Source organism: Gossypium arboreum, chromosome 11 (assembly GCF_025698485.1).
Source record: "Gossypium arboreum isolate Shixiya-1 chromosome 11, ASM2569848v2, whole genome shotgun sequence".
Taxonomy (NCBI): Eukaryota; Viridiplantae; Streptophyta; class Magnoliopsida; order Malvales; family Malvaceae; genus Gossypium; species Gossypium arboreum.
Genome location: NC_069080.1, coordinates 96,557,569 through 96,618,516, shown reverse-complemented (window position 1 = coordinate 96,618,516; position 60,948 = coordinate 96,557,569). Strand labels below are relative to the sequence as shown.

General features: G+C 35.3%; 4 protein-coding genes across 6 annotated transcripts; 1 reads left to right on the top strand and 3 right to left on the bottom strand.

Moving 5' to 3' along the window:
* Window positions 1-10,140: 10,140 nt before the first annotated feature.
* On the bottom strand, window positions 10,141-12,070 carry LOC108470364 (glycine-rich protein A3-like). Of its 2 annotated transcripts, none has more exons than XM_017771635.2 (3): window positions 11,783-12,070; window positions 10,842-11,148; window positions 10,141-10,748 (listed from the first exon to the last, which is right to left on the bottom strand). In XM_017771635.2, exons 2-3 carry the CDS (start codon window positions 11,107-11,109, stop codon window positions 10,504-10,506), a joined length of 513 nt encoding a protein of 170 aa, XP_017627124.1. In that variant the 5' UTR covers window positions 11,110-11,148; window positions 11,783-12,070; the 3' UTR covers window positions 10,141-10,503. The 2 variants fall into 2 exon arrangements, with proteins under 2 accessions (XP_017627124.1, XP_017627123.1); XM_017771634.2 differs by having other exon boundaries at window positions 11,899-12,070.
* Window positions 12,071-13,148: 1,078 nt separating this feature from the next.
* Window positions 13,149-16,518, bottom strand: LOC108473830 (uncharacterized). Its single transcript, XM_017775610.2, has 8 exons — window positions 16,160-16,518; window positions 15,979-16,035; window positions 15,758-15,833; window positions 14,826-14,905; window positions 14,615-14,664; window positions 14,456-14,540; window positions 14,281-14,379; window positions 13,149-13,642 (listed from the first exon to the last, which is right to left on the bottom strand). Exons 1-8 carry the CDS (start codon window positions 16,391-16,393, stop codon window positions 13,412-13,414), a joined length of 912 nt encoding a protein of 303 aa, XP_017631099.1. The 5' UTR covers window positions 16,394-16,518; the 3' UTR covers window positions 13,149-13,411.
* A 57-nt stretch (window positions 16,519-16,575) lies between these two features.
* Window positions 16,576-19,395, top strand: LOC108473829 (uncharacterized). Of its 2 annotated transcripts, none has more exons than XM_017775608.2 (7): window positions 16,576-16,886; window positions 16,984-17,156; window positions 17,255-17,307; window positions 17,406-17,520; window positions 17,812-17,934; window positions 18,378-18,549; window positions 18,649-19,395. In XM_017775608.2, the coding sequence occupies exons 1-7, from the start codon at window positions 16,782-16,784 to the stop codon at window positions 18,832-18,834; spliced, it is 927 nt and encodes a 308-aa protein (XP_017631097.1). In that variant the 5' UTR covers window positions 16,576-16,781; the 3' UTR covers window positions 18,835-19,395. The 2 variants fall into 2 exon arrangements, with proteins under 2 accessions (XP_017631097.1, XP_017631098.1); XM_017775609.2 differs by having other exon boundaries at window positions 18,637-18,769.
* Window positions 19,034-21,974, bottom strand: LOC108473831 (upstream activation factor subunit UAF30-like). Its single transcript, XM_017775612.2, has 2 exons — window positions 21,373-21,974; window positions 19,034-19,453 (listed from the first exon to the last, which is right to left on the bottom strand). The coding sequence occupies exons 1-2, from the start codon at window positions 21,712-21,714 to the stop codon at window positions 19,328-19,330; spliced, it is 468 nt and encodes a 155-aa protein (XP_017631101.1). The 5' UTR covers window positions 21,715-21,974; the 3' UTR covers window positions 19,034-19,327.
* Between the last annotated feature and the right edge of the window lie 38,974 nt (window positions 21,975-60,948).

Sequence of the window (60,948 nt, the reverse complement as noted above, 5' to 3'; positions counted from 1 at the left end):
ACGAGCTATGAATGTACACTTGTCTATTCTACCCGACAATGTGTTAATAGCGAATTAAAGGCCAAACCATTATTGACTCATCAAATTCGTGAAGCTCGAAAGTTGACGATGAGTTGGTTGCAAAACAGTGAGTGTGTTCGAACAAGGAATCGGAGTTTCAAATCGATGATAACGATTGTTTGAGGTTCGAAGTCGTCTGTGTGTTCCAAAAATTGAACTTATTTCGATTATTCGAAGCGAAGCCCATTGTAGCCGAATGGCAATCCACCCGGGGAGTACGAAGATGTACAACGATTTGAAACGTCGGTTTTGGTGGCATGGTATGAAACGAGACATCTCCAACTTTGTTTCGAGATGTTTAATATGTCAACAAGTGAAAGTGGAACATCAAGTGCCTTCAGGATTACTTCAGCCGATCACGATACCCGAGTGGAAATGGGATCGAGTCACAATGGACTTTGTATCCGGACTGCCATTGTCAGCGAGTAAGAAGGATGCGATTTGGGTCGTTGTAGATAGATTGACTAAGTCGGCTCACTTTATCCCCGTACGCACGGATTTTTCAATGGACAAACTAGCCGAATTATACATTTCTCAGATTGTGAGATTGCACGGGGTGCCTATTTCCATCGTGTCGGATAGAGATCTGAGATTTACCTCGCGATTTTGGAAGAAGTTGCAAGAAGCTTTGGGTACCAAGTTGCATTTCAGCACCGCCTTTCACCCCCAAACCGATGGTCAATCCGAACGGATAATTCAAATACTCGAGGATATGTTGAGATGTTGCATCCTTGAGTTTAGTGGTTCATGGGAGCGGTATTTGCCTTTGATTGAATTAAACACAACAATAGCTTTCAATCAAGTATTAAGATGTCGTCTTACGAGGCTTTATAAGGTCGTAAATGCCGTACCCCATTATTCGGATGAACTTAGTGAAGGTAAATTCTTGAGGTTGATTTGGTTAAGGATGCCGAGCAAAAGTTCGAGTAATTCGTGAAAGTTTGAAAGTCGCCGGATCGCCAAAAGTCGTATGTGGATTTGAAAAGAAAAGATATTGAATATCAGGTTGGAGACAAGGTCTTTCTCAAAGTTTCACCTTGGAAGAAAGTGCTTAGATTTGGTCGTAAGGGCAAATTGAGTCTGAGGTTCGTCGGGCCATATGAAGTATCCGAACGAGTTGGGCCAGTCGTATATCGATTAATTTTGCCCCCTGAGCTCGAAAAGATTCACAACGTTTTTCATGTCTCGATGCTTCGACGATATAGGTCTGATCCATCGCACGTAATCGCTCCATTTGAGATTGAGATTCAGCCTAATTTGAGCTATGAAGAGGAACCGGTTCGCATTATGAGGCGTGAAGTAAAAGAGTTACGCGATAGGAAAATCCCGCTAGTGAAGGTGTTGTGGCATAAACACAGAATGGAAGAAGCCACTTAGGAACTTGAGGACTCTATGAAAGAGCGATACCCGAGCCTATTTACCGGTAAGATTTTCAGGGACGAAAATTTCCTAAGTGGGGGAGAGTTGTGACATCCCAAAATTGACCCTAGTCGGGATGTGGTTTCGGGACCACAAAACCGAGACACAAAATTAATTAATTATTATTTTCTATGTTTATTGTGCGTGAATATACATATGTGAAAATTTAGTGCCTTAATTTCGTCATTTGTAGGTGAAATTTATTAGAAAGGACTTATGTGAGGAAATTGAGAAATGTGCTAGGCTAATGTTAAAGTGGCCTATTGATACATATTAGAAAATGCTTGGATTTGCATGTCAAATTACCAAATTTCCTTATGGTGGCCGGCCAAGATAGATTGAGGATGGGCAATGTATTTGTTTGCCTTAGATTTTATAATGAGAAATTGGGTAATGGGAGACAAGCTAAAATAAAGAAAGGAATTAAAAGAAAAGGGAATAAAATAAGAAAAGAAAAAGGGGAATGTTCATCCTTACCTTTGCCATTGCCGTGAGTGAGGGAGAGAAAGGGAGGAAAAGAGTTCTCTCTTTGTTGAACTTGGCCGGCTAGAAGGAAGGAAGGAGGGAGAATTTCGGTCACTTGAAGCCTTAAGGAGGTTAGTACATTGTGTTAACTTGTAAGATGTTTACTTGTTGTGAGTGAACGATCATGGTTCTTGTTTAGCCATGCAAAATGTTGAATAATGTTGGGGAATGGAACATTAGGCTATGGAAAAGGAGGGGGAACTCTTTGATTGTTTAAGATAGTTTAGATAGTATGTGATTTTTTGGGTATTGTGAGTTGAGATGTAAGTGTGTGTGTGTGTGCTTGGCCATAGAGGTTTGCTAGGAAATTTTATTGGTTGAATGATGGGTGGCGAATGAACTATGAGGGGTTATGAGAAGAATGTGGGAAGCTAAGGTGCGAACCATAGTCTCGGTGATAGGAATGATGCGGTTGGTGTTTTGATCTTTGTGGTGATGAGGCATGAAGTGTTCGCCATGGTACTAAAGTGTTGTGCTTGTGTTAAAACTTAGAAATTATTTTGTTATGGCTAGTATAGATATGGATGACCGAACATGAGAGCATGATTGGATGAAGAGCTTGGTTAATTGTAGTTGTATGTGAATTTACATGATGTTACAAATAGATGTGAAAATATATGCTAGATTAGGAAAATTTGATTAAATGTTCATGAGATGAAATTAGGTGTTTAAAAGATGTTATAGTTGACATTGTATATATATACATACATTCGCCATCTAATTGAGTATAAAGATGGTGTTAAATCTAATCGTGATACCCATATATATATATATATATATATATATACATAAGTATGCCGTTCGTGATGTTACCTTTAATTATGTGTATAATCGACTAAATGGGTAATTAGTGAGGACGGTTGCGAATATACAAGCATACATATGCATGTGTAGTTAAATTATGAATGTTTAGCAAGATGGTTAAACTAGTTGATTTATTGATCAAGCTCAAGGAGTTAAAGAAGGAGAATCAAGCAAGGGAAAGGCGAAGGTCATCGAGTAGCCGACTTGAAATTATTTTACCCAACACAAAGTAAGTCATTAAGCATATATTTGGTGTTGATGTAAATGACCATAATATATACGCAATTGTGTTTAAATGAGTTGATGTGTAAATGAAAATGTATGTGTATGGAATGATGCCATGGTTGAATGTATAAAGGTAGCAACATGCATAAGGTATTGGTCACGGCACTAAGTGTGCGGGTATAAATGGACACGGTGACAAGATTGGCATTAAGTGTGCGGGTTTAAAAATTGTATAGCACTAAGTGTGCGAACTGAAAATATATAGCACTAAGTGTGCGAAATATATAGCACTAAGTGTGCGAGCTGAAAATTATATAGCACTAAGTGTGCGAGCTGAAAATATATAGCACTAAGTGTGCGGATTCACTATATGCTCTTGCGTTACAATTGGCATTGAGTGTGCGACATTATCGAGTTGATCCGGACAGCGGATCGGGTAAGTACTTTGAGCTCATGACGATTAGGCAATACGTTCATGCTCGGGTTGAGCTTGGTAAGCTTTAAATCTATGTGATGATTGCAATTGTATGATTGTGGTGTGAATGGGTTGGTGTGTAAAATGCCTCAAATATCTTATTGTATAAAATATGAAATGTGGATGTATGACTTGGTATGAGATTGAACCGAAAGGTCCGAGGAATTATGGTATAGTTTCGATATGGATGAAGTACCTAGCCTCGTTTATTGTTTGATGTTGCGAAAATTTTATTAATGGATGGTTGATGAATGCTTATGACTTCTTGAGTTATAAACTCACTCGGTGTTTTCTTGTCACCCATTTTAGGTCTCTTGGACTCGTATTATTGCGTTTCGGAACCGTCGTTGAAGTCATCACACCGGCTGGAAACCTTTTGGTATTGTCTTCGTAGTTGAACTAGGAGAACATTTGGCATGTATAGGCTATTATGTTTTGTTGAATTGTGGGTTGTAAACTTTCAGCCATGTGAAAATGGCCTATGTGGTCGTCGAGTGGGATGCTAGAACCTATAGCCACGAGTCTTAGAAATTTTAATTTTGATAAGGTGGCCATAATTTGTGTCATGTATGATGGATGATTAGTAAGGCCAAGGAAAGATTCACGAAATTGGCATAGTCTACTGCAGTAACTATTGCGGACAGCAGCAGTGAGATGAGATTGAAAAATCACTAAAAATAGTAGAAGTAGAATTATATAGTGAATAAATTATGAAATTGAACCTTGATGAATCTATTTTTATATGGACGAAACGAAATGACCATATGAGCAGTATACTGAGAGATATTAAAGTTCTCGTGAGACAGGGCCAGAACGATTTCTGGGTCCCCTGTCTCGACTTTGAAAATTTACCATAAATTATCCAGAAGGAATTAGAAGTCGTGCCTTATAGCTGCAGATTCCCCTTTGAGTCTAGTTTCATTAGAAACAAACGGTATGAGCATTAAAGCTCTGTACGAGAAGATATTCAGGTCGTAATGCACGAAGGTCAGTGTAGTCGACCCCTGTAACATGGGCGACTTTAACTAATAAAATGTACCAATTGGCCCGACCAAAAATTCTAGAAATAAATCCATGGATATAAATATGAGTCTAAATTCAGGGAAAATTTACGGAATCAGTTTCCGAGTTTTGAAACTCGAGATATGATTTTTAAGGCGACAGTGACGCAGTTAGCTAGCCTGCCTGGAACAGCAATCAATATTACAAATAGAGAAATAAGGGAAGTGAGCCCGGTAACACCACGTGTTCAAATCCGGTGACGATCTCGGGTTTGGGGTGTTACACTAAGTCCACCAAAGCCGACACGAAGGTTTAGTCACTCAGGTTAATAGAAGAAGGAAGTCGCCAATGACTAACCTGAGACGGGTTATCCGTCCATAAACACTGGAGGTTAAGAACCTGAAACTTTAGGAAGTAAACCGAAGACACCAATGATAGACATTGGAATTTGCATCCAAGTTCGTGAGGAAAACAAGAAAGTTGGGTTGATTAGGAATCTAACATGTATCGCTAAAAGACTGTTACAATAAAATAATACGTGTATTTCTTAGACAGAGAATGATTCCGCAACAATAACTCGCGGGGAAAAGGTGGAAACATTGATCCCATAGGTGAAATCTATAGAAGACTAATAGTATATGGGGAGTTTAAATTCTCTGCTTTAAATCTTTGTCTTTTAGAATTTTGAAATATAATTGTTAGCCTATTTTATCGAATCTCACTAAGTTTATTGGAACTTATGATTGTATTGCTTTGGCTGCAGGGTTAATGATTAAATTAGAGGCTATGGGAGAGGATCGAGGTAGACTCCACCAATTGAGGAAAAATAAAGCGGTAGTCGTAACTTGCATATAGAGGGGCACTCCTAGAGGCTACGCCTCGGGGGTTTAGTTGGGTCATGAAATTTTAAAGTTTTAAATTCAAATTTTTAAATAAGGTTGTAAAAAAATAAATTTGAAAGACATATATGGTGGTATGGTTTAATGTGTATATTAAATAGTCAAGAATAAAATAAGATTTGATTCAAACATGTTAGCCGTTATTCAAGTCTTTGTATCATTTAGTACCCCAACCCGATGATCGAGTTGAGCCTAAGGTGTTACAATTAACCTTTACTCAATGCTGCTCACATGAGCTGTGGAGAATTTACAGCACATTCATGATCTTAGCTATCGGTAAGGTATCCAACACTGATACATAGTACCTGATACAATATAAACATTGGTACAAAATACCTATTCCATTTTAAACCCTAATGATATGTCATTTGTATCTTAATCATTCACCAAGTTCACACAAGCCTTAATTTCACATTCGTTCTATTTAAATCCTTGATCATCTTCAAATACGTATAACATCACCATTTGCACTCACATATTCACTTATATTTATCAACTAAACTTTATTTCACAATTTAGTCCTTCAATATCAAACTCCTCATTTATTACAGCTCAATCACACAAGAACATATTATAATACAAAAATAAACAAATATTAATCGAAATAAACCTCATACAAACTTACCTAACCAAAAACGATAACAAACATGACACTAAGGATTATTCTGCAGTTTTTCCTTTTTCGCGTTTATCGATCAATTGATCCGTTTCTTGATCTATATAATAATTTAATTCAATTATCAACTCCAAATGTCTAAATATATGCATATGACCCCTTAATTAATATTTTATAAAATTTCTTCAAACTTTTACATTTTATTCAATTTAATCCCTAAAATCGAAACTATCATATGTTTTATATTTAAGCCCAATTTTTTCAATACAATTTCAATTCTATCCTCTTATAACCCTCTAGAACTAAAAATTATAGAAACTTGATGTCAAATTCAATATAATTGCAATTTCATCCCTAAACTCAAAACTAAAAAAAAATACTTTACAAATTGGTCCTACTTAACATCTAAGCTTTAGATGCAACCATTTACCATTAAAAACCTCAAAAATCATCAATAAAAACATTTCAAAACTTTAACAATTTCGCAAAATAGTCCCTAGGCTAGCTAAATCAAACTCTTAGGATTCCAAAAACATAAAAATTGCAAGAAACTGATTAAAAACGGCTTACCAATTTTGAAGAAAAGCTTGACCAAAAGCTCTGACTTTCTCTTCAATGGAGAAACAATGGTGAAGGGTTGAAAATGATGAATGAAAGTGGTCATTAACTTTATTTTTATGTTTTAATACATTTTAACTTAATTTTGATATTAAAATAGCATTAATTTTAATATTAAAATAGCATATACTTTATTAATAAATCATTCATAAATCATCCACTATACTTAAATAGTGATTAATTTCCACTTAAACCCTTGTACTTTCACTTTTAAAGCCTTTCAACTGAAAAAAATCTATAACAATTAAATTTTACAATTTTACAATTTAATCCTTGTACCAAAATTAATTATCGGTTCAATAAAATTATTATACCAAGATTTAATATAACACTAATTTATACTCTTAAATTTAAATAATAATATTTACTGACTTGATTATCGAAAAACGAGATTTTGAAACCACCATTTCTGGAACCATTGAAAATGGGTTGTTATAGAATAAGGTAAGGTAGGAAATCTTAGTATACTTACTAAGCTCTTTGAGTTTTACGCATTAGTTGTTTAAACACGTAGGTGACAGACTTTTTTGAGAAGCTTGAGGTCGTATCTTGTGAGAATTGCATCATTGTACAAGATCTAAAGAGTGTAAAGCCTTTGATATTGTATTAGCTTATGATAGTGTATTGGCATGTAAATAAAGGCTTAGGCTAGTATATGTGTTTGTAAATACATTGGCTTGTGTTGTCATATGTTAATTGAAATAATATTGATATTTTAAAATTGATTTTATGTGCTTAAAGTGATTTGAACATGAGTATGGATTGAAATTGTGTTTAAATGAGCTTTGAAATGGTTTTAAAATGATTTGAAACTTATTGGTCTAATGTGATTATGTTTGGGGATGATTTGAAGTGTTTTTGAATCAATTTTGAGGTTCACTGCATTAAGTCTTAAGACTAGACCCTCCTCATATCGAGACTTGCAAGTCAATAGCCAGAAAGGTAAAGTATGAAGGCCAAGTCTTAGGACTTACTCTATTACACCTGTGCAAATTGTATTTTTTGGTCATTTTAAGTCCCCGAAACCTCATTTTATGTATTAGACATGTCCAAACATCTAGAAAATGATGCAAAATTATTTTAAATGTATTCAAATCTTTATAAAAGTTTTAAAGGATTTTATTAAGTTGCAAAATTGATTTTCTTTAAAAAGAAAAAAAACAAAGGAAAATTTGTATAAACAAAAAAAACGTCAACATAACATCATTTATCTACGTCTGTCAGTCGAACTATGTAAGGGTGCTACAATGTCAACAAATATTTAAAAATAAAAATAAAAAACTAAAATTTTATGGGAATTTATAAAAAAATTAAAAAGTAAGACTTTTAAATATGAAAAATCTACAAATCTAGTAAAAAGAGTAATAAATTACTCATTTAACTATTGCATAAAAAAATTAACTTTTTACAATGAATTATGTAACTATGATCATAAAATAAAATATGTTTTCAGAGCACAAATATAAAAAATTATGATTGCTGACAGAATTTGAATGAAATTATTATGTTGAAACATCTCCCTAGAAAATTGCAACAACTTAAAACGGGGTTTGAGGAACGAAAATGAGAATGCAAATTGCTATTTGTTTGGAAAATAATTTAATAGGGTAGTAATCTTCGGATCTTTAATAGGAGTATAATACAATTTATTAGAATATAATACATATTTTAAAAATTTTATTATATATCTATTTAATTAATATTATACAATTTATAAACAAAATAATTAAATTGTATAAATGCATTGATAAAAGAATCAAACTTTTTATAAATGCAATGATAAAATTTATTATATGTTAAAATAATTGTGCTCTAAAAATTTTAAATTTGTTTTATTAAAGATAAATTATAGAAATTTATAAATGAAAATAATTAAGTTTTAAAAATATAATGATAAAATAATTCTCTTTACAAGAAATATTCAAAAATAGAAATAAAATAATTATGCTCTAAAAATATTTTTTATTTTAAATTTCGAATCTTAAATTGATTTAAATATTATTATTTATACGCAAATTTTAAAATTAAAATTTTATCATCCAAAACTTTAGAATTTAAATATAAAATTAATTTATAATTTATTATCTAAAATATTAAAATTGAAATTTATTATCTAAATTTTAAAATTTAAACATTATTATCTAAACATAAATTAAGTCTTATATTTGCTTAGTTCTTTCACTGTCAAAACAATCAATCATCTTTTGCTTAAAAAAAATAAAATAAAATATCAAAACACTTCCATAGCTTTTGGCAAAAAAAAAAGGACTCAAGAAACTGAAGATGTTATTGTATTACCCGTACATGAAGAGTACTTTGAGAGTGATGAGCATGATGTTAAAAATCTTGATGCAGGCGATTCAAAGATCGGTGTTGCAAAGTAGATGGATTTGAGTTGCAGATGAAAGATGTTCCAAATGTAAGAAATTGAGGAGGAGGAAAAGTTTGGAGTGTAAGCATTGCAACAAAGATAATATTTTTTGAGGGTATGCAGTATTGTTGTAATGCTTACATTTCCAAATTTTTTGTACTTGCAACTCCTTTCACCATAACTTCGTCTAACAAAAGTTTGCAAGTCGAATTCATTCGCTTTGCTGCATCAAATTGACCAAATGTAGTAGCACCCATCTCTGTATCATCCATAGTATTCTTCATATGCACCTAGTAAGACATCTTCAATTTTTTTTTCTTTTTTATATGAGGAGCTTCAATCGATGCCACTTTGGAGGAGGAGTTACCCTTTTCTTTAGAATTCTGTTGTGTATGAATAGTTTGAAGTATGAGTTAGGATAGAATTCAAATTCTTCCTCTCTACTTGTTTTTCATCATTTGTAAATATATGAAAATTTTTAAAATCTCCAACTACTGATTAATTGTTTGCATTTAACAACTTAATGAATATATATATATATATATATCAAATTATAAAAAGAAATAGAAGAGTTACTTACTTAATTAGATTAAGTAATTATAAATATTGAGTATCAAACATAAGCAAATAATATTGTATAAACTGATTCAACTCATTAAAAACCTTATTAATTTAATTTGCCAGTCCATTGTACATATATAAAATTAATTTTACTTATTTGAGCAAGTAAAAAGAAATCCCGCCTTAATGAAAGCCCATATGTTCATGCATGCAGGGTCTTATGATTAACCCTTCCTTTAATACACTACCCTTCCGACAGTGGTGGTTAACTTTGTTGGTTTAGACCCAACAATTTTTATATCTTTTTTATTAAATTTTATATATAATAGAATCATCTCCGTACATAAAACTACTCCAAATAAACATTATGTGTTAAAAAGAAATTTCAAATCAGTGAAGGTGAAGATAAAGTTACCATCCACCACAAACTAACTCTTCAAATTTACAATAAAAAAGAAAATCTGATTTCAGAGTAAAGAATTTCAAGTGCAGCAATTGACAAAGAATAACAGTCGAGTCAGCACCTAAAATAGAAAGAAAAGATAAAAAGACACATTGGTTCATATTAGCTACTAATTTCCAGCTGCACCCATCAAATGGCCTGGCTATTTTCAATTTCTCATCAATCAGGCAATCAACTGGACTGGTTAATACATTGGGTTAATGTGATCAGCGGTTACTCTTCACACATGAGTATCAAAAAATGAACATAATCATATATACAATATATGACACACACATAGCAACTCCATTTCCAATATATATAAAACCAACAGCACATATATACGCACTGTGATAATATTAGCATGCCAGGCACAAATAACAAGCGAAACAAATCCATGTTTATTAGAGGGCAACCATGTCAGTAACTGTTAAAAGAGCATACTAGTATGATAAGATTCGTATGGGACATGGGAGACAGGACTATTTACTTCCACTTCCTGCCAAAGAACTTGGCCTTATGTTTACCAAACATGCCATGCTTCCACCGCTTCCCAAATTTCCCGTGCTTAAATTTCCCATGTTTAAATTTTCCGTGACCATGGCCATAGTATCCCCCATGTGCAAGATGATGAGCTCCATGTGACAAATGGTGAGCCCCGTAAAGAGCAGCAGCCGCAGCCCCAGCACCGGCTAATAATCCTCCCATCCCAGGTCCATGCGAACCGTGTCCTGTAAAATTTTACCATTCATGTCAACTCATTGATATACGAGGCAAATGTAACAGCAGGCATAGGACCCATAATGAAGGGTGATGGAGCATACCAGGATAACCAGCTGGTGGATATCCACCATGAGGTGGATGAGGGTATCCTCCATGAGGAGGATACCCTGCAGGTGGGTATCCGCCTTGTGGAGGATATCCCGCTGGTGGAGGATATCCAGCCGGTGGGTATCCTTGTGGGGGATATCCTTGAGGAGGATATCCTTGTGGAGGGTAGGATCCAGGCGGAGGATAATGTCCGGCGGCATAGCCAGCAAGATGAGAAAACAGCCCTTTGTCACTTGATTCGCCTTCCCTACCACCTCCCATTTTTCTTCGACTTAAAATTAACGAATTCGAGTAACTAGTCTGTTATGAGTCAAAGAAACAAAGCATTGTCAGCTAAAACACAATTCAAACAAAAGAAAATAAAAGAAAAGGAATAATATTAACAGACTTTATAAAATTAGCAGACTAATTAGAGCTTGCCTAATGTTTTATTATAATTGTGAATATCAATAAGATTCAACAGCATTCAAGCTTCATAATCTACAATGTATTGTAAACTTAAGAACCGTTTATGAGAAAAAGACGAGTTTTCCAGTTCCATTAACAATGAATTAATGATCTAATTGTGCTACTCAGTCTGATATTAACTAACGTGATTAACTTGATCAGATTCTATACAGTAAAAAAAAAAAGTTAGAAAGTATCATAGTATCAGATCAAGAACCATGTTGCAAACTAACAAATGAAATTTGACACGACATTAGAATACCACATGAATATACTTACAATACAAACAAACAAGAAGAAAGTGATTAAACACCGCAAGCACCAACTTTTTTAAAACCAATTCAAGTTATTTTATGTCAAAAATAATTAAAACAAAAAGAAATCCATAGAAAATACAAGATTAAAAAAATTTAAATTAGTAAAATCGGGAAAAAATATGGAAATTAAAGATCAAAGAAACACCAAAAATAAGAAAGGGAAAGCTTACATGAATTGACTGATGGACAGAAGAGGAAACCCAGAATTTGGGATCGAAAGCAAAAGATGCAATTGTTGAAAAGGAAAGAAAAGATGTAAGGAAGAGAAATGGGTTTTGTGATTTACCTTTGGTGTAGCAGATTCTTCGAATTTAAATTATATGAGAGAGATTTTTTAGGGGCGGGGGATGTTTGAGGATGAGTTACCTATCATAATTGTTCTACCCAATATTTATAGGAAAAAGATGAAGATATTATCATTTAAATTTTAAAATCCCATTTATTGTTGAATGGTGACGTGATTGGCTTTGCGTTTCTTCAACGCGGTTGCTTTTATGTAAAAAAGTGATATATATATATATATATAAAAGACGCGGTTGCTTTTCTTTTCTTTTCTTTTCATATTATTTCTTTGATTTTCTCTTACACATTAACGAATATTCACTTTCTTTTTGGCAAATGCACCCTACACGTCCCTCTATTATATAAACTTTATCAATTTAGTTGGTAGACTATTAAAGGATATTATTAAAAGAATTAAATAAGATTAAATTAGAGTAAAATTAATTTTTATTATTTACTGAATTAATATTTATTAAATGAAATCTTTTATTTAATATTAAATTTATAATTTTCTCAAAGCACATTGACGAATAGTCGTTGATAGTGGGCACATGCTTTTCCTCTCAATTTTTTGGTTGTATTCGTTTATTATATAATTGAAGATTGGATGTTGTGAAATAAAGATGGTTGCAGGTGGTTTGTTGGGAATCTGCTTCAATACTGAATTAGAAATGGGGAATATATATAAGATTTTCTCTCCATTTTACGTCCAAGTAGAAAAAGATTGTTTTGAAAGTGTCAATTCAAGCCATCATCTCCTGATTTTCATACTATTATTTACTTCATCACATTTCAATACATATTTTATTTTATGTAGTAAACATTTAAATTTTAATATATATTTTAAGTTTTTATATATTCCGTTTATTTAAAATTTTATCTATTTATTTTAATTTTAAAATTTAAGTTTTTTAAATTTTAAAATTAGGTCAATTCATTACCATCATTAAATTCCTATTAACTTCTTTAGTGTGACTCTTCAAAATTTAAAAAAAAATCATATAATAATAAAAATAACATTGAAAATATAAATTAAGATTTATTTTTCTTAAAAACACTAATTCAAACTCATCATAATAGAAAATTATTTTCTATTGTTATAATATTCTTAAGAGGAATTAACATTAAAATTTATATTTAAATGATAAATAATATGAATTATTTAAACTAACTAATAACATTATAAAAATAAAAAGATAAAATAATATAAAAATTTTAAAAAATATAAATTAAATATCAAGTTTCAACATAGTCTAAAAACTAAATTTAAAATTTGATCATTGTCTTGTAATGTCAAGGAAAAAAAAAAATGGAAAAACTACATGCCACTTCAACGTGTCAATAAAAGACCTTCCTTTTATATCGATTTTACGGATTTAAGTATGAAAATATAACCTTCCAAAATGTATTCTCTCAAGGCAGTACCAAAATTCCTACAATGCACACTCCATTCTTTTTTCAGCCTTTTAAGTTGCCTCTGTATTCTCATATCACTATGAGATTCATACGGCCTCAATCTAGTACCCTTTTCTTTTCTGGTACAACCTCCGGTAAATTTTCGCACCTTCGAATTCAGCATGTATTTCTCTTTCCGTCCTGATACCCATTGGGTTGTTCAGTAACCATCCCTCATTGTCACATAACACGCTAGGGTCAACCGTGTCAATGTGTTGAAGTACACCCGACTCTTCATCAAACTGCTTTCTCATGTCTTCGGCAACGTCTACGACATCAGATTGTATAAAAACCTGTCCAAATACAGTGATAAATCTTATATTAGAACATTTTAGAGCTTGAATATACGTAGATGATTTAAGCTCTATTTGATAGACGTAGCCAAAACCCCTCCCACCAAGCTACCAAATGGACTTCTTAGGAGATAAGTGGATTTGTGTAGTTTTAAAATGTAATTGTGTAATAAGAATTAGCAGACTTGGAAGCAAATGCAGAGGAATAGAAACTTTTGTGCCTGCGCAGCTCACAACCCACTTGCTGATATCTTTCTTTGGGCTGTGCCTTCTAACAATTCATGCATATAGCCATATACATCTCTATGAACTGATATAGCGAAGACTATTCTTAAATGCCCCAATAAATTACATCAATCCGTTTTTGTTCTATTTCCGATGCCATAGTCCAAGCAAATGGTGATCCATCAAGGCATACTGCACATGATATTTACTTTATAATTTAGAATAAGCAGTAACCATAACAGAAATTGGCAGCCTCAAAATGCTAACTGAAAAAGCCTGAGATCAGATTCATAGGACCCAACATAAAACAGGAAAGTTTGAGAAATAGATTTACAGTGTCTAAAACAGGTTATGCTATTTACATGCCACAAAGAAAAAGCTGATTATCATTCTAAGTGAATGGAAGAGCATACCTTTCCTTCAGGCATCAATCTGGTTAAGATGGAATTGACTAAAGACGTCTGTACAACCCTTCTTTTATGATGTCGTTTCTTGAAATGAGGATCCGGGCACTGCATACAGCACATAAGTATTGTCATTTAACCTACCAAATTAAAAGGAATGATCCAGGGGCAGAAGCACACTCACCAATATTGAAACAAGCGCCAAAGGTCCAGGGTAAGTGGATACTAACTGTTTGAACGAAACTGCAGCATTTGCGAACATGAAATGTCTGCAATAAAAGCTTACATGAACAAATCCCCAATAATACTGTTTTTTAATAAAAACAAGTTTCAAAAGCCTTACATGTTACTAAGAGCCAGCTCCTTTACCCAAAACTCAGCACGTTTAACCAGCTGCAGGACCAACAAAATTTTTTTATTAACATTAAATGAACCACCAATATGGCAATCTATCATAACTCCAAGACTGAAAGAAGAACAGGTAAATGTAAATGTACTCAATCAAAACAATTATAGAGTAAATTAGCACTAGTCCGAGGAGTTCTATCTCATACTTTTGCTCGTATTTCCAGTCCCAAATAATTTTGTGAATCAGGGTTTTGTTTCGCAAGCCATAAGAGAAATCTGCCACTTCCTGAGAAATGTTTTTTCCTGCTGTTAGATTTATCAGTACTTGTCCATGCTTTACCGTGAACAAAAAGTAAGATACCTATGACAACAATGCTAATAACTAAGTTGTGAAGCCAATTTCAGCAGACATAAGGAACGATATGAAAAAAAATTTTAACCATTAACATTCTTATCAAAGACGATCAAAGAAAGATACTTATCAAAGACGACTGGATAAAAAAGAATGTGAATGAAAGGCAACTGTTTGAACCATTGACACCATATTGAAGCTCGAAAAACTCCAGTCAGAAAACAATAAATAGCTAAAGGAACATGGCACCAGGCCTCTACAGTACTGGGTACTCTTCCCCAACTTTAACCTACCTGCTCAATATCATAATGGTATACATTATTGGATAATGTAAACAATTTACAGGTTAAAAATTCCTGTAGCTTTTCAATGTTGTCAATCAACATTTGAGGATTAAAATGCAAAAGCTCATCTATTATACAAGGATCCCAGTATCTTGGTGATGGTTCAGGTTCTCAAGGATTTAAAATCAGGAGATAAAAGAAACAGCCACTTCCTATCCCAGACTCTGCATAGATAAAATTTATGTTGTTTTGACAAATCATTTTTCTTTAAGCACCTATGTCGGATGCATATCCGAACATGGATATGGAGATATAACCCTCAAAGGACCCTTAAATCACATTGAAAGAACATGGGTAACATAGGATAAAAGGGTTCTCGTCATTAATTGGATAATAAATGGAATATTTCTTCATAGTTCTCCATGATCTAAAAGAATTATTAAAAGGATAGCATAGCATCAGTTAGCAGATATTTTGAATGGATAGAGAGGTTACCACTTACCACTTCCAATATCCACCATAAGTGGCAATGTTGGATCCTTGAAGGCTTCATCCCAATTAGGTACAGGTGCTGGCACCTACCCAGAAGCATGAAAAACCGAAGCCAGTAAGACAAAAGCATTACTTCTTTTATCTAACACAAGAGATAATGAAAATAACCTGTTCACTACTGCATTGCAAGAAAGCAATAAGAAGAAACCCAAAAGTTCATAAATAACTCACGGAGAAAGATGAACTGAGAGGGTTGACATGTTGCCTAATTCTTACATGACCCAACTCCTGCAACCGAATAAAGGGGGGAGGGGAACCCACCGTTATCATAAAAAGAAGAAAAAATTATGATTAAAAGAAAAACTTGATGACCCATTATGATGAAAAGATAAAAGTTGAGGATGGAGGGGACCTGAGAAATCTTGTCAGTGAGGTTAAGGTCGGCATACTCGAGAGCCACCAAGTCAGTACTCCTAATCTCCTTTTTATCTGTAATGGGAACTGAAAGGGAAGCAGAACTTTTGGAAATGCAATATTTGTGGCCAAGAGAAGAAGGGAATTTGTGTAGTAGTATTAGTGAGGAAAGAATTTGTTTTGCAGCCCCTGGGACAGCAGCACAACTGTTTAAGCAAAGGGATGAAGCCATTTCACATTCCTTCTTCCACTGGCATTTCCTCCAACTTTTCGAACAGTGCTAAAGGGTCGGGCCTCCTTCCAAAGTTTGTTGGATTGGGTGTAGGCTTATGTTTTAAGGGCTCAACCCCTTAGAGAGGCCTGTATCCTCTTTGATGTTATATAGAAAAAAGAACATCTAAATTAATTGACAAAGGCATATCATTATCAAACCCCATAATCCTCCCAGAAAAACAAATGAAAAATGCTCTACGTCCTTTAACCATCCAGAACCTTTGGTGGATATCCTGCCAAGTATCAGTTAAAAGAAGACCTTCATAGTATTTGTTACAACAGCAAATGTCACAAACACATTTAACAGTACAAGCCAGTGGAGAACAAGTCCATAACTTGTGGAAGACATGGCTTTGGGTTTGCCACCACTTAATTTCAAACTCCAGTGCTCCTCTACTTCCACCTTCTCCTCATCCTCTTCAACCAACTACCGCCCTGCCGTCATCCTTCCTGTTAATTCTCCATGCGCTTATTACCTTCTTCTTATGCTTAAACATGTTTATGTTTTGTTGCATTTGACCCCTTTCTTTTTGGGTTTTCTCATTTCAGGGGTTAGGGAATAATACAGGTGACTATAAGAAGTTGGAGTTCACCTTGCAAGAGTATGGAGTGTCCACCGTTGTTGCTAATGTTTCAAGAATTGATTGGCTGAGGAATGCAGCTGGCTTGGTGGACCCTAACTACTGGAAAGGCACTTTGCAGCCTAGGCCTGTTCTTGACTGGTATTTATCTTAAGATCCCTTTCGATTTAAACAATGCAGAACGTATGCAAGTTGTAACATAGAAATTTGGTTAATGATTAGATATTGCGTGAAAGCAGGTATTTGAAGAGGGTTGATGATGCAGTTCAAGAAGCAAAGGAATTGGCACAAGGTATCAATCTTTGCCATTACCTTTCAGTAATGTTCTGACTCGAATGCAAATATTATATACAAATATGCGTCTAAACCTATAAAAGCATGTGATTGTAGGTGGGAAATTGTCAGTGATTGGTCACTCAGCTGGAGGGTGGCTAGCTCGTCTTTACATGGAAGAATTTGGACTCTCCCACATCTCCTTGCTTCTCACTCTTGGTACTCCCCACTTGTAGGTCTTTTATTTCAATACTCAACTATTTTTCTCTCGGAAACTTCTGTTTGTTCAAATGATTTTAGTAATTTTTTTTAGTTTCTTTTCGTATATTTGGCGGATCATAACCCTAAAAATATGTATCGTATTGGAAAAGTGAGAAGTAGAGGGTGATTGGATGGTCAACTGCTGTAATCCCATTTGCAAGCACTGGCTTTTCCTTTCTTTTGTAATCATTCAACCTCCAAATGACTGAAGGGGAGAAGAGTGCTTAAAAGCCTTATCTATGTATTTTGGTCTATTTTGCAGGCCTCCTCCGAAAGGTTTGCCAGGGGTCATTGATCAAACAAGGGGCCTACTATATTATGTTCAACAACACTGCAAAAAAGCTGTTTATACTCCTGAGTTGAAATATGTATGCATTGCAGGGAGGTAAAATCAAACTCAGATCCTGTTCCTGTTTCTGCATTAGTTCTACTTCACTCTATTCAAGTTGCCAAATACCTTTTTCATTTTACTCGTTCACGTGTTGCTCCAACTCCTAATTTTTCTTGAATTTCTTGTCTGACACATACGCTGACAATATCGTATGGGAAGATGATACTCAAAAAACCTTCCAAATACCTGAACAGTCAACTCTTCCAACATATTATAAGGGACAACCTATCATTCTTCTGCAAAACTTGTGCAGAATCTAAATTGAAATATATGACATTATTTTATGGATTTGGATCCCTTAAAGTTGATGATTCACATAAAACCTGACACATTACTCAGTTGCTTAATATGAGAACTTTGGATAAGACAGGGATTAATGAAGCAGAAAATTGCTGTCTGGGGTATTGTTCTTATTTAATTGTCACATTCAAGTGCAGGTATCTTCAGGGGGCTCGTTTTGTTAACGACTCAAAAGTGGCAGTTGAGTCTATGGCCACCATTGATGATGACCAACAAGAATCAGATGTTGCTGTTGTGAAAAATATGACAGATTCAACCCCTGTTTCCACGACCTTCCAAGCTCGGTTTGTTGGCCAAGGGTACAAACAGGTTAACACCAAAACCAACCATCTAGACTCATTTTCTCCAATCAAGTTTCTATATATTTGTCAGCTTGATCTGATGGTAAGCTTGTAGCCATGAAATCAGGTTTGTGGGGAGGCAGATGTTTGGGGTGATGGAGTTGTGCCAGAAGTATCGGCTCACTTAGAGGGAGCCCTTAACATAAGCTTGGATGGAGTGTACCACTCACCTGTTGGTTCAGATGATGTATCAAGACCATGGTATGGTTCTCCCGCAGTTGTGGAGCAATGGATTCATCATCTCCTCAATTGATCAAGTCTGAGAGAATATACACATAAATATATATTATCTCTTCATGTAATCTTTGATTTGTTGATGAACTTCTCGTACCTAATAACCTGCATTAGTTTGAACTTCAAATTAAGTAATATATGCAAGAGCAAGGTTCACTGTCCACTGCACTGGAAGGCAGCTTACAAGGGTGATCATTGAAATTCAAAATGAACAATGGTTTTCTCATGATTGAATGATTAAACTACTAGTTGATCAAAGATCCGGTTACCATAAACAGTACAAATGAAAATCAGGAAACCAAATGAAAATGTTACTTTTTCACTCCCTAGTCCCTACAGAATTTTTACACAAGTCCAGCTGGGAACATTTCCTCAGTTGCAAGGCTACCAGAGAGTTTAGCTCGCAAAATGAAAAGCAAAACATGAACATACATAAAAAAAGTTCAGTTCAGAATAACAAGAGCTAGCTTGATGTTGGTAGGGCAACCAGTGGTTATACATGAAAATAGAGGTCAGCTAGACTTCATAAAATGGCGGGATAGCATTTTCCCGATCTCTAGGAAACCAACTTTTTCTTTTCCATCAAAAATTGTCTTAAGCTTCTCATCACAAAAGATCTCCTTCTTGTTAGCAGGATTCTGCAGGCAAAAGTATCCGTATATATTTCAGTGCATTTTATTAGACAAGGTTTCTCACACAACAGTGTCAGCATCACTCAAAATATGATATCTACACAGATTCTATTAAAAATAAAATAGAAAAGTCAGCAACTTTAACATCACAACAAGCAGCATAGAAGGCAGTAATGACAACAACAGCTTACATGATCTTGCATAAAAAGAATCATGGTTCACAGAAAATTTATTGTTCGGGGTAAAAACATGATTATCATTTCCTGCCTATGGTAAAGACAAACATATACCACATAAATTTCTCAGTTAAAGTACTTGGGAGGTTCCTGTAATATAAGGACTGGATCAAGTTAGTCCCTCTATTATTAAATGGGTCATTTTAGTCCCTATACTATTAAAAAGAATTAAATATGTCCAAATTATAACAGAGTTAAACATTTACTGTATAAAAAATGTCTTGAAAATTATTTTTTTCAATTGCAGTTCAATTCTAAACAAAATATTTCATTAACAGAACCATAAAAACTTTAAAAATATTAACTCTGTTAAACGGTAAATGATATTTTCTTAAATAATAAATGTTAACTCTATTTCAATTTGGCCTTATTTGATTCTTTGACCAGGTCCCTATAATAGAGGGGCCTCTCAGGGTACATTTACCCAAATTTCTCTTCCTCAACTTCGTAGACATAATATGAAACACGTGCACGAGGTTAGAGGATCCATAGACAGCAGAGAGTCTTATCACAACCATTATCTCCTACGTTTTTTCATTCACTCATGATCTCTTTTCTACTGACAATAGCTAGTCTGTTATATGGCACCAATCATTAAACCCTAAAAGAAATCCAAGTGTCTAATTTCTAAATAATGTGTACAGAATACATGTTGCATGGGAGATATGCAGAAAATGTGGATTCTCCAATGAGAACTCTTAAGCAAGCATTAAAGGATAAAAAGGAAGCAGAGGGTGAAAATGTTGCTTAGGAGGTAGAAATCTAGAAAGAAGAGAACTCAAACACCAAAAATAACCTGCCTGTAGGAAAATGAAATGGCGAGCCAGCATGTTAACTTCTTAAAACTGTGGAAAGGTAAACGAATACACCATTTGTCACAAGAAACAGGAACCGAGAGAAGATCCATTACAGAGTTCCAATCCCAAACCCAAAATCCAAACATGACCTTAGAATGTGGAAAATCAGGAAATGCAATAAGAAGGGCTATGGTGGGATAACCTAAGGCTTAATTAAAGCAGAGAATCCTAAGTTCTAAAAATCACGTTTGGAACATTCCCTCATTTCCTTTCACCTTTACTTCACTTTCTTACATGAAGAAACTAATATGCCTTCTACTCACATCCCTTCCTCTCAGTTATAATTAGTTTTCTCCTATACATGTCACTTCAAAAAATACAAAAGGAAACATCTGAAAAAAAAAAAATCCTTTTAAACTCGCAATCCAAGAATCGATTTCAAATACTCTTACAAAGGGCTAAACTTAGATTTATGAACCATAAAAATTTTCAGATACTCTTACAAAGTGCTAAACTTAGATTTATGAACCATAACAATCCAATCTCCAGCAATGAAACTAACTGTAGCAAATGAATATTCATAAAATTAATCCTACTACAGCTGCCAGCTTAACCACTCTTGAACAATAAACACCAAACAGGTCCAAACCCCAGCATTAACAAGCACAGAAAAAATAGAATAAATATATTATAGAGGGAAAAAATGCCCATGGAAAGGGTAAAGAAACCTCATAAAGCCATCAAGCAAACAACTCGCAACAAGAAACATTAATAAATGGTACACATTAACTACCAAAATTGAACAACATTTTCCCAGATATTTACTCAAGCCCACATTTATTTACACCAAATAATATAACTTTATATAGGACGCAATAGAGATGGAGAGAACCTGAAGGTTCTGGGATTTGATATAGCTCCAGAGCTGCTTGACAGCATCGGAACGGGAAGCCTCTGGGGCTCCAAGGAATCGAGCCAAAGCAGGCGAAACAGGGGTAAGTTTAAAAATCCCAGAGGGTCGAGTGGTAGTTCGAGGAGTAGCTGGTTTTTCAGTCTTGGGCTTTGAAGCGATCGGCTTTTTCGGAGTTTTCTGAGCCACTTTTGACTTAGCTGATTTGGCAGCAGTAGCGGTAGAAGCTGAAGAAGAAGAAAACTTGGCTGCTGCTGCTGCTGCAGAAGAAGACGACGCTGCGGAGGCTAACAACGCCCTCAAACCTTTGAAAACCCTAGACATTACTATGGAAAAAAAATGTGGCGTTCGAGCTTGTTGTGAGATGGATGGAGGAATACCTTTTGAAAAGAGCGAGGGCTGAGGAGGACTGACTGAGACCTGGGATTCTGAGGAAGTCTGAGGGTTTTTTACATTTTAACTATGCATTTTCCGTTTGAAAATGATGGAAGAGGAAAAATTATTAAATTAAATATCAATACACTCCCTCATTAATAGAATTGAAGTTTGGCAGACAGTTTGTTCAGAATAATTGCAAATTTCTTTAAGTTGAATTTGGAAGTTTAAAAATTTGAAGATAAATTTAGAAATTAAAAAAATTTGCCAAAAACATTTCACATTTTAAAGATAGGTAAAATTGTGAGAATGGTCCTTGTACTGTATGGATTTAATCTTTTATTTTTATTTAATTAAAACTAGTTCTACTTTTTGAAAATTTTAGTCTCACTTTTTTTTTTGTTAACATCATTTTAAAATGATGACCATTCAAATGTAATTATTTGAATTACACAGAGGATTACAATTTGGAGACTTCATAATTTATAATAAGAAGTTAAATATCACAAATTAAATAATGTTAAAAGTAAAAATTCAAATGATTTGAAAACCTGAAATTTATTTGTTTTTTGCAACCGTCATAGTTGTATTCAAGCCTTGTGGATACAGATTATACTTGGGCGAGGAGTTATGTAGAGCCGACATTGAAATTGGTTCAACCTAATCCCATGCACACGTTGTTGCATTGGTCTCGTCCGAAGAGAAGTTGGATAAAGCTTAACACGGATGGTGCAATTTCATCTAGCAGTCTTAGTATATCTATTGGAGGTGTACTTAAAGACTTGGATGCAAATTGGCTATGTAGCTACTCATTGGCATTTGATAATGTCAAGATCACACGAGTAAAAGAATCCAACTCATACATGCATTTAATAGAGATAGATGTTAATTAACTTGATAGTTGATAACAACCTTAGCTAACTAACTAACTACTGACTTCTTATCTCTAACATGCCCCTAGCTTGTTCCTCCCTCTGCCATCACTAACACTCCACTGGTTGACACTCGAAGTTGACTTCGAAACTTGTTGAAAAAATTTACTGCTAACGGTTTAGTCAGTATGTCTGCAACCTGTTCCTAACTTGGTACATGACCCACCTGAAACAGACCTTGAGCAACTTTCTCCCTTACAAAGAAGAGATCCAATTCAACGTGTTTAAATTTTGAGTGCAACACTGGATTTCCTACTACTGCCACAGCTGCTGAACTATCACACCACACAAGAGCTTTGCCGCGAAGAGAAACTCCTAGTTCAGTTAACAACGACTGGATCCATATCATCTCAGCAATAACATGGGTGAGGCTTCTGTATTCAGCCTCAGCAGTCGATCGGGAGACGACTTGCTGCTTTCTGGAGCTCCAGGAGATTGGACTCCCTCCGAGAAAGACGCAGTAACTGGATGTGGACTGGCGATCATTAATGTCAGACCCCCAGCTGGCATCAGAAAATCCTTCAAGTAAGAGCTTCGAGTTCTTTGTAAAATGTAACCCATGATCCAAGGTCCCATGCAAATAACGCAAGATTCTCTTGACTGCTTTGAAGTGCACATCCAAAAGGTTGTGTATAAACTGGCACACTTTGTTAACCGCAAAAGCAATATCAGGTCTGGTAATAACCACATACTGCAACGCCCCAACAATGCTCCTGTACAAAGAAACATTTTCAACAGGTTGTCCTTCAGTGGCTGACAATTGACATGTCGTGATCATAGGCGTAGGTGTAGCTTTAGACCCCTCCATAGAAGCCCTTCGCAACAAATCCAGTATATACTTTCGTTGGCTAAGAAAAATACCAGTGGTGGTGTACTGGACTTCCATACCAAGAAAGTAGTTAAGTTGGCCAAGATCTTTCAAAGAAAATTTATCATCAAGCTTCTGTACGAACTGATCTATAGCTTGATTGTTGTTTCCAGTAACTATAATATTGTCGACATAGACTAAAACATACATGAGCTGGGAGCCCGATTTAGAAACAAATAGGGAAGTGTCAGCTTTTGAGGCAACAAACCCTGTATCAACTAAGAACTCCTTGAGCTTATGAAACCAAGCCCGAGGGGCTTGCTTAAGGCCATATAGTGCTTTCCTTAAACGACACACCAGCGGTTGACCATTGTCCCCAAGTTGCTCAAACCCTGGTGGCTGCACCATATATATTTCTTCCTGTAAATCACCATTCAGGAAGGCATTGTTGATGTCGACCCGACGAAGAGTCCACGCCATTGAGATCGCAAGAGCTAGCACCACACGGACCGTTGTTGGCTTGACAACAGGGCTAAAAATGTTCCGAAAGTCAACACCAGTCTCTTGGAGATAACCCTTGACCACTAACCGACCTTTGTACCGAGCGACAGACCCATCAGCATTTCGTTTAATCTTAAAGATCCACTTACAACCCACTGCTTTCCTGCCAATAGGTAGAGGCACAAGATCCCAAGTATGGTTCGCGAGTAGAGCAGTGTACTCAGTGTGAGCAGCTGCTGTCCAGGCAGGGCTTTGAAATGCTTCAATGATGGAAGTAGGCTCATAAGCAGTAAGAACTGAAGTGAATAATCGTGGCTTAAAAATCCCACTTTTGGACCTAGTTTGCATCGGATGTGTATTAGTACGAGGCTAAACGTGCCCAGTAGAAGAGGAAGAGCAAGGTTCCGAGGTAGGCGAGCAAGGGTGACTAGAAACAGATTGTTGTACTGGAGAGTCCACTCGAGACTGTGATTGACCAATACCAAGGCTAGAAGCAGATTGTTGGACAGAAGAGTCCACTCGAGTCTGTGGTTGAGCAACACCGTCCGCATGTGCTGAATGTGCTGAGAGACCACGTTCCTCAAGGGCCGAGAGAGCAAGCTCCTCATGTGTCGAATGACCATGTTCCAGAGACGAGGAACTTGGAGGCACTAAAGAAGAACCTTGAATCACCATGGGAAAGGGAGACCGATAAGGAACCCCTCGAGCTGACTGTTCAGAGGAGAATGCAGTTTGATAGGGAAAAAGAGCTTCATCAAATGTAACATGCCTGGAGATAAACACCCGACCATGCTTGTTAAGACACTGATACCCTTTGTGGTTGGGTCCAAAGCCAAGAAAAGTACAGAGACTGGACCGAAATTGTAGTTTATTGGGATGATAAGGCCTCAACCAGGGGTAACAGGCATAGCCAAAAACTTTAACATGTGAATAGGTCGATTTGACTTTGTATAACATTTCATAGGGACTTCGTTGCTGTAGAATAGGTGTTGGTAATCTATTTATCAGGTGAACAGCATGCGCAAAAGCATACGACCAAAATTTCAGAGGTAAACCTGCTTGAGCAAGAAGAGTCAGTCCCGGTAAACCTGCTTGAGCAAGAAGAGTCAGTCCCATGTCAACGATCTGATGATGCTTCCTTTCAACAGCCCCATTTTGCTCAGAAGTGTAAGGGCAAGTGACCCTATGTTGAATGCCAAGACGGGCAAGTTCCCTAGACAACGAACGATATTCTCCTCCCCAGTCAGATTGAAACATTTTAATGAAACCACCAAATTGAACTTGGACATCTGTTTGAACTGCAGAAAACACTGAATCACATTTGCCTTTGACCGCAGAAAATAAACCCAGGTGTATCGACTGTACATATCTACAAAGGAAACATAGTAGACAAAACCATTTGATTGAACATGAGAAGGACCCCAAACATCGGATTCTACTAATTCAAAAGGTGCTGAGTACACTGTGCTAGAAGCTTTAAAAGATAGCCTATGGGCTTTGCCAAACTGACAAGCTAAGCAAACATTCAACATATTTTTTCTACTAAACGGAATATTACAGTCTCGCAAAACAACCCCAAGCACATTGGGACAGGGGTGCCCAAGTCTTTTGTGCCATAGATCAGTGGAAGAGGAAACTCGAGCTGCACCCAAGAACGTCGAGGTGGGTTGTGAAGGCACACCAGATGAGGAAGGAGATGAGTTGGACACATCGAACCTGTAAAGACCATCACGCATGTGGCTCACTAGGAGTGTTTTCTTTGTCTTTATATCCTTCACATAACACAAGAACGGGTGAAATTCAAAATACACCGCATTATCTCTAGCAAACTGACCAACAGAAAGTAAATTTTTACAAACAGGAGGAACATGGAGAACATTTTGAAGACGCAGCAGCCTAGAACCAGCCAACAGACTGGCAGATCCTACATTAGCAATAGAGACGATTTCCCATGGACACATGACTCGTACCTGCATAAGGAGCAACATTCGTAAGGGCTGATATATCTAGTGTGATATGGTTTGTAGCTCCAGAATCAGGATACCATCCTTGATCAGAATCTGGAGGAAATGAAGGTTGAGAAGAAGGCTGCCAATAGGAGTTGCATTTACGAGAACAAGATCGAGTAGAGGAGCCATCCTGATCTTGTAACTGATGGCAATTAACAGACATTTGCTGATTGAGTCGACCCCTAAAAAAGTCTCATCGAAATGATGATAATAGGTCTGAACTAAGTGATCGATCTTGCCACAGAGTTGACACTGAGGCTTAGAGCGAGACCAGCCACGACTACTCACACGGCCCCTGCCACGAGACCAACCACGACCATGACCCGATGACCAGGCTTATACTCCTGCTGGTAGTGATTTGAAGTCCCAGTATGTGTTGAATTTCCATCAATGGCTTGTTTGAGATGAGAAGCCAGATTTGCTTGGAACGATGTCTCTGTTAGAAGAGCTAGTTGTCATGACTCACAGTCAATTAACATATCAATTAAGAGTTCAAGTGATACTGGTGTCGCCGAGGCAAAAATTCGAATAGATTCATATTCTATCGAGAGGTCAGCTAAAATTATACTAACCTGTTCTTGTTCAGATATTGGACTGCTAGTAGCAATCAGGCTATCACACAACATTTTCACCTTGGCCAAGTAGTCTTTTACTGAAAGATTTGCCTTCTTGAGAGAATACAAGGCATGACGCATACCAGAAATTTTAACAATAGACTTCACACCAAAACGTCGTTCAATGATTGTCCAAACTTCAAAACTGGTCTTGGCCATCGTGAGATGTACTAAGATTTCATCATGTGACAGCCTTAAAACGACCCTAGTCGGAATGTGGTTTCAGGACCACAAAACCGAGGCATAAAAATAATTTGATATTTATTTTGATGCCTATAATATGTGTTAACTCATATGTGACATTTTGATGCTTTAATTTAGAGTTATAAATGTGAATTTCACTAGAAAGGACCTAGTAGAAAACTTTGAAAGTATGATGGGGAAATGTATGATGACTAATTAAAGCATGCATGCAAAACAATGGCCTTGCATGTCAAATACCCCTTTTACAAGTGATGGTCGGCCATGACAAGGAGTATGGGCTAAACATGTCATGAAACATGTTTTGTTGGTGCATTAGGGAAATAATAAACAAATAAGCATGGGTAGTAAAGAAAGGAAAAAAAAATGTGTGTGTGAGTGAACCCCCCCATTGCCGTACATGGAAGAAAAGAAAAGAAAAAAATATTGCTCATCCATTTCATTCTCTCTTGACCGAAAATACTAGAGGGGAAGGGAGGAATTTTGCTTCATGCTTGGGTTGGAAGAGGATTAGGAAGAGGTTTGGCTATATTTGCATCAAGATTAAGGTATGTTTGATGTTGTGCCATGAGATTCATGCATGTTTTTGGTTGCTAACTTGATGTTCTTATTACCCCATGGTTCAAATCTTTGTTATATCATGGGGATGGTATTTGGCCAAGGTGGATTTTGAGTTAATGCCATTGCATGTTAAATATGAAGCTTGATGATGATACATGTGATGGTGGATTGAGGACTCTTAGATTTTCTTTGAGCATTTTTGAATGATATACTAAGTTCTTTGTGTAATCATGACCAAAATTATGGTGTGTGATGTATTCGCCATGGTACATCCCCAAGTGTGATTTATGCCCTTTGCATGGAGAGTAAGATTTGTGTTTCAAATCATGTTCATGTTTAGTTACAATCAACTTGAGATTCGGCTCTAGCATACATATATGTATATATGTTTGAGCATGATGTATTGGCATGACATATATACTATCTTAAGGTATATACTTACTTATGATGATGTTTGGTTATGAAGGAAATGATAGATGTGTATTGAGTTACAATATGGAAAGGTATTAGTTAGTAAAATGTATGCTGTTTTGTGTGGTAATAAGTGCATAAATGGCCTCAACATGGACATGCATATTCGCCACATGAGGGAAATTGGTGTGCATGTATTCGGTTAGAGGCAACCATATTGAAGCCTTATCTTGGCTTAGATTGTTGACCTGAATGGGTAATAAGTGAGGATGGTTGCGAATATACAAACATACATATGCATGTGTAATTAAATTATGAATGTTTAGCAAGATGGTTAAACTAGTTGATTTATTGATTAAGCTCAAGGAGTTAAAGAAGGAGAATCAAGCAAGGGAAAGACGAAGGTCATCGAGTAGCCGACTTGGACTATTTTACCCAACATAAGGTAAGTCATTAAGCATATATTTGATATTGCTTAAATGAGTGTAATATCTATGCAATTGTGTTTAAAGAGATGAAATATATACAAATGTATGTGTATGAAAAGATGATATTGTTGAACATAAAAGAGATAGTGAAATGTGTAGGAAGTTTGCTTCGGCACTAAGTGTGCGAGAAATAGATGTGTACGGTGACGAGATTGGCACTGAGTGTGCGAGCTTGTAATGTATGGCACTAAGTGTGCGAGTTTGGACTATATGGCACTATGTGTGTGGGCTTGAATCACATGGCACTAAGTGTGCGTGATTGAGTATTAAGCACTATGTGTGCGAACTCTACACATATCTCCGATTGAACATTTATATGGAGGCGTGACTTTATCGAGATGAGTATGGACAGCGGAAAGAGTAAGTACCTTGAGTTCATGGCTAATAGATGCTATGTTCATGCTCGGGTGGAGTTGGTAAGATTTAAATCTATGTGATGATTTCTATTGCATTCCGTAAATAAGGTATCGTGGAATAGATGAAAGTTCATTTGATTGCATGATTGTTGCGGAAATGAAATGATGTATGGAAATTGCCTCAAATATCCTATTGAACAGTATATGAAATGTAAATGTATGACTTGGTATGAGATTGATCCGAAGATCTAAGGAACTATGGTATAGTTCGGTATGGTGGAACACTTGGCCTTGTATCATTATTTCATTTTATGATAATTTTATTAATGGATGGTTGTGGAATGCTTATGACTTCTTGAGTTACAAACTCACTCGGTGTTTTCTTGTCACCCATTTTAGGTTTCTTAGACTCGTCTCCTTTTGGGTGTTAAGTAATCACAACGAAGTCATCACACCGCGAGGAATTTTGGTATTGTCTTCTTAGTCGACTTAGGAGAACATTTGGCATGTATGGGCTATTTTGTTTTGTTAAATTTTGGGGTTGTAAACTTTAAGCCATGTGAAAATGGCCTATGTGGTCGTTTGAGTGGGATGCTAGAATCCATAGCCACGAGTCTTAGAAACCTTAATTTTGATAAGGTGGCCATAATTTGTGTCATGTATGATGGATGATTAGTAAGGCTAAGGAAGGATTCATGAAATTGGCATAGTCTACTGCAGTAACTGTTGCGGACAGCAGCGGTGATGTGAGATCGAAAAATCACTAAAAATATTAGAAGTGGAATTAATTTCTAAAAAAATTATGTACTCGAATCTTGATGGGTCTATTTTCATATGGACGAAATAAAACGACCATATGAGCTGTATTTTAAGAGATATTCAAGATCTCGTGAGACAGGGCCAGAACGGTTTCTGGATTCCCTGTTCCATCTTTGAAAATCCATTATAAATTAACCAGAGATATTTAGGAGTCATACCATATATGTATAAATTCCTCTTTGAGTCTAGTTTCTATAGAAACAAACGGCATCAGTATTGAAGCCCTACACAGGGAGTTATTCCAGTTGTAACGCACGAAGGTCAGTGTAGTCGACCCCTGTAACATGGGAGACTTTAACTAATAAACTGTACTAATTGGCTCGACCAAAAATTCTAGAAAAAAATCTGTAGATGGACATATGAGTCTAGTTTCAGGGAAAAATTACAAAACTGATTTTCGAGTTGCAAAACTCAAGTTATGATTTTTGAAGTGACTAGTACACAGATTGGCAGCTTGTCTGGAAAATTCTCAATAAGTGGTTTGAAGTCTGTTAACACCTCGTGTTCGACTCCGGCGACGGTCTCGGGTTCGGGGTGTTACAATTTTATTGGTATCAGAGCTATGGTTTAGTCGGTTCTAGGACTACCGTAGCGCGTGTGAGTCTAGCTATACATGCCAATGTGTTAGTGCTTAAAAAGGTGATGACTTCTGACGGTTGAAATTTTTGTTTTGATTAGCAAATGGAACCCGGGGTAGAGAGACCCTTGGCGGATGACGTTGAAAGTGTAGCGGCTGCTCCTGCGCAAGGGACACCGCCTGTTGAGCCTCAGTCATCCACGAATAATCAAGATGAAGGGGCGAAACAAGCCTTCTTCACCATGATGAATGAGTGGGTCGCGCAATATGCCCGAACTAATCCTACTGTCCAACCATTCCCAAATGTAAATAATCCACCCCAAGAGCCCGTAATGCCATCGATTGCTGATCCCGTGAGGTGAGTAAACCACCGTGGACTTGATTAGGAAGCGTGGGGCCAAGGAGTTTAAGGCCATAGTTACCGATGATGCCGAAAGGGCCGAGTTCGCTTGATAACACGATTAGAGTGTTTGATGAATCATGCACACCGATGAATGTCTTAAGTGTGCTATATCCTTGTTAAGAGACTCACCTACTATTGGTGGAGGACCTTAATTTCCATAGTCCCAAAGGAACAAGTTACTTGGGATTTCTTCCAAACGAATTTCGAAAGAAATACATTAGTCAACAGTTCATCGATCAAAAGCGTAAGGAATTCTTAGAGCTCAAGCAAGGTCGTATGATCAGATATCGAATCTGAACATGAGTTCGTAAGACTTAGTCAAGATGCTCGGGAGTGTGTGGCTGATGAGGTTGCTATGTGCAAAAGATTTGAAGAGGGATTGAATGAAGAGTTAAAGCTACTGGTGGGTATTTTGGAGATAAAAGAATTTGTAACACTAGTTAAACGAGCCTGCAAGGCGGAAGAGCTCGGAAGGGAGAAGAGGAAGACTGAATTTGAAGCTAGAGATTATCGTAAAAGATCGACGGGCAAGGCTCCATTTTCAGCTGTAAAGAAGTTCAGAGAGGACATAAATAAGTCGAGGGCGACTGCGGGGATTTCCATTAGAGCACGACCATCGATGGACTCACGAGCTACATCAATAGCTAGTGTGGGCAATAATCGTCAAGAAAAGCCCAAATGCCCCCAATGTGGAAGATGACACATAGGTGAATGTTGGGGTAAGTCTGTTAATAGGGCCTGTTATGGATGCGGTTCGAAGGACCACTTCATTAGAGATTGCACAGAGCTTGATGAGAAGAATAAGATGCAAGGTGCAAGATCTAGTGGGACGACGGCTAGAGGTAGACCCCGAGGACTTCAGGAGGTAGGGGTGGTAATCGAGAGGGTCTCGATACGGTTGTTCGATCCGAGACTCGTGCTCGCTAGAGCATATGCTATCCGCGACGAGAGGAGGCATCCTCCCCGACGTTATCACTGGTACTTTCACTCTCTTTGATACTAGTGTGATTGCATTGATTGACCCGGCTCTACTCATTCATATGTATGTGAAACCTTAGCATCCAAGAAGACTCTACCGTTGAGTCTCTCGAGTTCGTAATTCGGTGTCAAATCCTTGGGTCGCATACGTCTTTGGTCGACAAAGTGTGTAAGAAATGCCCCTAGTAATTCGAGGTTCCTGTTTTTCGGCGGACTTGATGCTTTTGCCGTTCGATGAATTTGATGTTATTCTTGGGTTGGATTGGTTGACCGTGCATGATGCGGTTGTGAATTGCAAAAGCAAGACTATTGATTTGAGATGCGCAAATAACGAGATGATCCGAGTTAAGTCTACAGACTTGAAGGGGTTGCCAGCTGTAATATCATCAATGTTGGCCCAGAAATATGTAAGAAAAGGGTGCGAAGCATACTTTGCGTATGTACTTGATGATAAGGAGTTAGAAATAAAACCCGAATCTGTGCTGGTGGTTTGTGAATACCCGAATGTTTTTCTCAAGAATTACGGGTTTGCCACTGCTCGGAGATAGAGTTTGGTATTGAGCTTGTACAGGACCACACCGATTTCGATAGCTCCGTATCGTATGGCACCAATGGAATTAAAGGAGTTGAAAGCTCAGTTGCAAGAGTTGGTGGATAGAGGTTTTGCTCGCCCGAGTTTTTCACCTTGGGGTGCACCAGTGTTGTTTGTGAAAAAGAAGGACGGAACCATGAGGTTGTGCATCGACTATCGCCGCCTTAATAAAGTGACAATAAAGAACAAATATCCGCTTCGCAGATCGATGATTTGTTCGATCAATTGAAGAGAGCCTCAGTGTTTTCAAAAATAGATTTGAGATCGGGCTATTATCAGTTGCGAATCCGAGATTCGGATATACCCAAAACTGCCTTCAGAACGAGATATGGTCACTACGAGTTCTTAGTGATGCCGCTTGGGCTCACTAATGCCCCCGCGGTATTTATGGATTTGATGAATCGGATCTTGGATCATATTTGGATCGGTTCGTAGTTGTGTTCATTGACGACATCTTGGTCTATTTAAGAGATGAGACCGAACATGCGAGCACCCGAGATTAGTGTTGCAAATTTTACGGATAAGCGATATATGCTAAGTTCAGCAAGTGTGAGTTCGGTTAAGAGAGGTTAGCTTCTTGGGTCATGTGGTATCTGCGACGGGTATTCGAGTCGACCCGAGCAAAATTTCAGCCATATTTAATCGGAAACCTCCAATAAATATTACCGAGGTTCGAGCTTTTGGGACTTGCGGTTACTACCGACGGTTTGTAAAAGGATTCTCGATGATAGCCACACCCATGACGTAAACCGCTTGAAGGATGTCAAGTTTGAATGGACGGAAAAGTGTCGAAAAGTTTCGATCAATTGAAAACTCATTTAACGGAAGCTCCAGTTTTAGTGCGGCCGAATCTGGCAAAGAGTTTGTCATTTATAGTGACGCCTCCCTACTTGGGTTAGGTTGCGTATTAATGCAAGAAGGTCGAGTTGTGGCCTACGCGTCGCGACAATTAAAGCCACATGAGAAAAATTATCCGACCCATGATCTCGAATTGGTCGCCATCGATTCGCCTTAAAGATATGGCGACATTACTTATTTGGTGAGAAGTGCCATGTGTATTCGGATCACAAAAGTCTCAAATATTTGATGACTCAAAGAGACTTAAATCTGCGACAAAGACGTTGGCTCGAGTTGTTAAAAGATTATGAGCTTGTCATTGATTATCACCCGGGAAAGGCTAATGTGGTTGTGGACGCCTTAAGCCGGAAATCACTGTTTGCTTTACGAGCAATGAATGTACACTTGTCTATTCTACCCGACAATGTGTTAGTAGCCGAATTAAAGGCCAAACCATTGTTGATTCATCAAATTCGTGAAGCTCGAAAGTTGATGATGAGTTGGTTGCAAAACGGCCGAGTGTGTTTGAACAAGGAATCGGAGTTTCATATTGGTGATGACGATTGTCCGAGGTTCGAAGTCGTCTGTGTGTTCCAAAGAATTCGAAACTTATTTCAATAATTCTGAATGAAGCCCATTGTAGCCGAATGGCAATCCACCCGGGGAGTACGAAGATGTACAACGATTTGAAACGTCGGTTTTGGTGGCATGGTATGAAACGAGACATCTCCGACTTTGTTTCGAGATGTTTAATATGTCAACAAGTGAAAGCGGAACATCAAGTACCTTCAGGATTACTTCAACCGATCATGATACCCGAGTGGAAATGGGATCGAGTCACAATGGACTTTGTGTCCGGACTGCCATTGTCAGCAAGTAAGAAGGATGCGATTTGGGTTGTTGTTGATAGACTGACTAAGTTGGCTCACTTTATCCCCGTGCGTACGGATTTTTTATTGGATAAACTAGCCGAATTGTACGTTTCTCAGATTGTAAGATTACACGGGGTACCGATTTCTATTGTGTCGGATAGAGATCCGAGATTTACCTCGCGATTTTGGAAGAAATTTCAAGAAGCTTTGGGTACCAAGTTGCATTTCAGCACCGCCTTTCACCCCCAAACCGATGGTCAATCCGAGCGGATAATTCAGATACTTGAGGATATGTTGAGATGTTGCATCCTCGAGTTCGATGGTTCATGGGAACAGTACTTACCTTTGATTGAATTCGCTTACAACAATAGTTTTCAATCAAGTATTAAGATGGCGCCTTACGAGGCCTTGTACGGGCGTAATTGCCGTACACCATTGTTTTGGACCGAGCTCGGTGAGAACAAAATTTTTGGAGTGGATTTGATTAAAGATGCTGAACAGAAAGTAAAAGTAATCCGTGAAAATCTGAAGATAGCCTCCGATCGTCAGAAGTCGTACGCGGATTTGAAACGGAAGGACATTGAGTATCAGGTGGGAGATAAAGTGTTTCTTAAAGTTTCGCCTTGGAAAAAGATACTTAGATTTGGCCGTAAGGGCAAGTTGAGCCCGAGATTCATTGGACCGTACGAAATCTCCGAACGAGTTGGCCCAGTTGCATATCGTTTGATTTTGCCCCCCGAACTCGAAAAGATTCACGACGTCTTTCATGTTTCAATGCTTCGATGCTATAGATCTGATCCATCGCACGTAATTAGTCCATCAGAGGTTAAAATTCAAGCCGATATGAGTTATGAAGAAGAACCGATTCGTATCCTAGCTCGTGAAGTGAAGGAGTTGCGAAACAAAAGGGTTCCGTTAGTAAAAGTGTTATGGCTCAAACACGGGATGGAAGAAGCTACTTGGGAACCCGAGAACTCTATGAAAGAGCGTTACCCAAACCTATTTACCGGTAAGATTTTCGGGACGAAAATTTCTTAAGTGGGGAGAGTTGTGACACCTTTAAACGACCCTAGTCGGAATGTGGTTTCGGGACCACAAAACCGAGGCATAAAAATAATTTGATATTTATTTTGATGCCTATAATATGTGTTAACTCATGTGTGACATTTTGATGCTTTAATTTAGAGTTATAAATGTGAATTTCACTAGAAAGGACCTAGTAGAAAACTTTGAAAGTATGATGGGGAAATGTATGATGACTAATTAAAGCATGCATGCAAAACAATGGCCTTGCATGTCAAATACCCCCTTTTTACAAGTGATGGCCGGCCATGACAAGGGAGTATCGGCTAAACATGTCATGAAACATGTTTTGTTGGTGCATTAGGGGGAAATAATAAACAAATAAGCATGGGTAGTAAAGAAAGCAAAAAAAAAATGTGTGTGTGAGTGAACCCCCCTCCCCATTGCCGTACATGGAAGAAAAGAAAAGAAAAAAATTTTGCTCATCCATTTCATTCTCTCTTGACCGAAAATACTAGAGGGGAAGGGAGGGATTTTGCTTCATGCTTGGGTTGGAAGAGGATTAGGAAGAGGTTTGGCTATATTTGCATCAAGATTAAGGTATGTTTGATGTTGTGCCATGAGATTCATGCATGTTTTTGGTTGCTAACTTGATGTTCTTATTAGCCCATGGTTCAAATCTTTGTTATATCATGGGGATGGTATTTGGCCAAGGTGGATTTTGAGTTAATGCCATTGCATGTTAAATATGAAGCTTGATGATGATACATGTGATGGTGGATTGAGGACTCTTAGATTTTCTTTGAGCATTTTTGAATGATATACTAAGTTCTTTGTGTAATCATGACCAAAATTATGGTGTGTGATGTATTCGGCCATGGTACATCCCCAAGTGTGATTTATGCCCTTTGCATGGAGAGTAAGATTTGTGTTTCGAAATCATGTTCATGTTTAGTTACAATCAACTTGAAATTCGGCTCTAACATACATATATGTATATATGTTTGAGCATGATGTATTGGCATGACATATATACTATCTTAAGGTATATACTTACTTATGATGATGTTTCGGTTATGAAGGAAATGATAGATGTGTATTGAGTTACAATATGGAAAGGTATTAGTTAGTAAAATGTATGCTGTTTTGTGTGGTAATAAGTGCATAAATGGCCTCAACATGGACATGCATATTCGCCACATGAGGGGAAATTGGTGTGCATGTATTCGGTTAGAGGCAACCATATTGAAGCCTTATCTTGGCTTAGATTGTTGACTGAATGGGTAATAAGTGAGGATGGTTGCGAATATACAAACATACATATGCATGTGTAATTGAATTATGAATGTTTAGCAAGATGGTTAAACTAGTTGATTTATTGATTAAGCTCAAGGAGTTAAAGAAGGAGAATCAAGCAAGGGAAAGACGAAGGTCATCGAGTAGCCGACTTGGACTATTTTACCCAACACAAGGTAAGTCATTAAGCATATATTTGATATTGCTTAAATGAGTGTAATATCTATGCAATTGTGTTTAATGAGATGAAATATATACAAATGTATGTGTATGAAAAGATGATATTGTTGAACGAAAAGAGATAGTGAAATGTGTAGGAAGTTTGCTTGGCACTAAGTGTGCGAGAAATAGATGTGTACGGTGCGAGATTGGCACCGAGTGTGCGAGCTTGTAATGTATGGCACTAAGTGTGCGAGTTTGGACTATATGGCACTATGTGTGTGGGCTTGAATCACATGGCACTAAGTGTGCGTGATTGAGTATTAAGCACTATGTGTGCGAACTCTACACATATCTCCGATTGAACATTTATATGGAGGCGTGACTTTATCGAGATGAGTATGGACAGCGGAAAGAGTAAGTACCTTGAGTTCATGGCTAATAGATGCTATGTTCATGCTCGGGGTGGAGTTGGTAAGATTTAAATCTATGTGATGATTTCAATTGCATTACCGTAAATAAGGTATCGTGGAATAGATGAAAGTTCATTTGATTGCATGATTGTTGCGGAAATGAAATGATGTATGGAAATTGCCTCAAATATCCTATTGAACAGTATATGAAATGTAAATGTATGACTTGGTATGAGATTGATCCGAAAGATCTAAGGAACTATGGTATAGTTCGGTATGGCTGGAACACTTGGCCTTGTATCATTATTTCATTTTATGATAATTTTATTAATGGATGGTTGTGGAATGCTTATGACTTACTGAGTTATAAACTCACTCGGTGTTTTCTTGTCACCCATTTTAGGTTTCTTGGACTCGTCTCCTTTTGGGTGTTCAGAATCACAACGAAGTCATCACACCGTGAGCAATTTTTGGTATTGTCTTCTTAGTCGACTTAGGAGAACATTTGGCATGTATGGGCTATTTTGTTTTGTTAAATTTTGGGGTTGTAAACTTTAAGCCATGTGAAAATGGCCTATGTGGTCGTTTGAGTGGGATGCTAGAATCCATAGCCACGAGTCTTAGAAACCTTAATTTTGATAAGGTGGCCATAATTTGTGTCATGTATGATGGATGATCAGTAAGGCTAAGGAAGGATTCATGAAATTGGCATAGTCTACTGCAGTAACTGTTGCAGACAGCAGCGGTGATGTGAGATCGAAAAATCACTAAAAATAGTAGAAGTGGAATTAATTTCTAAAAAAATTATGTACTCGAAGCTTGATGGGTCTATTTTCATATGGACAAAACGAAATGACCATATGAGCTGTATTTTAAGAGATATTCAAGATCTCGTGAGACAGGGCCAGAACAGTTTCTGGATTCCCTGTTCCATCTTTGAAAATCCATTATAAATTAACCAGAGATATTTAGGAGTCATACCATATATGTATAAATTCCTCTTTGAGTCTAGTTTCTATAGAAACAAACGGTATCAGTATTGAAGCCCTACACAGGGAGTTATTCCAGTTGTAACGCACAAAGGTCAGTGTAGTCGACCCCTGTAACATGGGAGAGTTTAACTAATAAACTGTACTAATTGGCTTGACCAAAAATTCTAGAAAAAAATCTGTAGATGTACATATGAGTCTAGTTTCAGGGAAAAATTACGAAACTGATTTTCGAGTTGTAAAACTCAAGTTATGATTTTTGAAGCGACTAGTACACAGATTGGCAGCTTGTCTGGAAAATTCTCAATAAGTGGTTTGAAGTCTGTTAACACCTCGTGTTCGACTCCGGCGATGGTCTCGGGTTCGGGGTGTTACACATCAGTTACAGTAGAAAGCAACCAAGAGGCTAGAATTTTGTCTTGCTTTTTATAGAGAAGAAATGACGGATTAGGAACAGACTGTCCATCAGGTCCAGGTATAAGAGGAGAGGGAACAGAAATGGTACCAAAAACATATCCTTAAAGCTCATACCCCTCAAGAATGAGTAAAATTTGATGTTTCCACAGCAAGTAGTTTTGTTCACTAAGCTTGACCGTATCATGTTTCGAGAAATATTGAACATTCGACAAAGGTTGAGAAGTCTGACCTTGCGAAGCAGTATTCGACGAGTGATGAGGTGTGGTACTGGAATGTAGGGTTTCAGTCTCCATGAATAAAGCAAGAAAATGCAGTTGGGAGAAAAAAAAACGATTATGCCAAGAACTCACTGGCTCTTGATACCATGTCAAGATCACACGAGTAAAAGAATCCAACTTATAATTCTTTTCATACTCATTACTGTGAAAATACATGCATTTAATAGAGATAGATGTTAACTAACTTGACAGTTGATAACAACCTTAGCTAACTAACTAACTACTGACTTCTTATCTCTAACAGATAAAGATTCTATTTTTAAAGTTGAGGCAAGAGCGATTTTTGAAGGCCTTTTCATAGCTTGGGAAAAGGGATTCAAAAAGGTAGAAGTAGGCTATGATGGTGCACTTTTGGTGGAATCGCTTTTGGTTGGTAAAGGCATTAATAGCAGTTTGGTGGAGTTTGTTTGTTATACTAGCTTTTGAGAAAAAGGTGAAAAGTAAGAATTTGTCGTATATTGAATAATCATCATGGGGTTGCCGATCATATGGCTAAGTGTGTTGTAACTGGAAATTCAAGTTTATAGTTGTTTGAAGAACTCCTGACTTCGGTGCAAGGTTTGTTGCTTGTTGATCATAATGTGTCAATGCCGGATTAATTTTAGTCGGTTGATGTATTTGCTTTGTGTTGTTCTTTTCTACTAAAAAAATAATGTTAAAAGTAAAAACCCAGATTATTTGAAATCTCACTATAAATCTTCTCTAGCATTTGATACTGTGAAAAATAGAATGTCGATAATGACAATGTATCGCAAAAAAAAGAGAAAGAAAAATAAAGAATACATATTTTTATGTGGAAACCCTTTCGAGGAAAAACCACGGGCAGAGAAGAAGATCATTCACTATGTCAAATTCGAATGATTATAAGAGGAGTAGACTATTTTTATTTATAGGCTTGTAAAACCATATTCTAATATAAGGAGTGTAGTAAGGTTGAAACACCTTATTCTAATCAATATCAAATAGATGCAGTGTAATAAGATTGAAAAACCTTATTCTAAAATAAAATAAAAAAGTGTAGTTCTATATGGATTTTACTTTTTATCTTATTTTACCATTGTGTTTTGTTTTAACAAGGATTCAGGCCACTCAATTCTAACAATCTCCACCTTGGCACGAATTCTCAACGAACAAGTTCTTCATTGCAAACTCTCAACGAACAAGTTCTCTACCTCTTCCATAAAATCCCTTAAGGGTTTAACTTCAACAATGAACACCAACCAAGTCTAAGCAATGCTCAAACTTGGTTATGGGAAGTGACTTAGTCATCATGCCTGCAGGATTTTTATGAGTACTAATTTTGCTCACAACAATATCACCATGAGCAATAATATCACGAACAAAATGATACCGAACGTCAATATGCTTTGTTCTCTTATGAAACATTTGATCTTTTGTAAGGAAGATGGCACTTTGACTGTCACAAAATACTGTACTGATTTGAAGGCCTTCATTGATTTCACTAAAGAGTCCCTTTGTAACACCCCTATAACCCGTGTCTGTCGCTGGGGTGGGTTATGAAGAGTTACTGATTCAAAATTTAATATTTTAAAAACATACATAATAAAAAAATAAAATAAAAATATACATCGCCAAACTCAGTTAAAGATCGAAATTCAAACTTGTATCGACATTCAAAAGTAGCCATATTCACATGGCTTATATATAAGTACATCTCAAAATATCATTCGCTTAAGTCTATTCCATACATGCCATACTAGCTTCAAAATATAGTAGTACCCCAAAATGACAGATAGTGTGACGAGTAGCTGATGATTCCCTTTCCGAGCAGGTAACTGGAATCAATAATCTATAAACCAGCGAACATAACAAACGAAGTAAGCTTTCAAAGCTTAGTAAGTTTTAAGCATCACAAATAATTAAAACTTATCGAAAATCAAAACATTCATTTAAACAGACTTATTCTCAATTCAAATTGCTTCATGGCCGAATACACATAAACATAAACATAGATTCTCAGCATATATTTTTCTTTTACTAATAGTTCATACGATGCATTTAAAATAAATAATCTCATATATTAACAACATTTGACCGAATAGGTCATTGCTTTACTCGTAGAAATAACAATCATTCACACTTAAGTATCATTCTTTAATACTAATAATTCACAAATCATTGACTGAATGTACATGAGTACATAAAGAAATTTTAATATATAATTCATATACAAATATACCATGGCCGATTAAATCATTCTCATATTCGCAAATATAACCATCAATTACACTTATATATATATATATAAATGTATATATATATATATTCTTCTTTGATGCTATGATTCACTTTGAAATCAAATCACCGATGTGTAAGTAATACGTACCTGAACACCTTAAATGTATAGTACTTACTCAACGATGGTTTACTGCGAACATTCAATATCGTAGTCTTACTTAATTACGGCATTAAGCCCGCTCGTGTCTTAGAACTTGAAACCAATTACCAGCACAAGCTCAAGGGAATTTAAACCCAGTATAATACCAGCTCGAAGCTCATGGGACTTTTGCTGGACATATTTCAATACAGATCCTGCGGACCTTAAGTCCGGTTATAATTCCAAAGACATAGCTGCGGACCTTAAGTCCGGTATAATTCCAAGATATAGCCTGTGGGTCTTTAAGCCCGGATATAATTCTAGCATATAGCCTGCGGGTCTTTAAGCCCAGATACACATCAAATATCATGCATATTTAATCATATATTAACACAACTTATTCAACATATCACATTAGTAGTCATTTGTTACATTCGGATATAAGCTCCATATGATTACCATCATTTACATTTCGATTCGAAAGCCATATATAAATATCACATATCAAGGCATCATCAATTATATACTAAAGGTGACTACTCAAAACTTACCTCGAATATTTTCGAACAGTCTCGGATCGGCTATTCAACTACTTTCTCTTTTCCCTTGTCCAACCTTGGTTCTCTATGCTCTTGAGCTTAAATTCAACAATTTTAAACTAGTCATTATTCGACTATTCAAGTATTACTTTCAGATTATAATATATATATATATATATATACGACTTTCACACATATAGATCATAGTAAGTTTATAAGAAAACATTAAGCAACTCGTTAACAAATTTTTATCAATATTTACCACATAATCACAAATTCACAATAGGCTGTCTTCCTGAGCAACAGTCACTAAATTATTTATAATTGGAGCTACGAAACTCCAAATCAATTGCTGTAAAATTTCCCTGAAAATAGACTCATATATATTTTATCCATAAAATTTTCAGAATTTTTAGCTTGGCCAATAAATACCAGATTTTTCTTAAAGTTTCCCCTGTTTCACTGTTTGACTAATCTGACCACCCTTTACTTCGAATCAAATTTCTAATTGTACAGAAGTCAAAATATGTTCTCGTTGATTTCATTTGAAACTAGACTCATTAATATTTAATTACATAGTTTATTCAGCTTCTAACTCCACTCCCACAATTTATGGTGATTTTCCAAAATCACATTACAGCTGCTGTCCCAAGCAGATTTACTACAATTTACTATTTCACAACTCTTTGCATTTATATCATTTAAACATGTATAGTTATGCAACCAAAACACAAATCATACATACCTTATACTATGCATATCAAAATAACTCCAACCATGATTGGATATAATCGAATTTAAACATGAAAATTAAACCATTTTCAAACTCCTATAGCTCATTCGGCAATTTACAAAATCATACCATTAGAATTCATGTACAATACCGAACCTTTAGACATTCAAACATCTACCCTTTTCTTTTCAAATCATCTAAACGGCAATACTCATATTTTAGCATTTAACTTCAAAAAATTTATTCAAGTAACTAAACAAGTCCAAGTTCGGCTATTACACATATAAATACTATCAAATTAAACTTTTAACTAGTTCAAACTTCTCTCATCAACATTTATTCATCAAAACATAAAGAAAATAATCCAATCTCTTCATTAACAACCATGGCCGAATGCTCCATTCACCACCCAAATCCAAAATTTTAACATGGCCTAAGTAAGAAACATGATGATTGACCTAAAACAAGCTAGAATTTAAAAAAAAACCTAACACAATTTACTAACCTTCCTTATGATTCAAATGGCCGAATGTCTTGCTCCATTTTTTTTTCTTTCTTTAGATTCGGCTAAGAAGAACAAAGAGACTTTGTTTTCTTCACCATTCTTTCTATTGTTATTTTATTTTATTCATCTATATTATAAAGTATAAAGCCATTTAACTAATAATTAATACATATATTTAATATAAAAGCATCATCATGGTCGGCCACTATAAACAAAAACGTATATTTGACATGCAAGTCCAAACCTTTTGTGACATGCATTAATAGACCCCCTTTTTAAAATTATCTATCACCTTCCACAATTATTTCACATAAGTCCTATTTAATAATTTCACATACAAATGACAAAATTAGAGCATGAAACTTTCACATATGCATGTACACATATAATAAGCATAGAATATAACAGTTAATTATTTTTATGACTCGATTTTGTGGTCCCGGAACCACTTCCCGACTAGGGTCAAATTAGGGCTGTCACACCCTTCAACCAAATGACTTTTTTACAGGCCTCAGTAATCACCATGTACTCAGCTTCAGTGGTAGACAAAGCGACTATAGTTTGCAAAGTGGCTTTCCAACTGATTGCACAACTTATGATTGTAAAAACATAACCTGTGATAGATCTTCTTCTATTAAGGTCTCTAGCAAAATCAACATCAACATAACCAATAACTCCATCTCTAGTTCTTCCAAACTATAAACAAACATCAGTAGCACCTCGTAAGTATCTTAAAATCCATTGAACTGCTTTCTAGTATTCTTTACCGTGATTCGTCATGTATCTGCTAATTGCACTGACTACATATGATAAATCTGGACTTGAACAAACCATAGCATACATGAGAGATCCCACTGCACTAGAATATGAAATGTGATATCTCGAATTAGGGCCTAATCAGAATAGTAGTTTCAGGACCACAAATTCAAGATAGAAATAATTATTTTATGATTATTTTGAGGTCTATGATATGATTGCATGATTTTGTGAAAATTTCGTGAAGAAATTCTATGCATAAAGTGCTTAATTTGAAGTTAGGGACTAAATTGAATAAGTTACAAAACTTGCATTCTAGAAGTTTCTAGTATGAAATTGCTTTGAAATATTAATTAGGAGGTCTTAAATAGAAATTTGACCAATTTCTAAGTTTATGGACAAAAATTGGACATGGATGGAATTTTTGAAAGTTTAATAAGGAAGGGTATTTTGGTCATTTTGATATTAAACGAAATAAAATGGGAAAAATAACAAAAAAATGATCATCTTCTCCATAAGTTGCTACCAAATTTTTCTCTCCACCATATCTAGGGTTTCAACACTTTTAAGTCTTGATTGTAAGTGATTTCTATGCCCGTTTTTAATGTTCTTTACATTTTTGAAATCCTCGTAGCTCGGTTTAACTATTTCTACCAATATTTTGAGCTAGGGTTTACATTTAAAATTTTACCCATGGGTGATATGTATTAATTTTGATGTTTTATGGTAGAATATGAAGTTTGAGATTGTGTTAAACAACTTTTGCTAAGTGATTTTTTGTAAAAACGAGTAAAATGACATAATCGGTAAAAATACCTAATATTCATAAGTACATGTTAGAGTGTGAATTTGATGTTGCTATAGAAGGGAAAAATGATCAGCATGTCATAAAACATAAGAAAATAGGATGAGGTTTAATTTACGAGCCTTGGGGCAAAAGTGTAAATATGTGAAAGTTTAGGGGCAAAATGGTAATTTTACCAAAGTTCGTACTAGGGGCTGTTTTGATGAATGTGTGTATTAAATAAATTAATTTGGTATTATAGATCAAGAGAAAAGAGATTCGAGTCGAGATCAGAGGAAAAATAAAATTTACGAAGAATAGGCTCGGCTATTCTCATTTTGTATCGAGGTAAGTTCATGTGTAAATAAGGTAACATAATTTTTATTTTAAGTGATTTAATTTTATTTATATGACATGATACTTATTATCATGAAATATGATGTTTTGTAAATTATTATTTGGTGATATGCAAATTATGTGAACAACTTGATAAGTATGAGATGTTAGCAAGCATCAATTTCTATATTCCGAATAAGGCGATCGAAATGTGTAATTGAAAAGAATCCCGTTTGAACCTTGGGAATAGATTAGGGTACAAGTGACATGTTACTAGGATGGTTGAGTTCCGAACTCATTGAGTTGAGTCCGAGTTCGTGAGATGTAACTAGGCATCCGAGCTCGTTAAGTTGAGTCCGAGTTCGCTTATGGGCGGGTTACATGGTAGCTTGGCTACATATGTGGCACTTATGTGCAAACTTTCCATGTATCCGAGTTATATTCTGATGTGTTCAACGGGTAAAATTCTAGTGAAATGGAAGAATACTCAAGATGCAAGTGACGTATTGGTAAGTGTTGTGGAATGGGCACTTTGGATAGGTATGTATTTAACCCTCGGGTTGAGACTTGATATGACAACAATAATGTAGTAAGACGATGAATGATGAATAGAAATGTGATATATGTTTTGGTGATATTATACTAATGTTGGTTGGTATAATTGCTTTGTTAAGTTATTTGTTATTTGCATGTGAACTTACTAAGCATCTATGATTACTCCCTCCTTCCATTCCTTGTAGTTTTGACAAGCCGGTTTGGAGTTCAGGACGGTCGAAGGCACGCTCACACTATCAACGGACCATCTCGGTATGGTGGCTTGCATATTTTGGGAATATGGCATGTATAGCATTATAATCCTTTTGTGTATATAATCTTATGATATAGCTCATGGATGGCATGGAAATGTTTGAGAATGATTAGCTATTGGAGTGGCTAATCGAGATTATATTTGATAACACGTATGCTTTATGTGCTAACTAATCTATGGAAATCCATAAAATGGTGAAATTGGCTATAAAACAGAATCACACAGCAGCAGTGATGTGAGTTCGAAAAATCACTAAAAATAGTAGAGATAGAATTGGATGATGAATAAATTATGGAATTTAAGCTTAATGAATATATTTTCATGTGGAAGAAACAAAATAGGTAAAAGAGTTGTATTTTATGAAATATTTACATTTTGGTGAAATAGGGTCAGAGCAATTTCTGAATCCCCTGTTCTAAATTTAAAAATTCACCATAAATTGTACAAAAACAATTAGGAGTTTTACCTTACATGTATGAAATCCTTATTGAGTCTAGTTTTGTTAGAAACAAACAGCATAGTCATTGAAACTCTGGACAGGGATATATCTTATCTGTAATACACAAGGGTCAGAGTAGCCAAACCCTGAAACAGGGGAGAATTTAACTAATAAACTGTACTAATTGGCCTGACCAAAAATTCTAGAAAAATTTTAGTAAGTAGATATATGAGTCTATTTTCAAGGAAAATTTATGGAATTGGATTTCGAGTTTCGTAACTCAAGATATGGATTTTTTAGCGATTGTGACGCAGTTAGTCAGCTTGTCTGGAAATTCTAAAATAAATTGTTTGAGCTGTTTAATTAATGAATTAAGTCCGTTAACACCTCGTGCTCGACTCCGGCGATGGTCTCGGGTACGGGGGCGTTACATGAAACATGTGACATGTACTTAATCTCATTATCTGCTTATGGAGACAAAGCCAACGAAAGTCTGAAATAGGCTACTAAAGGAATACTAATAGGTTTAGCACTCTATATATTGAACCTGCAAAGAACTTTCTCAATGTACCCCTTCTAACTTAGGTACAATTTACTTACTTTTCTATCTCTGAGAATCTCCATACCAAGTATATTCTTTGTTGGTCTCAAATCTTTCATCTCAAATTCTTCACTTAGTTGGGCTTTGACCTTTCTTATCTCTCCTTTATCTTTTGCTACTATCAACATGTCATCAACATAAATGAGTAGATACACAAAAGAACCATTGTAATATCCCGATTTTGGGCTTAGTCGGAACTGTGGTTTCGGGACCACAATTCGATGAGGAAAATTTCATTTTTATTATATTTTTATGGTCTCCGATTTCAGGAAATGATTTCGTGAAAATTTCGTTCAAAAATTTCGATGTTTGGGCACTCAATTTAGTAAAATGGACTAAATTATAAAAAAGTACAAAAGTTGAGTTTTATATGTTAGAGGTGTCTAATTGTCATGAAATTTTAAATAGGAGGTCCTTAAATGATAATTAAGCCATTGTATAACTTTTTGGACAAAAATGGCCTTGTTTGGGTAAAATTTGAAAGAATAGTAAAAAGGGCATTTTGGTCATTTAGGGGTAAAATGAATTAAAAGACAAATTTTAAACCCCAAATGTGTCCCTTTCTTCTTGCTACAGCAGAATGTACCAAGAGCAGCCATGGTTAGGGTTTGGCCAAGCTTCCAAGCTTAATAGTAAGTGATTTCGAGCTCCGTTTTTAATGTTCTATATATTTTTGAAATCCTGGTAACTTGTTCTACTTATTTCTACCATTAATTTGAGCTAAGGTTCATGTCTAAAAATTTACCCATGAATAATATGCATGTATTTTGATGTATAATGATAGAAAATGAAGGTTGGGTGTTAGATAAACGACTTTTACTAAGCGATTTTACGTGCAAAATGAGTAAAATGACATAATCGGTAAAAATACCTAATGTTCATAAATACATGTTAGAGTGAGAATTGGATGTTGCTATAGAAGGGAAAAATGATCAGCATGTCATAAAACATAAGAAAATAGGGTGAAGTTTAATTTACGAGATTTGGGGCAAAAGTGTAAATATGTGAAAGTTTAGGGGCAAAATTGTAATTTTTTCCAAAATATGATTTTGGGTCGATTTGAATAATATGAGTCCTAATTAGGCTATATTTGAAATGATAGAGCAAGGAAAATCGAAATTCGGGCTAAAATTGGCAAAATACCAAGTTGTGGACAAAATGGTAAAAATGACCATTTTCGCATACGAGGTAAGTTCATATGATTTTAATAATGCAATGTGTATTTTAATGTTAATGTTATGATATTATATGAATAGTAAGTATACATATATGTGAATAATTTGATATTATGTAAATGATGTAACATTATTATATGTTGTTGATGTATTTATAATGGTATGATGATTATTATTTACGAATTGTTGCATGTTATGATTATTGTTGAATTATTATACAAATTATGTGGAATACTTGAAAAATATGAGTTGCCACTGGAGTATCGATATTGACATCACAAGAAAGATGGCAAAGGCATATGATCGAGGAAAAATCCCGTTTGAACCTTAGGAATAGATTAGGATACAAGTGACATGTCACTAGGATATTTGAGTTTCGAACTCGTTGAGTTGAGTCCGAGTTCGTGAGATGTAACTAGGCATCTGAACTCGTTGAGTTGAGTCCGAGTTCACTTATGGATGCGAACACCCGAGCTCATTGAGTTGAGTCCGAGTTCACTTATGGGTGGGTTACATGGTAGCTTGGCTACACATATATTCCGCAGGCTATTGAGTTTATCTAGCTGTGGGCATGGCACTTATGTGCATGCATTTCGTGTATCCGATTATATTCTGAGTGTTCAATGGGTAATTTGACGGAGTATTCGATAATGCTCCCAATGAGACAAGCCATTGGTGAGTATGTTCTTAAGTTAAATTAAAAGTTGTACAGGTATGTACACTAAACTTATGTGTGATGCCTTGATATATGATGTATATAGTATTGGTGAATACTATGAAAATGACATGATGAGGAATAAGTATTGATACTTGATGACATTGAGATTATGGATCTATGCCTATGAAGCATAATTATGTGTTCTTTCCATGATGGATGAAATGATATTGTATGGATTTAGTGAATAATAGTTGTGATTGAGTAAATTTAGCCTTGGCAGTTTTGGGTTACTGCAGTGATGCAACTTTGGAAATTCACCATAAATTTTGGAAATTGAGTTAGGGCTGAATAAAATATGAAATTAAATCTCAATGAGTCTAGTTTCATATAGAGGAAACAGTACATGCAATTGAATTTTATGTTATGAGATATTTAAATTGTTGTGAGACAGAGTCTGAATGACTTCGAGATCCCCTATTCTTATTTGAGAAATTAACTAAAAATTGTGAAAAAATAATTAGGAGTTATAATTTACATGTATAGATTCCTTATTGAGTCTATTTTTAAGATAAATAAACGGCATAGCTCTTTGAATTCTGTATAGAGAGTAAATTGATTCGTAGTAAACAGAGATCAGAGTAGACAAACACTAAAATAGTGGAAACTTTAATGAATAAACTGTACTAATTGGCTAAGTCAAAAATTCTAAAAATTTTATGGGAGAAAGTTATATGAGTCTAGTTTCAAGGAAAATTAATGAAACTTAATTTGGAGTTTCGTAGATCTAAATATAAATGATTTAGTAACTGTAACTCAATAAAATAGATTATCCTGAACATGTGTAATTGTACAATTATAGTGTTTTATCTTGAAAAGCGTGTTAGTAATTGCTTATTAATTTCATATGGGCTTACTAAGCATAAAGCTTACCCCTCCTCTCCATTTCTTTAGTATTGGCAGGTCGGCTCGGGGTTGGAGATCGTCAAAGGCAGAATCACACTATCAAGCTATCACTTTTGGGAGAATTAATTCAAATATTAGAAATATCAAGTGAGTGGCATGTATAGGGACCTAGTTTTATAACATGTGTGTTATAGGCTTCAAAGGCCTATATAAGGGACGATATGCATGTGTTTAAGATATTTTAATTTTGGACAAAAATTTTGTGGCCCGATTTTGCATGTTGTAAATGTTTAAGTCCGATAACGCCTCGAACCCTGTCCCGATGTTGGATACGGGTGAGGGGTGTTACAACCATCACTATTTTTCTTAAAGTAAACACAACTGTCAAAGCTATTTCTTTTGAAATAATGAGAAATCGTAAAGGAATCAAACCTTTTGTACCACTACCTTTGTGACTGTTTCAAACCGTAAAGAGATTTTTTCAGCAAGCAAACATAGTCCCCTTTTTCTAAAACTATAAAACCCTTTGGTTGTTGCATGTAAATATCCTCCTCAATTTTTCCATGCAAAAATGCAGTTTTTACATCTAACTGCTCAAGCTCCAAATCATGCATGACCACAATACCAAGTAAAGCTCAAATCGAACTATGCTTCACAACTACGAAAAACATATCTGTGAAGTCCATTACTGGAATTTAACTGTAACCCTTATCTGGGTCGTTCAACTCCTGGAGCCCTTTCTTTCTTTTTAAACACCCATTTACAACGAATAACCTTTTTGTATTTAGGAAGTTTCACAAGATCCCATGTTCTATTTTTGTGGAGTGATTCCATCTCCTCTTGTGTAGCAAACATCCACTTTTTTGAGTCTTCACAGCTAACCGCCTCAGAATAATTAGATGGCTCTTGGTTTGCATCTATATCTTCAGCCACATTTAAAACATAAGCAACTAGATCAGTTCCGGAATACTTCTTTGGAGGTTTAATCTCTCTTCTAGTTCTATTTTTGGCGATAGAGTATTGTGGTGAAGAAGTAACTCTATTTTGAATTTCTGTACTGGCTTGAGGAGTCGACTCTATTGTAGATTCTGGATTAATCTGATGCTCCATCTGCTTTTGATGTTATTTATTGGAAAGGTCTTTAAGAGATAAGTTAGGTAGCATAGTAGTTTCATAAAAAACAACATCTCTACTAATCACAACTTTTCTATTTTCAGGACACCATAACTTATACCCTTTTACACCAGTTTTATAACCAAGAAAAACACATTTAATGGATCGTGGTTCCAATTTTTCATTATCAACATGAGCACACGCAGGACACCCAAAGATCTTTAAATTAGAATAATCAGCAGGATTACCAGACCATACCTCTAGTGGAGTCTTTTTTCTCAATGGAAATGGATGGAGATCAGTTGATCAAAAACATGTAGTCGAGGCTGCTTCGGCCCCAAAATGACTTTGATAAGTTAGCATTCGACAACATACATCAAACCTTCTCCATGTTTGTTCTATTCATTCGTTCTGCAACACCATTTTATTGTGGAGTATGACGAATTGTCAAGTGTCTCATAATCCCTTCTGACCTACATAGTTCATTAAACTAATCAGAATAGAACTCTAGGCCATTGTCTGTGCAGAGGTGTTTTATTTGTTTTCCCATCTATTTTTCGATCATAGTTTTCCATGACTTAAATGCAGAAAACACATCAATTTATAGCTTCAAGAAAAATGGCCAAACTTTTGTGGAAAAATTATCAACAAGTGTCAGCATATAATTAGCTCCACCTCTCGAAGGCACTCTGGATGGCCCCTACAAATCAGAATGAATATACTTCAATATTTCCTTCGTGTTATGGATTCCTTTGGGGAATTGAACTCTCTTTTGCTTCTAAAAAATACAGTGCTCACAAAACTTCAGTTTGCAAATTCCTTACCTATCAAGAAGTCCTCTTTTGCTTAATTTTATCATGCCATTCTCACTCATATGCTCTAGGTGCATATGCCAAAGTCTAGTAACATTAGCATCTGACAAGGAAGAGGTAGCGACAACTGCATCACCAGTAACAATAGAACCCTGTAAAACATATAACTTAGTAGTCGATTCTTTGCCCTTTCATCACAATGAGGGAACTTTTGGAAATCTTCAAAACCCTATTTTTAGTTGTGTATTTGTACCCTTTTGAATCAAGAGTACTCAACGAAATTAAATTTCTCTTCAATTCTAGAACATGTTGCAATCACTAAGTGTTCTAAAAACTTCGTCAAACATCTTAACTTTAATCATTCCAACACCTACGATTTTACCCAAACCATTATTTCCCATTAAAATAACACCTTTAAACACTGTGTCGTAAGTTGTAAACCAATCCCGATTGGGACTCACGTGGAAGGTGCAATCCAAATCAAGGATCCACTCATCACTCACTTTAGAATTGTTGATAGAAACGACAAGAAGTTCACCATTGCTATAGTCTTCTACAACATCAGCTTCACCAAATTTTTCTGGTTATTTTCCTTTTTGATTCGCAACCTCCCTTTTGATCATATTCTATAGCTTATAGCACTCAGATTTAATGTGCCCTTTCTTTTTGCAGAAGTTACAAGTTTTACCTCTATTTGAAGACTTCGATCTACATTTAGATTTACCATGAGGATTTCGTTCCTATATCCTTCCACGATCATCATCAGCATTCCAATCTTGTCTATTACAAACAATGAGACCCTCTCCTTGAGAGTCGAGTTTAACCACAAGATGTTTCATCTTATCATATGAGGTCAAAGAATCATAAACCTTATTACCTGTGAAAGACTAGTGGCTATGTAAAATTGTGTCTTTAAAGGTTGAATAAGATGGGGGCAACGAACAAATTAGAATCAACCCTAGATCTTCCTTATCATACTGAACCTCCATGGGCTCCAAGTTTGAGAGAATTTCTTTAAACACAGTTAAGTGTTCGTGTATAGACGCACCTTCCTCCAAACGATGAGCATAAAGACATTACTTTATATGCAGCTTAATGGTTAGAGTTTTCGACATACTTATTTGTTCTAGCCTCTTCCATAATGCAACAGTGATCTTCTCCTTCATCACATCTTGCAAAATTTTGTTAGACAAATATAGATATAACTATGTTAACGCCTTTTAATCTTTACACCTCTTCTCTTCCTCCGTCAACATCGAAGGCATCTTATCTATCCCTGGCAGGGCATTTTCTAAGTCAATCTGTGCAAGAACTACCTGCATCTTTATCTGCCACAACGCAAATATGGTGTTACTATCCAACAACGAAATTTCGTACTTCAAAGAAGCCATTACTGTGATTGAAATGAACAACCCGAAAGCTCAGATACCAATTTGTGAAAAATAGAATGTCGATAATTACAATGTATGGCAAATAAAAGAGAAAGAAAAATAAAGAACACATAGATTTTTACGTGGAAACCCTTTCAGGAAAAAACCACGGACAGAGGAGAAGATAATTCACTATGTCGAATTCAAATGATTACAAGAGGAGTAGACTATGTCTATTTATAGGCTTGTAAAACCATATTCTAATAGGAGTGTAGTAAGGTTGAACCACCTTATTCTAATCAATATCAAATAGTTGAAGTGTAATAAGGTTGAAAAACCTTATTCTAAAATAAAATAAAAGAAGTGTAGTTCTATATGAATTTTACTTTTATTTTATTTTACCACTATGTTTTATTTTAACAAGGATTTGGGTCACTCAATTCTAACATATACTCATCCTACTTCCAATCCAAAGCTATCAATTGAAATCCTACATCTGATTGATGGTAAAAAGGAGAATAAAGAAAAGAGATTTTGATGGAGTAGAAGGGCATCATTTTTGTCAAACCCACAATGGATTAGCGAGAAAAGCCTTCCATTTTATTACATCTATCAAAGCCACTGTGGGAAAACCTACAACTTTATTCCATCCATCATTTTTTCCAAACCCATGGTGGCAAGTTGATTTAGTGAACCTTTTGTGTATTATTGAAGGCAAAGCAAGAATTAGGATAAAAAGTAATAAGGTTGAGTTTTGTGTATAAAAAATTACACCAAGTCACTGTTGATTTACTAACTAGTTCTATTATGTATTGTCATGGAAAAAACAAAAATTAGTCATATTTATCTACCATGAAATTAGAATTTATTGTTTTAGAATTTGCTCAAAATGAGATTGAGTGATTAAAAACCTATTTGGCAAGTATTCTGTTGGGTAAGAAATCAGCACCTTATATGTCCATGCATTATGATTACCAATAAGTAATAACTATTTTAAAGTAAGAAAACTTTTAATAATAAAAATAGGCATACTCATATAAAACACGAAATTATATCGTTTGTATTCTATAATTTACTATTTGTTTCAAAATTAACTCTTAATATCTTGAAATAGTATCGTTATTGACATCGAAATTTTAAGGACATTATAGCATATGTTAGAAGACTTCAAAGTTGTTTCTCTAGTCACAGCTATGTAATTTTGACAACTCTAGTGCCAGTACTATTTCCATAAACTCATAATTACATTTCAAGACTACAATCAAGAATCACTTCATAATGTAGTTTGTAGAATATTGAAGTATTGAATTGAAGTGTGTTCTAAGGTAAACTTGCTAAAAGAAAAAACTTTATTCATCCAAGATCAAGAAATTGAGGAATGATGTTAGAATGTGTTTAACTAGATCTTGGGCTTGCAACACCAAAACCTTGCCTCATTTTTTTTATTATGGGAAATTTCATTTTTCTCAATATTTTGGTAGGATTATTATTTCCTTTTTTGTGTAATATATTTTTAAGGGAATTTTGAAATAATTGAGTTATACTTCTACTTAACTACAAAAGTGCTAAAAAGTACTTTTCCTTTTAAGATTTATTTTATTTTTGATTTTTTCCTAAGCTATCTTAAGAATTTCTTTCAAGAATTTTTCAAGTTTCTTCGAATAATACAATAATGGAAAGAGTAAAACAAAGAAATAAAATTCCTTCTTTAAGTGAAACTTCTTGAGGTAGATTTCTATCACCTCAGCCTTTAGTTTGAAAATTATAAGAAAATGTGATTATAGCATGAGTTGCTATGGCAATAGGTGTGATATTTTGCATGCAAACCTAATGACACAAAAGAGTAAGAAAAGGCAGATGATAGTAAAAGTGGGCTTGAAAAAAGCATATGATAGAATTCTATGGGACTTTTTGGAGAACTCTTTATATGAGGCGGGAATTTTGAAAGTTGTTAATGATCATAAATGAAGGCCAATTAAATTTCTGAAATAGGGACCTTGGTTGTTGCATCTATTTTTTTTTGTAGAGGATTTAGTACTATTTTGTGATACTGACACTTCTTAGGTGAAAATTTTAAAGGAGATTCTTGATTTAGTACTTTTTCTAGCCATAAGGTTAATGTCTAGAATACTCAATTATGTTTTTGGTTAAAGACTTGCTAAAAGAGTAAGGTGGAGGTGGAATCTTTGTTGCGTTTCACACAGGAGGGGGATTTAGGGAAATACTTTGGCATTCCACTTTTCTATAAGAGAGTAACTTCTAACACCTACATCTTCTTAATCGACAAAGTCCAGAGCTACTTAGGTGGTTAGGATGTTAGATATCTCTAAATGGTTGGGCGGGTAACTCTAGTTAAGTCAGTGTTGCTTTCTATTCTAAACTACTTTATACAGACTTTCACGATTCCTTCCAATGTGTGCAAACAAATTGAAAGGATGGGTAAAAAGTTTATTTAGGGTGCTAATTACAATCAAAGAAAGATGGATCTTGTCAGTTGGGTTGATATGTGTCAATTGAATTCTAATGAAGGCCTTGGTATCCATCAGTTGAAGGAGCAAAACAAGTCATTCTTGATTAAGCTAGGTTTGAAACTTCTAAGGAATACTCATGATCTAAAGGTTCGTTTCTGAAAAGCAAATATAAAATTGGAGTTCGATGTCCATAGAAAATCACTTGGTCTAGCAGCTCTTTCGTTTGGAGATCGATTGTTAAAATATAAGATGATGTACGGAGAAATGCCATTTGGGTAATTAGAGATGGAAAAAATCAGTCAAATTATTGACCAAGTATTGGGTTCATGACTTGGGCCCGTTATGGGAGCTATGCAGTAATTTGGATCTTGGTGAGTGATTTAGTTGACTCGGATGGTAACTGGCCATGGCATAAACTTTCGACATGGTTGGGGCACCCAACGTTGTTGCGTATTGCCAATATTCCTCCACTTAGAGCTTCGGCTAGGAAGGATCATATTAGTTGGAAATGGAATGAAGATAGGAAGTTCTCTGTTTCTAATGTTTCTCACATGATATCTAAACATATGTGGGTAACTAAGAATGAGTTTTTTGTTGCACCTTTAGCATCTAAACTACCCGCAAAAGGTGATTTGGCTCTTTGCAAATGAGAGAAATCTCACTAATGCTGAAATATGTAAGAGAGGGATTGTGATGGATGCTTCATGCCATTTATGCCTTAGTTGGATTAATAGTGCTTTGCACTCAGTTTGTGACTGCTTTTTTGCTTGTCGGGTTTGAAAATGATTTGTCCCTTCCTTCTCTTTCAATTTATTTGCCTTGTTGGTTATTAATCTGAAGGACACTGATGTAATGGCCAATGTTAATATTCTTTTTACAATAATATATTGGAAACTTTAGAAACAGAGGAATTTAGCAATCTTCCAAGACTCGAGGTATTAGGACAAAACATCAATTGGGCTCAAAACTGTAATAACAACAAAGAATTGAATATCAGCACCCTCGAAAGTAAGCCTCGCCTCTAGGATCAGTGGCGGAGCCAAGGGCTTGGCAGGGAATGGGACATTTGAATATCCCATATATACCGTGAACCCAATTATGTTGTTGACCTTATGACCAGAGTGACTAATAGAGGTGAGCTTTTTCTTTCTTTTCTTTCTTTCTAATTAATTTTATAGTTATATTTTTTTGAAAAAAAATAAAATTACATTTTAAATTAATTGTGTTATAACCATATTTTATTTGCTTCTTAAATATATTTGTTTGTGTTTTACTTTTTATTGTTACATTTAATATGATATATTTTATATGTATTTATATTTTTGTACTTCCATATTAAAATAAATTATATTATTTTTTATTCTAAATTTATGGGAAAATTATTTCCTTAAATATGTTTTTTTTAGATGCAGACACCTATTGGCCACTTAATTAAATATTTAACTTAACTCTAATAAACTAGATGTGTGAATCTTGACACGTATAGTTGTCGAGTTTGCATGTAATTAATTTTCACCATTCAACATAAACCTAACCTTAATAAATGCACCAAGTTAAAATTTGATACCCATGACCATCGAGTTCTTATATTTCATAAAGTTTCATAGTTTACTGTAAACTTAACAGGGTTTACCTCAACTAACTAAAATTAATTAGGCATAATTACAAAAAATACCCTCAACGTTTAGCGGTTTTGGGGTTTGAGCCATTAATCTTTTTTTTATTGACACCCTTAATGTTACGATTTTTTCATAAATCAACCCAATTTTAACGTTAAAGGTTAGTTGACCATCAATCAAACTGTAGGTCAACAAAATAGACTTTGTGGCATGCCACATAAGCACAATCATATATAACATCATTTATTTAAGAAAATTCTTTTTTTTTCATTTTGTTTCCATCTTCTTTCTTCTTCTCTCTTTCTCTATTCCCCTTTATTATTTTTTATTTTGTTACCACCACCATTGCAATTAGCATTACCATTCCTTGAGATGCTATTGTTGTTTTGTAAAACAATATTGTTAGTGTGCACCTGTAATTGAGTCCATTGTTAACAAGGGAGTGAGGTACAAACTCTTCAACCATGGGGTTAAGCTTAGAGAATAGTTTTTGTAACTCTCTCGTATCTCTTTTGAAACTATCCCTAAGCTCAACTTCACCACCGCCACCGTTGGTTCCACCGATCTTGTTGTACAACCATTGACCGTTGTCATGTAATCTCAGATCGGTTGTTGACCGAAGCTTTGACTGGTATTGGTCGTTTGACATCACTGTTGCAGCTGTCGTTTTTTGATTTGAAACATTCTCAATAATAGCCATGGCCTGGTGATTAGATTAGATTATCCCTATTATTTAAATAAAAAAAAATCTCTTTTTTAGCAACTGATCAACAACAAAAATAAAAACCCAGAATTTATAAATCCAAATAGAGAAATTTTAAAAGAAAGAAAATAGAGTTTTGAAATGTTGGGTATAATCTCCATTGATGAAAAAAAAGAGCCTAGAAACCCACATTGAGATCACTGTGAAGAACATGAAATTGAAATGAATTACCAAAAAAAATAAAACAGAGTATGATAGTCAAGAAAAGGAATTTTTTTCTGTTTCTGACAGTTTCTGTAATTCTTTTTCCTTTTTCTGTTTTTGTTTCTACCACTATTTCATGGTGATTATTTGAGAAAAGAAAACAAACACATCAAATGATAATGACTTCCATAAACAAGAGTTGATGATGTCATTTATGACATAGAATAGAGGGAAAGAGAGAAAGAGAGAAGAAGAAACAAGATGGAAACAAAATGAAAAAAAAGAAAGAATTTTGTTAAATAGATGATGTCATCTATGACATCATGCTTATGTGGCATGCCACATAGGTTAATTTATTGACCGGCGCTTGACTAACAGTCAACTAACGTTTCCCGTTAAAATTGGGTTGATTTGTGAAAAAATCGTAACATTAAGAGTGTCCATAAAAAAAGGTCAATGACACAAAATCAAAACCCCTAAACGCTAAGGGTATTTTTCGCAATTATGCCAATTAATTATAATCGACATCCACAACAATTTTTTTTACTATGCCTATACCCTTCCTCTATTTTTACTTTTCACCCGCTAAGGTAATTTTTTTACTTTTCAAATTAAGTAATTAGTTATTTATTCATAGTTTATATTTAATTTTATTTTTAATATATATATACACAATGAATATTGATAAATATTTTCATTTGCATACTAGGTTGAGAAAAGGAAACTTCAGACTCGGAGTAACATAAGTTATCTGTGAAAGCAAAAATTATGCCTTAAACGTTAAAGAGCGTGGAAAAGATTGAACATAAATACCTTTGGCCATTGCCTGAACCAAATGTCAAAATCTATACGTTGTAACACCACTATCGAGCGCATTAAACAACCAACGAGGACGTCGAATTTAGCTATACGAAACACAAAAATGGCTAAAGTCTTCTAAGCACTTGAAAGCCTCACTAGATGGAATTGATTTTTTTTTTTTTTGGTGCTTAGGAACCTTATGCAAGTGGGTATTTATAATGGTGGTTCCCCATCAAAAACCACTAATTACATGCCCCACAATCACACAAACAATATGGGAATGAAGGGCAACAAAAATAGGAAACATGGGAATAACCCCACAAACCAATAATTGTAGTTTAGCAGTTCCAACATTCTCCCACTTGGTTCATATTGCCCATGGACACTTAAAGTCAAAACATAATGCATAAATCATGGCGATATTTTCTCTTAAAAATTGAGTAGTATCTTCCATGAATCACAATATATTATGTCTCAACGCTTTAACCCAAATTTATTAATAGATAAACTCAATGTTTATTCCAAATCCAAACTTTAGTGATATTTCTCGAAATAATCAAATTAATGTGTGCACAAGATATGAGAAACATCAAACTTAACAGGATTTATTTATAATCATTCTTATAATGAAAATTTACTAGGTGGGAATAAGTCTCATAGTGACAACATGATCTTTAAATTTGTATGGTGGCATGCCTTTAGTCAAAGGATCAACTAACATTTGCTCAGTTTTATTGTTCTCAATGATCACTTTCTTTTCTTTAACACATTCCCTTATTGCTAAATACCTAATATCGATATGTTTATTTCGACTTCCATTTTTTTTGTTATTAGTAATAAAGACAACAGCTGAATTGCCACGATATATCATCAACAACCTAGATCTAAGCCCAGAAATGAAACTTTTCAACCGTGCTCCATGTAAGGTAGCCTCAAAACATGAAACAAACTCAACCTCCATAGTGGAAGTAGCAGTTAAGGTCTGTTTGACGCTTCTCCAAGATATAGCTCCACTAGTAAACATAAATATGTAACATGATATTGATTTATGTGAATCAACACAACCGAAAAAGTCTGAATAGAAATAGCCAATCACCTCCAAATTCTCTGATCCTTTGTACGTAAGCATGTAGTCCTTTGTACTTTTAAGATATATCAAAACTTTCTTTGCAACTGTCCAATGGTCAATACATGGTTTACTTTGATATCTTCCTAACATTCCAACTACAAATGCAATGTCAGGTTTTGTGCAGATTTGAGCATACATCAGACTTTCAATAATACAAACATATGAAATCTTTTTCATTTTCTCCCTCTCAAATTCATTCTTTGGGGATTGGTTCAAATTGAACTTATCACCCTTCACGATAGGAGAAACACTTGGTAAACAATCCTTCATTTGAAATCTTTCTAAAACTTTGTTGATATAGGTTTCTTGAGATAGACCTAAGATACCACGATGTCTGTCACGATGAATCTTAATGCTAATGACATAAGATGCATCTCTCATATATCAAAGTTTTTAGAAAGAAATTGTTTCACCTCATGTAGCATACTCCTGTCATTTGTTGCAAGTAAAATGTCATCCACATATAGAATAAGAAAATAAATTTTACTCCCACTAACCTTCTGGTATATGCATTGATCCATGTTATTCTTAACAAAACCATACGAAGAGATAACTTTATGGAATTTTAAATACCACCGTCGGGATGCTTGTTTCAATCCATACATGGACTTCTTCAGCTTGCATACTAAGTGTTCACCATCACTAGAGGGGAATCCTTTAAGTTGTTTCATGTATAACTTTTCCTTTAGGTAACCATTAAGAAAGGTGGTTTTCACATCCATTTGTTCCAACTTAATGTCAAAATGAGCTACTAATGTTAACACAATGCGCAAGGACTTTTTCTAAGATATAAGACTGAAAGTCTCAGTATAATCTATTCCTTCTCGCTGAGTGAATCCTTTCGTAACAAGTCTAGCATTATATCTTTCTATTTTGCCCATTAAGTCTCTTTCTAAAACTTAAAATTCCCACTAGTTAATTTAAGGATATCTACTTTATTATCAGCCATATTCATAAGTTCATAAGTTGTAAGACTACAAAATAAATGAACATACATGCTTAATAAAAATTTGAGGCAAATATAAATCATGATTTACTAATGCAAATTATGTAAATAATGAATCTAGTGACATAAAAATTGCATGTGGGCTAAATTTTTAATTCAATTAGATCCACTGTATGATAGAATTATTTACTATATTTTTTTTATAAAAATTATTAAATTCATTTTTGTAACACCCCTAACCTGTATCTGTCGCCGAAATAGGGTTATGGGATATTACCGATCAAAACATAAATTCGAACAATCACAAGCATAACTTGTATCAACTTATAAACCAATCAATTTTAATATAGAAAGACAATTTATTAATTAATATCACCTAACCAAAAATAATATGGATACAACTCTTTTTTTATTTTATTTTATACAAAGTATACAATCATACCTCAAATGAAAAGTCACAGGTAAATAGAATTCATAAAATCAAGTACATCAATTCATTCCAATATTATCATGACAAAATCGACTTTTTAATATGATACTTATTATGTCAAATTTTACTATATAAAAAGAAAAGACACACACGCTGACTACTTATTATTTGCCTACTAATGTACAAGTCATCGTTCAATTTGCCATTTTCATTTCATTTAACAGAATGTATGTACATTATCTATGATGCTTAACATTCATTCATTTCTAACCTTATTCGCCCATCTTAAGAATCAATACTTATTTAATATACATATTAAAATATACACCGAATATATATATATTTTTGTACTCATAACCAGCATTTTAGCTTATTAATGTAAAACTCATTACAACACAATATATATATATTCCCTATTCATGCATAACCGAACACATCATTAGACATTATCAAGTTTATGTTTATTAGCATGTACA

Bases quoted from the DNA above. Each gene is read 5' to 3' on its own strand.
- LOC108470364 (XM_017771635.2), bottom strand. From the start codon at position 11,109: ATGGGAGGTGGTAGGGAAGGCGAATCAAGTGACAAAGGGCTGTTTTCT. The intron at 10,749-10,841 runs GTATGCTCCATC...AAAATTTTACAG, and splicing joins TCCACCAGCTGGTTATCCTG to GACACGGTTCGCATGGACCT.
- LOC108473830 (XM_017775610.2), bottom strand. From the start codon at position 16,393: ATGGCTTCATCCCTTTGCTTAAACAGTTGTGCTGCTGTCCCAGGGGCT. The intron at 16,036-16,159 runs GTCCCCTCCATC...ATTCGGTTGCAG, and splicing joins TCACTGACAAGATTTCTCAG to GAGTTGGGTCATGTAAGAAT. The intron at 14,906-15,757 runs GTAAGTGGTAAC...AACATTTCTCAG, and splicing joins TATGGTGGATATTGGAAGTG to GAAGTGGCAGATTTCTCTTA.
- LOC108473831 (XM_017775612.2), bottom strand. From the start codon at position 21,714: ATGTCTAGGGTTTTCAAAGGTTTGAGGGCGTTGTTAGCCTCCGCAGCG. The intron at 19,454-21,372 runs GTTCTCTCCATC...TTTTGCCTGCAG, and splicing joins TCAAATCCCAGAACCTTCAG to AATCCTGCTAACAAGAAGGA.
- LOC108473829 (XM_017775608.2), top strand. From the start codon at position 16,782: ATGGCTTTGGGTTTGCCACCACTTAATTTCAAACTCCAGTGCTCCTCT. The intron at 17,157-17,254 runs GTATTTATCTTA...GCGTGAAAGCAG, and splicing joins CCTAGGCCTGTTCTTGACTG to GTATTTGAAGAGGGTTGATG. The intron at 17,308-17,405 runs GTATCAATCTTT...ATGTGATTGTAG, and splicing joins AGCAAAGGAATTGGCACAAG to GTGGGAAATTGTCAGTGATT.